Source organism: Echinococcus granulosus (genome assembly GCF_000524195.1).
Source record: "Echinococcus granulosus chromosome Unknown EG_S00003, whole genome shotgun sequence".
NCBI lineage: Eukaryota > Metazoa > Platyhelminthes > Cestoda > Cyclophyllidea > Taeniidae > Echinococcus > Echinococcus granulosus.
The window spans coordinates 1,838,404-1,904,250 of NW_020170383.1; the positions used below are offsets into that span (position 1 = coordinate 1,838,404).

A 65,847-nucleotide genomic window follows, 5' to 3' on the forward strand; every position below is an offset into this window, starting at 1 on the left:
ATCCTGCTGATAATATGTGCAACTTGGTCACTTGGTTCCTTGTTAATCCGTCTTTCCATTAGTGTCAAACTTTTGTATCAGTAGCATTCATACTCTATGAGTGATCGCGTGCCCTTCACTTCCTTTTGCAAGAAATCTTATCCTGAAGACGTTTGCTTTATTTTAGTTACAAGCTTGTCTTTTTAAACGCACGAGCTGACTCTTTCTCTACACTTTAGGTCTTGTGGCTATGTTCCAACATCTTCTCTTTGATTGGACAGAGTGTGATAGGTATGATCAATATTCCTCATTCTGTCATTGTTAAATGGTTAAACATTGCATTTCTTATGGTTGGACGGCGTCGCCGATGACTTAATCTCTTGGATAAATAAGAAATTGAAGCTAGGTCAAGTGAGGCGAGTGCCTAGGATCTAACAAATCATATAAATTTGCGCTTTTGTGTGCATAGCGACATTCCATCTAACTGAACTACTTTGTAGAAGATGGCGTTCCTGATTGCGCAACTTATCTTAAAAAGCAACTGCTGGCCTCCTGACTTTCGTCTGATTGGTGTTAGTTTGCACCTTTTAAACTGCCCTTCGAATTTAGAAATGGCTGTCATGGTCAGTGTTTGGGCTAAAATAAGCTTTTATAACATTAGTCCTTAATTCCTTCTGTTCCTTGCTGGGAACAAAAGACTTAGCCATACTCCTATTTATCTTCGCTTCCTTACTCAGTTTTATGAACCAAGAATCTCAAGGCCAAAATTTAACTGCGTATAGAAGAATAATCTGAGGAAAAGTGTATTCTGCCTCGTTCGCAAACTTTGCCTATTGTTTTGTGTTCGTACTTTGGTACAGCTCTAGATTTTACGTTTATCGCTATTTAAAAGCATCTTAACCTTTAAAAGGGAAAGTAATAAAACGTAGGTCAAAGCTTACAAGATCTTTGGTCGACTTACTTCTCGTGTTATGTGCATCGATTGCATAATGCTTGATTTTTAGGGCAATGGTTCTGGCGTTTTTTAATCGTCCGGTGCATATGTGTCCTTGTTACTTCTCTTCTGGGAGGCCTCACCTTCACTCTGACGACGGTGGTCTCCCTCGTGCACATAAAGGTTGGTCCTTTTTCAAGCGTTACATGTGACCTCAATTCCACCACAGCACCACAATCACAAATCAAGATGGTAAATGGTACAATCTGTTCTTTAATTGAGACGTAAAAGATGAATCAGTAGACGCTTTAACGGCACTTGCTTTTTTGCATCCTATGCACAAAACCACAATAGCGTCTTTGCACTATTAGAATCATCTAGGAAGGGATGTGGTAATAGATTAAATAAGCAGTCGAAAATTACCGCTTTTCATTAGTGGAAGTAAGGAGGATGACTGACGTAAAATTCCCCTACTTTGAAAACAATATGCGAATGCTGCCTTTTCAGTTCCGATAAAGTGCCAAATCAGTCCGCATTCATGTGATGTGCTAACCAAATTGGGTTGAAGATTCTCCTGCGCTCTAACAACATGGATCGCAAAAATTGCCTTTAATGGTGCATATTTGGTCGTAAACTGCAACTATGTATGGAAATAAAAATTGCAATGTAATTTCCGGAAATATGGAAGTGTTTTCTGGCAAATTTACTGGAGTTATTCCCCCTCTTTGTACACACATTATCTCAAGCTCACTTTTTCCCACAGCACACCCTTTCAACCTTTTCTACTTTCGGTCTTTCAGTGAGGGCGAGAGAATGTTCGATGTGCAGCAACCATCCCTACAACCAACCTCTGGCATTCCTTGCCATTGCCACTATTCAGTCGATAACAAATGATACATTCCCTTTCCAGCAGAAAGGCTAAAGTATGGTTTTTCAATTCAGCTGAGGTGCAGTTTTGATGTTGTGTCAAGTGGTGTAGACGCTTTGTGCAGGGGCTTGCTTGTAGTTACTATCACTGTGCTACCTACTCTGTCGATTTTCTTCTGAGACGTTGCGTTTTTTAATTTTATCACCTTAAGTAAGCACATTAGTTGCTCCTCTTGTTGATAATTTGTTATACTTCGCTTTGCCTTAATGAATGATTTCTATAGGCTTAAAAAGCGCAAATCCCGCGTCCTTCTTAAACACATTTTGAATGTGAACGTTGAAGGTTTATTAAATTGATGATGCAATGCTTAAACCCTCGTCTTCCCCAATTACCTACTTCCATTGTTCGTGATTTGGTTTATTGTAGGAAGATAATTAAATTGTAGAAGTAGGACTGCCTCGAAGTTGAAGGTTTACCTCATTGCGTGCAGAAATTGTTAGTGAGCGAGATAAATATGAACTTCTGTGCACTTGTAAATAGCTTTTCACATCCCCGTGCCAAGTGTTGGTACTTACTTCAGAATGCGGCATTTTCTATCTTTGTTATTCGGGCGATGTTTCTGTAAATATATAGCTGTGGGTTTGAGAGAATGCTCATTGAGTGTCAGCTACAGCACATAGCTTAAGAGGTAATGCTGGGCTCCTTCCCCCTCCCCCCTCCGTGAATCTAGGTTTATTGCTACTGGTAAAGATCAACTGGGTTGGGACACTTTGGAGCACCCTATAATAATCTTCATTCTGTTGTCTCTTCTAGTTAGAAATGTTCAGTTCAATTCTGGTCTGTTCAAAGCCTAGGTGTCTGACGTTTTCGCTTTCAGGATAAACTCTTCCTATTTTAGCTGTCCGGTCGCAAATAAACACGCAGATTTGATATCTGTAGTACTTTGTCCATTTTAATGTCAGGGAGGAAATTTACGTTAATTTTGGTTTAAAATTTGTTTTGAGAACTGAGTTTTTGTGTTTTAAATGCATTTCATATTTTTGTAAAATTCTTCAACTTTTCGGTGCAACAAGAGCTCATAAAGAGATTCTGAATTTTTTTATTCTCATTTTACAGTTGTTCTCGACAAGCTCTGGTTACCGCCTCATGTTTATAACCATCTTCAAAGTTGGAATATTTGCTCGTTAACTAAGTGGTTGTTTAACGTTGTGGCACTTTTTCGCTACAAAAATGCATGCACCGAGTGAACATTTGGCGTCCAGCTGCGCTCTGAGAACAGTCTTGTCTGTCCACCAGCAGGAAGACGTGGAACTTGGGATAAATTGGCCACCTTACGCCTCTTATTCCCACTATCAGTTGTGCGGTTCACTGGAATCTCCAACTGTATCTACTTTTTCTCCACTAATTCGTTGAGTATTTTATCCAGATCCCAAACTAGTTTGATAGATTAATTCTCTTTCCATGTTCGCAACTACTTAAATTTGTCTTGAATCCTAGTTTCCTTACTAGACGAAAATAGGCTTTAATGAACCACGCCTTCATATTTTCATTCACTTAGAATCCCAACAAATATTAATCCCTTTTAAATTGCAAACAGACCTTCAAAAGTCCATTTTTCTTTCCCTAATGTCGTTTTCGTCATTGCAATTATGGTGGTTTTGGCGGACCAGCATTCATCGTCTTTTATGTCTATTCGGCATAAGTCTGCAGAGCTGTATCAGAGTTAAGGATTAGTGTTTTTTAATTGTAATGCATTTTCCTTGGGTGTCAAGTCCTACGGAAATTACCCTCATCTTGCCTTCTAATTGGCAAGTAAAATTGCATTTCGCTGGAGTGGAAACTACCATTCGGCTGTCACTCGTTGAACAAAGGTACAACTTAAACATTTCTTGTGAAGAGTTGGTCGAGATCGTTGATGTATGGAATGAAAATGGCGAATGTTTCATTTTTAGCATAAACTTGCAGTTCACGGGACAATTATTGACACGAGAAATAACTTTATAATGTCATATTTTCTGATTAAGCCTCACGACTTTTGGGAAATGGTAGCAGTCGCCTGTAATAGTTGATATCAGGATCATAGTACGTGTTTAAGGCTATGAGTAGTTGAGCAAATTGTGTTCCATTATTTGGTGTTAACTGCTCCAATGCTATCAAGGAAGTTTTTCCACTCGTTTATGTAGAAGATATGCGATTCGATAACCGCCGTCCGGCAGCAGCGTTTTTCAGTAGGCTCCCGAAGCGCCGAAGAAGCAAGTAGACGTCTTCGCGAAAACTCGGTAGTTCGGGGTCAAAATGACACATTCTCTGCTGCAACCTCGTCAAGTACCTCCGCTACTTTTGCTGCTGCAGTCGCCCCCTCCTATGACATTGGTAAACAGTTGATGGACTGCGTCTATTCCATGGTTTTCTTCCTGATCTATCGTGGGCAGGTGAGATTTCGCCTTTGTGAATGTTGCATTGTAAAGCCAGTTTTAGTACTTATATACTGCACTACGAAGTCATCCAATCTACAAAGCCTCAGGAATAATGAAATTAGTAAGAAAATGCTCATGATAGAGAGTAAGCAAGGATTATTTGCTCTATACCCGACTGATTAATTTCTTTCACGTTGAAATTTGTAGGAGATTCAGCATGTTATTGCGACTATCGGAAATCGCAACCAAATATCATGAATTGACTTAGTGTTAGGAAGATCACTATTTTAGCTAACATTATTGCTAGAAACTGGAATCTCTTTTGTTTCACTATTTCTAGTCTATTGATGGAAATTGCGTATTTTTTAAACAAAGTATATTGAAAATAACTTGCAGTATTTACGATGAATTTAGCGTCCTAACCATTCTCTATTTCAGTGGAGTCTCCTTACAATCCTCATGTCTCCTTCCCTCATCAAGATCTTCATTCACTCAATCACCCTAGGCTTTACCTACGCCTGCTATGCATTCGAATATTACGCTCGACAGACGTCAAGTGAGCCTCATTCAAGCACCAGCGTTATTTTGTCCCCTAGCTTTACAATACGTGACAGTTACTTTTTTGCTTGTCTCTTATAATCTGCTGGTCGAAATATTGTTGGTGAGCATTTAGTCTATGCCTCGAAGTAGCATTCCATGCTCGTATTATTGCTTCCGAAGATCTGCCATTCAATAGTAATATCACAACTACACTACGCATTGAAAACATTGTTACAGTAGGCTTTTTGTTACACCTATGCACAAATACTAGTTCATATGGCGAAGATAATTATTGCGGTTCGCTTGCTATTGTGTAACTTTAGACTCATGCCTGATATGACATGTATTTATTGTTGCTAACAAGCGCTGTTAGTGTTTGAAATTTCATAATTATTCCCCAAACTTGCCCAAATAGCTAAGATTTCCTACCTCATGCAGCCCGACACTGGTGAGCTAGGTGCATAAACCCCACTCTGAGCATATATGTACTTGGTTTCGTTTGCCAATGTATAAAAGACAATCACAGAGTTGTAGAGAATCATAAGCAATAATGATTTTTACTTAGTATTATTGGATGGCTTTTTTCATGCAATTTCGATGCCTGAACGTAAAGAAACTGTAATTTTAGGTCACTTCCGGGCATTCCTATTTTAGATGTCACAGCAGAACTTCTCCTCACACAAGTAATTTCCTTCTGGCCGGTTTTCGTCGGCTATGGTCTGCCCCTTGGTGCTCTGGACGCACTTTCTTCTGTCTCCTTATGGAGTGAATTGTTATTTGCATTCCTATATCCCGTTTTGATAGTGGGAGCCTTTCAAGTATCATGGTCCAGAGCTCTTGATCCAAAGCAGCATCGTGTGTCACTGCGTCTTCGTTCCCTTGTCGCTCTCTCTATGAAACCGGCTCTTTACGGCACCAACGTTCTCATCTCCGTCTTCGCATCTCACCTCAGCTATCGATTTACATTACCCCATCGTTGAACCGGCCAAATCAATTCAGTGTTAAAAAAGCATAAAACCCTATTGCCAACAACACTTAAATCGTCTCCTTGTTTCGAAACGCTGATACAGGTATTAGTTTGCCACTCATCACCACCTTGGTAAGAATCACTCTGTCCGGTTGCTATGATTGTTCGGAATGTCGCCTTAGGAATTACAAGCTCAATGGATGGGTGTGCCAGCGCTGCCTGGGTGGCAAGGCATTTTTCGAAGGAAAAGCTGCAGTGGTCCGGTGTTTTGTTTGATTCCTTTTTTAGGCGCACGATCACTCAATTTTGGTAATTTGTGCTTTTGGTGCAGCGTAGCCTCCAGCATTAGCTGTCCTTCTGTGTATTTTATTCAGTACTAATTTGAGTCATTTCTTATCAGGCAGAGACTGAATATCACTGCCTGTTTATATCCTGAGAGATGCGACAAATCGCCTGATACAGCACAGTGAAGACTACTTTATCTTGTAAAACAGATTTCTGGTATGAGGCATAAAACATCGGACTTGCAAAATGTCGTTGGCAAATGGTGAATTGTGCGGAAGCAATTAATGGTTCTCGTCTGTATGCATATAATCTAAAGTGAAAAAATAAAACTAATAAAAGGATTATTTTTTGCACAGCTATATGTTAATGTTCAGATGGTACACTCATTCTGCTGCAAACCGTTGTAGGCAGAAATATGATTACTCAAAACTTTGTTTAAATGAATCACCGTAGCGGCTTTTCCGCTCTCGGCCGACTATTTGAACGTGTTGCGATGGATTACGGTGGTGTTTCTACACCACTAGGCGCCGATACGTCCACAACAACGTTCAGCGATGAATCAGCTATTGATGATTCGTCAACAAAGGCAGAGTTTTTTTCTCCCAAGCATGATAGCTCGTTTTGGAAGCGGCGGAGGAGGAGCTATATTAATAATTACGACTCGAAGTCTATACAACGTATCAGGGAGATAAGAAAGGCGTTAGGTCGTGTTGAAATAGAAAGCAAGCCGTATCTGGACTTCCGTTTGAGGTTTGCTGAGGATATGGCAATAAACTCGCTTATATTGGCCAGCCGAAAACGTCTATCAAAAAGTATATCTGCGAGCCCCAGTATGCTTTTTGGTCCGTGTGAATCGGAGGGTCTGGTGTCTGCGAAGAAGCAACGTGAAGAAGTCGTAAATGATCTCAATCAAAGATGTCTTTTGTGTCTCTTTGAGCGGGCTGCCTCGGAAGTTGAAAGGTTTATTATGTGCGAGGAGGCAACACCCCCGTTGGTGCAAACCAAGTTTTCCAATCGTTATGCTGATGTGCATTATGATGGAAGTTCGACGGACTTGGATTTAATGGATCATACGTTGGTCAACGGATCAAGGTAGGCTGGCTCCAACTTTGTTTCATCTCATTTAGCCTAGTTAAGTTGTACTCTGTGATACGTGAGTTATGTCGAACAAATGATGGTATCATTTATAAGGCACGACATCGTCTGACAGGCGTTGTCTACTGTATCAAACGATCAGTACGTCGGTCTTCGGTGGGTCGTTCCGAAGATAGCCTCTCGAATGCGCTGAATGAATCTCAAGCGCTGAGTGTGTTGAGGCACACGAACATTGTCAGATTCTACAATTCGTGGGTGGAGGCGGGCTCACTGCTTACGCAGTTGGAATATTGCCTTGGCGGAAGCTTATTTGACTGCCTCAATGAAGTAGCGCTGACCCACAACGCGCCTTCGGTGGCGCTTAATGCTGACAGCGATGATGATGCCAGTGCTGGGTATCAGGTGCAAGGTTTCAACTCTCATCGGTCAGCTTTAAGTAGCCCTTCGGCTGCAACTCTTACTAAGTTACTAAGTGATATCGCCCGCGCCTTAGACTATCTACACACAAAGTGGTGCATGGCACACAAGAAAGTAGGATTGAAGACCATCTTGGTTCAGCTGAAGCCGCAGGCTGCACGCAAAGCCTACAGGTCAGACGAGAAAATGAATGATGCGCGGAGGCGCTGCTGCGAGGTGAGTTTCTTGTGATAGCACTCCTAAGCTGATATAATGGGGGTTCACTTGTAAAGATCTGCATGACTCAATCTACCGTGGTCCGGTAAAATGAATAGAAGAGGTAGTAAGTGGTAGATCGCTCTGTCTCTCGACTATTGAATCGAAGCTGGGTCCTCGCAATAAGGTCGTAACTACTCTGGTAAACACATGTGTTTTTGTTCTCTCAAGCTCCTTCTGTCAGGTGAAACTAACGGATTGGATTTCAAGTTGTCTGACTTTGGTGGGGCGTCGAGAGTAAGTGAACAGGAGGACGTTCGTGATTCTGACGTGTACGCCCTCGGCGTGACAGTTTGTCTTACGGTAAGTGCTGGCAGCTGGTTCCTGTTCTGCCGGCTGTGCTCTATTAATGACATTTGCGCTTTTTAGGCCAGGGGGGTAGGGCTTTCACCTGCTGACAACGAGCTGAATGAGGTATACCCCTCCAGCGTTTGCGCTTCCCTTCAGCCTATTCTGCAGGTTTGTTTTGTTTTATTAGGAATTGGGCTCTATTACCGGGGCTCCCTTTTGCCATAGCCTAAAGCGTTCGGTTTCTGGCTTCTAGCTCATGCTGAAGCCGTTGGCTGTGGATCGAGTGACCGCGTCAGACGTGCTAGAATACATTGCGGCGTCCAGCAATGGTAAGCGAGTTAATGGGAGGGCGTACTGCTATTGGTGCATTTTTTCAGGGCTCTCTTGGTCCATATTTTAGGCTCTGGCGTTGGGACTGAACTGATGGATGTCTGATAAGAGCTATTGTGTGGCATCATTTCCGGATTCCGCAAACATAGGTTTCTATTTCCCTTTTGGTGCTCTTATTTGTAGCGCAACTTTGGCCTTTATGGCACGTTTTCGTCGTATTTACTACAATTTTAAATAAACTGGATATCGGGTGCCACTGTTCTCTGTGTGTGATGGAACAAACGGCTGTGCTGGGGTGGGGTTTTTGCATAGGGAGCAGGGGCAGGCGGGATGTCTACGGCGCAAGGCACTAGTTCTACTCGGGGATGGGGGGTTCCGCAATGTATGCGTCGAGGCGGCCTGCGACCCCTACTCTTACGCACGCGCGTTCGGGTGTCGATCGCCTCATAGCGTGATTCTCGCTTACCTTTCGCGTTTCAGTTCTGTAGTGGGCCCTGATTGTTGGCGAGACAACTTGGATGCATAGCTTTGTGACGACGCAACATTGGTCACTTCCTTTTGAAAACCCACTATCGTCAGGCAAGAAGGGCCTATTCACCAGCTGGATAGTTTCCACTTCATTCCATTCAACATCTAGTATGGTTAGTAACCGCTGTGTTATCCACTATTATCATCCGGTGTATGGCCTTATTTGATTGCCAATGTGTGTAACATAGGTAGTGGATTCTCGCGAATGGTGGTATTTGTGGCTTACAGTAGCTCACGCACCTTCGGGATTGCAGTGGTTTCGGTTTTGTTTTCACCAGGCTGAGACGTGGGCAACATTATTTTACGCGAGGTTAAAAGGCGATATCTGCTCTCTGTGACTTTGTTCATTCCTTTAGTCGCATGTTAGCATGGCTTAATTGAAAAGGTGCATTTTACTGTCGGATGTTGAAATGAATCATGGGCAAACCTAGAAGGATACTTTTCTTTGCTAGTCATCATCTCGAAACGGACACTGAGAAGAACAAAGTATGATTCTTGCTAAAGCAGTGGTGCGTATCAAACTATTACCAATATTGGCCTTTTGAAACAAGGGAACGGTTTAACTGTTGTTGCCGATAGGGTCTTACACTCTTTCAGCACTGAATTGGAAGGCTCTTACCATCAGGACGGGGTGTGAAAAAAATGGTTAGTGGTGATTTGATTACTTGAGATTAAAATAGAAGGTAGCCGGTACACAATTTGGGAAGTTATTTGGTCGATGCTGGCTGACATAATGACACCGAAGCAAAAGTAGTTGTCGAGGTTGTAAGGTCGCCTGACGCAAGGAAGGAAGCGCTGTAGTGCCACAAGACGAATCATGGGTCTACCATTTACTGTACCGACGTAATAAGATATCAACAATGTGTAGGCATAGATGACAAAAGATGTAGTTACTAGACATGTCATTGCCAAAAGCAGCGATGAATACTTCCTTTTCTCTCCTGTGCTGAATAAAGTTGTTTTCTTTTAGGCCGTGGTATTCTTGTCAAATGTGCCCCTAACAATAATGGGAAAGACAGCACACAAATGATCTTTGCCTCTCCAAGTACAAAAGGAAAACGAATATTACTTCTTTGGGTTTTTGTTTCCATAATGCTCACATTTCTCTCATTATTTAGGTTTTGATCTTTTATTCAGCAACGCCATTTATTTGATATTGACGCTTCTTTATTTTCTAGTTGTCAGGTTTCTTCCAATTTTAAAATGGAAGTTGAAGTTTCCTTTACCCAAGTTTTTAAAATTAGCTACAAATGGAGCGGCATAGTTAAAGGCAACCCCAAATGGAGAATAGTGAGTACTTTTGAGTAGCTGATCATGGTGCCTGCTCTAGTTCTACTCTTTGCCACTTTTCCTCATCTATAGCCGTGTACTTTTTTTCTTGTAATAACTCAATCTGTCTCTACGCACCCTTTTATTCTGAGCATCTGGGCTTACCTGTTTTTTATACACATGAATGTGCTACCATCATTGTTTTTCTCATATATGCTTGATAATGATGGTTTCGAGCCCCTAAACTCGATCAATTTTTGAGGCTTTTTAGTGTTATGCGTATTTTAGCACCTTTCGCGTTACAAATTTCGGCTCCTTCGTTGTGGCTTTGGGATCTAATTAATAGCGAATTAGCTTGTCACGTCAGTACCTCTAAAGAGCTCTCCTTTTGTACTCACTATATCTTCTTTTTGTTTTTTGAGTCCTAAGTCTCTGTGTTCTTTCATCAACTAGTATGATTTTTTTTAACCCTCTGTAATGACCATCGTCCGCTTTGTTTAACAGATGACAAAAGTACGGATCCTGCTGGCGATCCCCCTAGATCCCCTTTTAAGTTAAAGTTATCCTCTAGTCTTGGCCGCAAGGATAGCGATGCCAAAACAAGTAAGAAGATTGGCCATCGTCGGGTTACCAATCAGGGCACCGTCACCTATAAAAAGGTATTGACTTCTCACTATCTATCTGAGTACGATGAGAATCGTACGACCTTTCAACTGTGATTTATAGCTGTTCATAGAAGTCTTGCTAAGTACCTGTCTATTTCACTTTGTAAGTACCCCATGGTGTCACCGTTGTTTAAATGTTTTCAGTTGTAAACCTGTACCTGACAATGTCTTTTTCATCTTGGAATGTCTTTGGTTTAGTTTTATTGGGTATCGTTTGGATTTCAGATGTATTTCTGGAGCCCGGCTTTTTATAGGCCTGGGAATATTGCTGAATCATATTGAGTAAATTCAAGGTTAATGATTCATTGCGGTACAGGGTTTTTTGTGTCTGTTGTGTTTGTTTTCTTTCGCGGTTCTGTAAAGTCCGGTTGAGTGATATCCATGTAGCCAATTAACAATTCCTTTAGGCTGATGTTCATTTCGATTCTCTTTTACCAGGAAAACGGATTACTGCTAATAATAATATTCGAGTCGTACGCTGACCCTTTAAAAACTGCCTGTGCGTTTACTCATGTGTAATTGAGGAATTTCGATCTTATACATACTGTTGGAATTGTGCATTGTTTTTCCTACACTTGTTGCCGAAGGCTGATATCATTCTGTGGATTAAACAGGACGTTGATTGTGTCAGATTGCTGGATTTTGATTTGCCAATTTTTCACAGGGCATGTTCATTTAAAAATTGACACCATTTCCTCTCACACGGTTGGTAGTCATAGTGAGAGTAGCTTCAATCAGGAGTTTAGGCATAGTTGCTAGTCTTCAACTACCGCCTCTCTTAGCAAATGGAGATGCAACACGAGTTTGCTGAGGCAAAAGGTTAACATACAGCCGTTCATTTCTGTGAATAGACACCCACTTCGGAGATTCAACGGGCCATTCAGCTAGGCATCCAGCACAGCATTGGCACTCTCCAGCAGAAGCAAGTCCGTGATGTTCTCTTTCGAGACTTTGAAGTGGTGGAGACCGTGGACTTTCCTCGATCTGGCACCAAGACGACGCCTGCTCATGGACTCTCTGATTTCCGTTTTCGAACATTCGCCCCTGTTGCATTTCGCTCATTTCGCGACCAATTTCAACTGGATATTCGGGACTACTTGGTAAAGAGCGTATCAATAAAATTCGTGTACTATTTATATGGTTTATAATATGCTATATTTTTATGATTCCTCATGTATATGTTATGTGTGTGTATGGGGAAATAATAATTGATTATGCACGCATCGAATTATCTTGCTGGCCATTCGATTAATAGTAACTGGAGGGGCAGGGGAAACTGGTTGTATTTAGCCGTTTTGTTGGGCACTCTGGCTATGGGTTAATGCTTAAGCTTCATGTGAATGCATTTCAAAACCTATCTTGGTTTTGCATGCAGAATGCACAAACACCTGTGTAAGGAGTTTGCTGCCGTAATTCTGGCCTCACGCCAAGGCCACCGTTGCTATTAGTAATGCACCAAATTCCTTAACATTGTGACCATGAGGTGTGCGCTCACCTTTGCATGCATCCAGCTGTCGCTTTTCATCTGCGCTTATGTCCTCCAGTTAGTTTTCTGCTGTATCCCGTTGCCTGTCTTATTTATGTAGTTGAAATTCCAAGATGATGTCTGGCTCCCTTATTATCAGTGATGCTATCTTTAAGAGAGTTTGATGAATTCTCTACAAAAGATCTTGTCTTCATCGGATGGTATTCTCTTCAAGTGTGAGTCTTACCTTCACTGCGCACCTATTTAAGCCATTATCAAATATCGCCTTATCTACGACCAATTCATTTCGAATTCGCTAATCCTCTCCCTAGTTGATGTCAACGTATAAATTGGATTTAGTTTCAACTGCTTTTCTGGAGGCAGTGGCTGCATACTTTCCTGGGGTGACAAAGTGTACCTCTTCTGTTAAAGAAAATTCGGTGGATACCTGTCATTTACAATCGATCACTTTCCACTTAGTCTAATTCGGGCAACTCACGATGGCTAAATGCATTCTCCTACCAAATTTTTATTTTAGGTCGTTCTTTATGAACTAAAATCTCCATGATCAGTGAACTTACTGTCTGGTTCCTCATTTTCGGGATTGTCATTAAAAATCCATCGACATCACAACTTATTTCTGTTCCAGAATGTCACTTTCAATCTGTTCGCTATCCTGCGCTCTCGGTTACTTTTTTACTGATATTTTTTGCATTTGTTGCCACTCCACCGTCCGAACTCTGAAAATTGCCAAATGTTATCACGCGTTCCTTTAAAGATTTCAACGTCTTTTATCTAAGTGGGTTTTTGTGTTCTCGTTGCATTTGCTTATGATTCTGTTCCATTCTGGCACCAAGAAAAAGCAAAAAACTGTTACTATTGATTTCACCTCTTACGCAATGAAACCGATATGCTCAAGGAAATTTTTGTTCCTACTATATTACACATATTATAACATTCCTAAGTTCCAAATTCAAATACGGGTTTTCTTGAGTCATGGTTTCATTGCTTTAATCCTTTTTTTCCCAACTGCTTACTTGAACTCTCCATGCAAATTTGTTCACTGCTGCGGTGTCATATGAGTGTTACTGCTCGATCATTACTATTTGCAGGGTTTACTCCATCCATGGCATTGGCATAAGTTAGATAGCTCGATATAACATTAATTAGTGGTATTACTTTCAACGCTGTATTTTTCGTTCATTCAGTGAGATAACCTTTTGTTAGAATGCAAAACCCCGTATCTGTATTCTCCACAAGCCTTCACGTTCCTAGATAATGCTTTTCAATTTTAGATAGTATTTTGCCATATTTTTTGACGTTCGATTGTTAGCTTTCCTGGACCATTTTCTGGCCACAAATTTTCGGCTATATTAAGTCATCCATTACCTTTGACACCATTTTTCTCAGCCAATGAGCGTATTTTGCCATGCTGATTAATAAACTCAATGAATTCTAAACTTTACTGTATACTCTTTCAAATGTGTAATAGGCTTTGATATGGTAAACATGTGATGGCCATCCACATTTCTTTTTCCAGCATTCCCTATGCTCTCAGGAGCTTCGTGAACTTTCCAATCCTGGTGCCAGCGGATCTATCTTTTACATCTCAGCAGACGATGAATTCATCATTAAGACTGTTCAACACAAAGAGGCCAATTTCCTTCAGAAACTTCTTCCTGAGTACTACATGAATCTGGTGCAACACACACGAACTTTGCTACCCAAATTTTACGGTCTTCACTGTTATCAGGTAAACCTGCCCCTTCCACTGATATATCAGTTTTTTACTTGTTTAAGATCTAAGAGATAATTTCGAGACCCTTTAGGTGATTTTCACATTAATATTGCTTCCCAGAGATTTCCCTTAATTCCCTTATTTTAACTTTATAGACAGTAGCTCTTTCATATGCGTAATAAAATGCACCGCGTTCTCACGATTTCTTTGTTTCCAACCTTTCGGTCAAAAGTGCTGTTGATTAGCTGTCTTGTTTTTAGCGTTTCTAAGCTGTGGCGATAAAGCATTCAAGTCTATCGTGTGTAGTAAAAAACGTTTTACTTATGCCACGGTTGTTTTTGATCATGATGCAACAAACACTTTGCTGTGCTGAATAATGTCCTTTTCTGACTATCTGACAAGTTGTTTCAGGGTTTTGTCGCACTCACAGCATTACAGTAGTTCTTCCATACGGACATTGGGTGTGGAGGATTTACTTTATGGTGATGAACTAAGCAGTAAACGTAAAGTTTAATTACTGAGCTAATCCCTAGTTGTTTCGACACGAAATAAACTTGTTGGGTAAAAATGAAATTAGCATTTGGTCTGTTAATTGCAAGTGTTGAAGGTAATTATGAGTACGATTTCTCGCCATTTTATGCTCGGAATGTATAGGATAGAATTCGTCACGCATTAATGCACATACTTCAAATTATATGAACTTGAGCGGATTTTCTTGTTTTGGTGAGTTAAAACATGTTTCGCGCCTTAACAAACGCTGGCTTTTTGACCACGTGCGACTTCACCTACTGTCTCCAATACATACGATATGACGCATCAGATGGCCCCTCTTCTGATAATTGGTGGCGGTGGTGACACCACACTATCATCAACACTCGCGAATATGGACCATCGGTCCTATCTTAAATCTTCATTCGTCCTACTGAAAGCACCTTACTCCCAACCCTATTCACTACACTGATTTCAGATTCTCATTTCTCCGAGATCGTTTCTACCCAAAAGCCATTTTGATTGCTCTTGCTCAGTTCTTACGGTTAGTTTCATCAAGTTTTCAGTAGACTCACCCTGCATTTAGCTTGGCAGATTTTATGTTTGCAGCACTTGTTTCTCTATAAAATGTAGTTAAGTAAAATTCTGCTGTGCTGTTTTTATGTGAACATGTGCTCTATTATTTTTGATTCCATTAAATTCGTCTATAGCGTCATAGACAGTTTTCATTATATTTTATTCGAATTTCTTCACAGTTAATGTAGGCCGCGAATGTCTTCGTCAACTTGACATGATATAGAAAATACTTCAGTTTCATAGACGTATGTGTTCGTTCGTTGGAAATCCACTCATGCCTCGATAAGCCTTGATCTTAGTCATAAGCAGAAATTGGCGTTTTCATTTTCCCAGTGAACCTACTAAACCAAGTTTAGTCAGTGTTTGTTCATTGGTGCGCCATTCGTCTTTCAGGTACATGAGCTATTCTTTCATTATCATCCTGAGGACCATTTAATCATTTAAAAGTCTATTTATTGTACAGGTTGAGAAAACGTTCTCTTCTCCATGGAACCAAAAATAAGTACTTGTCAAAAAATCCTTGTAATTCATTTGGTTTTGCGGTTTTTCCTACATTCTGGTAGTTTATAAAGCAGCCCCAAATACCCAGCAAAAAGCAATTCGACATAAATTGGTATTGCTGCTAACTTACTTTGCTTCTAATGCAAGATGCGTTTTAATCTCACTGTCTCTACTGGCTGCGGTGAATTGGATAAGATTGATTAAGGTGTGAGTTTGAACAGATGGCACATCTCTAAATCATCTGACTTCTCTTAACCTTGTGTGAGGTGGCTTTTTAGTGGCGGGAATTTCGCACAGGTTCCAATTTAGACCCGCCATTGTTTACGTTTGAGACGGGCATGTTATTTTTTCACAGTAGTTTGCAAAGCTTTCTAGGCGTTGGCGCGTTTTGTAAAAAGTGTAGATACTTATTTAGCAGGAGTGAGCTTTAATTCAGTGCCGTGGTGTAGACGCCTCATCCAACTCAGACAATATAGCTACACGCATCCAAAAATGTCATGTGGTGTGGAATTGCTGCCAACTGCCGATTGAAATGCTTACTTCAGAGCTCGGGGAAGAACATCCGTTTTGTGGTGATGAACAATCTATTACCCTCGTCGGTGAAGATGCACGAGCGCTATGACCTTAAAGGCTCCTCGTACAAGCGGAAGGCGAATGAACGCGAATTGGCCAAGACATCTCCTACCCTCAAAGATCTCGACTTCAAGTAAGCTCCTCGCTTTATTTTTTCTGCCTGGTCAGCTCTGCGTAATTTGCTTCATGAATTCAACTTTTTATCGATAGAAAGGTGATCCGTTTGCAAAATTGTTTCGACCATTTACTTATGTATTCTAAACAGCGCATGAGTTGGTACTTAATTGTAATTTTTAAAGTAAGCCCTTTTAAAATCGACTTTTACGAGGGTACTCTCTTTCCTTCAGAGAGTAATGATTTTGCTAATTAAAAAACTACATCTTCCATTTCGCAGAGCTTTTGTGGACTCGTTACGGTTGTTTAGGAAGGCCAATCAGGAGTTTCGGAGTTTCTTTTCAATCATTACTTCTGCGACTTCTATAACTGGGAGCCACTGGGTTTTGTGATGCACTTGAGCATATGTTCTTTTTGGGACTTTAATCTTCCTATGTAAAGTGCTAAAGTTGGTTGAAATTCAAATGCTCTGTGATAAGTCCATTGTAGTTTATTTATTGGTTATAGGCATTCAAAATTGCTAAAGCCGAATTAAGTTTCGTAAAGCTGTTTAGAAATTTATTATTTGCAGTGCTTTACCCCTCGTTGGTGACATTAAATATATTCGGCAATTTTGCCGTAGGATAGTAAGTTGTATTACGCATACCAATGAAAAATATCTCCAACTGGGACACATGCAACCTTGTGAGCGATACGTTCTTCGAATCTTGTCATTTCCTCCTGTTTCATTCCATAATATCCATTGAGAGCCGCATTATTGAAACCGTTAAACCAGAGTTTAGTTGGGTGGATTAGCTACTTGTCGGAAAAGGATATTCACATCGGCACGTGGATGGTGCCAAATTCCTAAGACTGCTGCTTCCGGGAAACAATACGGCTAAGCAGCTCTACTAGCTGACATTTTTTCTTTTGCTTAAAGTCAGTCTTTTCTCTTTTTTTCTGCCTTTTTTTCACCACGACTTGTTCCGGTTCCGATAATTTACCTTTCTTCGTAAATGGCAGCAGTCATTTTGTACTGGAAGTATTATGCCTCAAGTATAACTGTCTGGTTGGCTAAATTTATTTCAATGGGCAAGTCAGGAAATGTGTTTAGTGAAAAACGATGTAGATTCAATCGTTTTAGTTGGAATAATCTAATTTTCACAGCCTCGAGCCCTTGAAACCATAGGTAACCACGACATTGACGTCATAGAAGAGGTAGTGCCATCACCTTGCCTTTTTTCCTATCCTTTGACCAAACCAATCCGTGATTATCTACGACTCTGATAAGCATAGTCAAATTCTTGCTTGCTTACTTGGGTTCTTCAAAATGTTTCTGTTCACGGCGGAATTAAATCATTATGTGATAGGGAATTAAATGCAATCACAAAAGGTCGCACTTATTTGGATATGCACGGGGCTTGTTTATTTCTATGCGACAATATTTGCAAGGCGACAGCGGTTGAACGTTGGCATACACGGTAGTTAATGATTTATGTGCCACCTGAAATCAGCATTCTTATCCGTTAAAAGTGGTGTCTGCGAGTCTGTTTTGCCTTGCCACCGACAAACGGATACCTCTGTGTCCCGCTGTTGCTGTTAATAGCCTTGAGACAAAATTTTACCAAGTTGATTGTTTCCAGAACATCAGGCATAAGCTGTCATAGTATGCAAATAAATGAAGGAGCCAATTAGTGATGAAAATATATCATTTAAGATAGTTTGGTGGGAGATACCTTTTAATCGTGTTCATATGTGGAAACATTGTTTAAGCGTAAAATTGTTAATTCAGGCTGAGTTGCATGCTCTCGTCTTGCAGGGAGAGACACCCTAATGGTATTTGGCTGGAGGCCGATACCTACGATGCCTTGATGAAGACCATTGAACGCGACTGCAGGGTATGTGAACTCCCTAATTTTGTGGCGTTTAGCCCTTTTACTGGATACGTAATCGCTTCATGTGGTTGTGCCTTTCACATCATTTCATCATCAATGACCCTACGTCTTGCCATGTTTTCAATGTAGATGCATGCGATTAGCAGTTGGGCCACCTTGTCACCTATCTCTCGAGTGATTTTTCGAACTTGGGTGATTTTATTTAGCATCGTGGTTAGAATTGTTAGATGGCATAGGTACAAATTTATGGAGGAATGCACAGAGTGCTACGCTTTAGCAATGTCACTGGTGATTTTCGTATATTACAGTTATTATTATTTATTTGAAGGTGCTTGAATCCTTTCAAATCATGGACTACTCCCTCCTCCTTGGTGTTCACAACTTTGACCGAGCGGAGCGTGACAGGGTGAGTCTGTGGTCGGTTTTGTGTCGAGCTTACGTTTCTACAGATACACACCCATACGTACTGCCTTAGTGATAGTGCCTTTGTACTAAAACCTTTTGTATATGTTCTTATCGTTCGGTGGTTTAGGGTAAATTTTAACTTTGTGTCCTTTAATCGTTTCAGCTACGCCGCCGTGTAACTACTTTTTTAACTTTTTCCTTTTTAAGCAAAATCGGAAGAGCGAGCGATCGCCTGATAATGGTAAGACCATGTTCCCTTTCCACACAAATCCTCCGCTTTTTACCACCTGTTTGATCGACTCTTCATTGCTGTGTGTAGCTAATCTTAACTTCTCGTCCTTTACTGTAAATAATATTTTTGGTGTCAGACTAAGGCTCCGTGTAATATAGTGACTTCCATTTTTTTAAGTTTATTTTTTTGTTAGAACCAGCTGTTATCAGATTAATTGATCTAAGACCTTTGTTTTGGACTCGTGGTCGAGAATTTTCCAGCTGCATCAAGTTGTTCTGCTTTTCCTCCATGGAAATGCATTTCTTTTGAAATATTTATCTTATAACTTTTGTACACATTTCTCCGTTCCCTTGAATTGCGTTTTGTCACAAATAGTGCATTTTATATTGAAATTCCGTATTTGAGACGCTTTGAGTTGAAATAGGCAAGGTATCTACGCCGTCACTTCCTGTTCCACTTTCTTACATCCGGATCTCTACTCCATTTGGGCAGTGAAAATCTAATCATCCTGGGAGACCATTATTAAGAACCTTTTATTATTTTGTTATTCTTTATCAAAACACACTTAACGTTATTTATGAGAGCTTCGGCAGTTGATTGGCCAAAGATGTCAAAGTCACCTTTCCATGCACGTAACACTAGTTGTCCAAGCGAGATTATTTCTATTCACGCTATTCTCAGTTAAGACACCCTTCATATTTGCCAGTGTAGCCTTCGTTAAAGTAACAAGGGGTTTGAGGCTTTAAATTTGCAAACATTTTCTATTTAGTCGTGTCACTTCATAATATTATCTTTATAATATTTCAGCATTTTCGGGCATCGCCTCCTTTAACATTTTGGAAACCAAAGCGTTTATGTTTGGTTTGGCAAACATTGGTCTAGAGAAAATCTTAGTTACAATTCTACATGACTGAAGGGTGAAACTATGAACAGCACGGTCTGGACTAAATTACATTGTTGTGATGAATTTTCTGCACAACGTATGTCGAACCCATAGGTATAGTTGCCAATGCGGTGTCGGGAGCCGGAGGTACAGAGCAGAATCTACGCACGCTCACTCTGTCCGAATCCTCGAAGAGACGGAGCGACGGCGACGCCGTAGGTCGGGTGCGCCGCTCCACCTCGCCTTTCGCCCGCAACGCATTCCGCGCTCGTTCGGGTAACAAACGCCTCGCCGCTTACTCCACCGCTATGGAGTCTATAGAGGCCAAGACCGAACCCGTCGAAATCGAGCCCACTGACTCCGAGAAAGCCACCCTGTACGTCCCCTGCCCCTCGCTCTTTTATACTTGCCTCCCCTTCCACCTCTTCTCTCCGTCTCATCTACTCTGTTGCAGCCCAGACTGCTGACAGGCTTTGTAAATGACTAATGCCTTTTTACTAATGAAGCTGTCCAAGGCGATATGTAGAAAAAAGCAAGCAGAGCATATGGTTTAGTCAAAAGACCACTAAGGGGCATCTATACATCTTGAAATGCGATATTGTGGTGCGAATCAACGCTGCTAAATCATCGCGTGGAAGCTATTCTGTTAATTTACGTTGAACATTTCAAAATTTGATTGTAAAATGTGTGTTATGTTTAAATGAGAAATTGAGTATGAAAATTACCGGTGCAAGAGAGAAGTGAGTCATTTTCGTCACAAAGAGGTGCACGATCCAGCCCAATCCTTTCACTCACCTGTACTAAATGAGAAAACCCCTTCGTTGGCCATTTACTTCGTTTTCTTACCACCTCCGGTTCTTATATAACTGCTTGCTGTGTGTCCAGCTTGGCTTGGCCACGTGCCCAGGTAGAGCTTTCAAGTAAGTATATTATCCGAAAGGGTTTTTTCCTCTATGCGGGACGCTATTTATTACCAGATCCAAATTGTATCAGTTGGTGGTCATGCTTTGTCCTCTCAGAACAGTCACCACATGTTCAAACCTGTATGCTTAGTTGTAAATCTGATAACTCCAAAATGAAGCTTACAAAATATCGTATTCCGAGACATTTATAGCCCGGTCAAGTTTGTGTTTATGCTTTCTACTTTGGTCTTACTCAGGTATCGCAGTAGCTTGTTAATTTTTGCAACCTATAGACTTGGTGGTCTACCCGCTCGCAGTTATTCCGGTGACCGGCTGTTCCTCTTTATTGGCATAATTGACATTCTACAGAGCTACCGGATGGTAAAAAAAATGGAGCATACTATCAAATCTGTCGTTATTGATGCGGTACGTCTACATTTTCCCCTTCTATATAGTTTACACTTGTTCTCTTGCTTAGCTTACGAGCTTTGAGTATCTTCCCTTGATTCAACAAATTTGTGGCATGAGATTTGTTTTTTTATTTACATACTTAAGGAATCCCAAATGAAGCTCTCATGGTATGATAACCATGAAACTTCTCATTGATAGTTCATGGAGTCCATGTGATGATTTCCACCACACTTTGCTCGCTACATCGCCATTCCATTCACTAAAACCCAAATAGATGAATTGGGGCAGCCTGAGCAATAACAATCTCGTGCTACCATGCAGACCTGTTCAACGTCATCATGCTTTTTGTTATATTTTACCATATCCGTGTTCTTCATTCTGCTAGCATTCATTTGACGTTCTCTTTCATGTTTTTAGGAGACCGTATCTGTGACGAATCCCAGTTTCTATGCGAAACGTTTTCAAAATGCTCTAGGCAATTGTATATTCCGAAGAACTCCTTACCGTAAGTTATTCAATGCTTTCATTGGTTTAAGCCAAATGCAACTGTAGGTATATTTAGAAAAAATAATCTAAATAGCAATGTCGCTTGTCTATTTGGTGTCATACGTCATATTATGTTTGATTTTTGGGGACGTTTTCATTAATTACGTAGAATATTCACCGGATTCAGTTGAATGCAATCATTTAGACCGCTTGAGTTAGATAAAATCATTGCATTCTTAATTACATTTCCATAAATTTGTGTAATGGAAAAGCACCATTCTTATTATTGTTCATGCGATCGCACAATGCTTCATGACTAATTGATTTTATTACACTTCCTTTCTATTACCCTCTCCAAAACTCTATTTTGGACGAATCCATCGGTTGCCGTTGTTATTTCTGTTGTTATGTTTGCTGCTATTGTTATGCCATTATTGCGTGGTGTGGTAACACTCTTATGCATTGTTCGTCCCTCTTTCTCAACCATATCTCGGTTTGTCAAATCCCAAACTTGCATGCCGTTTTCGTACTTGGCCCCCTCCCCCCTCTCTCACATTATTCGTATGTCTATAAAGTTGATCCGCCACAACTGTTTGGTCCCAAAGCGAGGCGGTTTCGGCGTTTGGCTCATCTAGGTTCGTGTTTGCAGTGGTAGCAATGTTTCTGTCGTTGAGGTCATAGTATCACAACCACGTAGTTTTTCAAGTGTAATTAGAAATGACATCTCTCACATTATTTTTTTTGCGTGGGTGCCCGAAGTTGCTTGTTTGAAGCTGATACTTTGGAACATGACTGCATTTACATACCGTGCAACTTTTCTACTGGTAGCTAAATCTGTTCATAATTTGTGCACTTATGGTAGTTCCTGAGTTTGGCAAAAATTGGATCTAGTAGCTGTGTCCATGCACACTATTCATAATCATTCAATTGTTCATTTGGACGCCGCCTATGGAAACACTAGGTGGCCCTTGTGTAAACTATTCCTTCTCCAGTATTTGGAAAGCTACATTAAAAACTCGGAAGTTAGTCAGGGAATATTGTGCTAGAGCATAAGCATCGGATCTGGCTACCAATCATGGCTAATTGCTAGGCCCTTTGGGCCCCTTGCTGTAACACTACTCGTGGGTGTCAAAAAATTGGTTCGTTTTGCTGTTTTTCGTGGCTTTGCTTTACGTTGTACTGCTTGATACAGTTTTAATAAATAACGACGAATACTTAGCAATTAGCGTGTGTATTTTGGACCAGGCGGAAACGCTAAAAGTCGAGGTAATATATCTGCTTACTTTATTCGACCTAATTCATAACCAAACCTAGCTTTAAAACTGCCACCGTTAAGCGATCCATCTTTTTCCGCAGCTCCTCCCCATGATCCCCGCTCTTTCTGATCCTTAACACTTAGTTTATGGTTGTGACAATTTTCCTAATGACTTAGTTTTTTAACTCCTACGTTTGCATCTGTTCTTTTTTCAGTGTTGTGGGATAGTTTCTTACAGAAAACGCCATACTCCCCGTTTGCAAATAGCTCCTTACATATTTGTATTCCTTTGAAATGGCTATGCCTTGTCCTTTGACCTGCCATTACTGGGCGTCACTATGTTGTGTAATGTAGCCCTTAACCGGTTTAAGTTCAGTTTGAAATATTTACTCTGTACACCTCCTTTCATTTTCCCATAGCAACGGCAGCAGTTGGTAAGTTTAAACTGCACTTCTCCATCACCAAATAACCCTGACGGTCAAATTGTTTTAGCGACGATTTGCACCCTCTCCGGCATTTTATTCTAAAAATCAGCGCGTTTTTTTGACTGATTAATCGTTGTATTTTTCACCAAATTATGGGCTGTGCTTCGTTAAACTCTCCTCCACTGCTCTTGCCTACCACTAGAGGCATTCTAGTTGCACCCGGTCGTGGAGATTGTGAACCGGTTAACTATACTACGAGCTAATGTCGATCCCATCTTCGTGAGCTCCCCATCCTCCTAGAGAATATTTGTTTGCTTTTGGTGTATGATGAAGCTTTAGAGCCATCGTTGCATGTCTTGTTGCGTTTTACCTTCTCGAACTGATTATGTTTAGTTCTTTCTGATTTGTAGCCATGAGACAAACTTCTGCTCGACGGAGACAGCTTCAGTCCGCAAAACTTCCCCTTCCATCTTCAAATTCAAATGGTAGTTTTTTTTTCGCTTTTCTGTTTTGCGATTCCAATAAGCTCTATATTAGCCACAATGATATCGAAGATAGTTGATGTACATATGAAGTCTCTGTCCCCACAAATAATCATCAATAGCACTTCTGCAAATACATGTTTTTTTTTCAGTCAAAAGGGGTACTATATATGCTTTCTAGAAGAGTATCGGGAATCTAATGTCTATTTTTGGTGGTCGAATGTTCTTTCGACAAAAAGTGCTTTTCATTTGAGCAGAATTACCGTTTCTTCTAGAGGTAGTGAAAGTAGTCTCCGTAGTGGACCAGTAAATATTTTGAGCTGCAAGATAGACGACTCAACGACAGCTAAAAATATCAAAATAATGGCTCATTGGGTGCGCTGCTGATTGCAGTCATTTGTGAACTTGGAACAAACAGTTCTCGTTGCATCAGCCCTGTCCACAGTGCCTAGCCCCAAATCAAAATTAGTATTTGGTAGTATTTTATTGATGCATTGATTCTAAGTGAGTAACTCGGCTGGATCTGATCGACGTATATTAACTCGGTCATCTTGTTTTAAGTTTACTTAAATTGCCGAAATGAACCAAACATCGGTACGACGGGTATCGTCGGTTTCTCAAATTACGAGAATCCTAAAGATGATAAATGATTTCCACATGTGAGACGCTTTTAGGAAGTTAATCAGTTTTGTGCCCGGCAAATTTATGAAACTTTATCTTCTTGTGTTTCTAGATTTGGCTCTCTCGCTAATGTAAGCCCAGTTCTAAGAATACCTTGACAAACCTACTTATGTCATGCGTAATGATCAGTTAATTTTACTTAATCTTTATTAAGTAAGTTTTTTTTGTTCAGTTCCCCCAGTAATGAAACCGCTTCTTCAGTTACGAGTGAGTATTTAGTTTTTAATACCCTTTCGTTATAAGTGCATAAATCGCTTCTGCGAAGCCATAAGTTGTGCTGTGTTGATTGTGCGACTGCTGCATGCCGCTTCTAGTGCGCTGTGCAAGTGCACCGAGTTTTGTGTCAAACGCTGGATGCTGTTCGTGTTCGCATCGTTATCATAACCTTAAATTTAAAACTGATAATAAGCATGTGAATGCATCCTTTACCATTGACTTTTAAATGCCTATTTACTGAACACTTGAGAATATTGCATTATCTGAAGTGCAGTGATTTCGTAAATCCGTGGTTGCAAATGTGGTGGTTTGTTTCTCCAATTTACTTTTTGCCACTTCCAACTTCCTATTACTGCAAAGTCACATTTAATGTCTCTAAGGTGATGATTGACTTTTAAATTACTTCAACTTTCCGCTTCCTCAAAACGTACCAAGTTATATTACAATTTAGTTGCCTCCCTCTTGCATTAGTCTTTATCGAGCACTTCGTATGTGGCATTCATTTCTTGTTTTCCGTTTCTGTGGTCTTTTTGAAAGTTTTTTTTCAACGCTCCTTTTTTTTTCAAAACTGGTTTTTCAACTTATTTCACTTAAACGTCATTTTGATCATTACTGTTCCAATTTACGACTTTGTAATCGAAATGGGAGTGAAGCCAATAATTTTTCGGTACTTTATGTCGACCACTTGATCACACACATTGATACGAGTTCTACAAGACATTCCTTTTTTGATAGACAGTAACTTTCATTCGCGATAATGGGAATATATAGCTACTAAATATAAAGCCAATGAGTGCATGGAAATTTTATATTTATGCCAATTAAGAGTTTCTTCTATGAGTCTAACACGAATTTTACTTCCCTTCATCTTCGGTTCGCGTACCTTCTAGCTGCTACGATAACCACGCCGGTAGAACCTCAACTCCTTTCTCCTGTTGACCTTACCCCATACGTTCAATTACTCATTTTTAATGGTTTGCTGCTTTGTATTCAAGTAATCTCCGTTCTCATAGCCTCCCCTCCCAACTGACACTAATCCTCCCTTCACCACACTCCTTACATTTGATCAATCACCTTTTGTCTTTCGAACGTATTTCTTTTGTCTCCTTCCCCCCTTCCCTATCATATTCAACTTTATGATAATTCTGTGATAAAAATAGAGGAGCGAATTTTGTAAAGTATTTGCTTTTGAGGGGTCACTCGGTCATGCTGGCCTTCTGAATCCCACCGCTCTTAGAGGTAGATCGGAAGAGTTTTGTTTACTGTTCGCAGATACCCTCATTTCCTTTCTGATTATCATATCTGTTTTTTTCTGTTTGCATCGTTTTCTCTACGTTTGGTGTTTTTGCCGTTTCTATCATTAGTGGCCTTTTTCGATAGCAAAGCGGTCTGTCTTTGAATATTACTACAAGACTATTATCGGACTCTTAAGTGAAATTTCAAATGCTCTAAACGATAAATTACGATTAAGTTCATTGTTAATGTAATGTTCCTCGTAGTAAAGCTATGCATTGATTCATGCGTCATTAAGATGTTTGGTTGCGTTAACGTTTTTACTGTTTAGGTATTTTTTAAACTTATACATTTGTCTTTTTCTTCTCTTCCCACATTCTACTACTTCTCACCACTCTACTCACATTCGTGCACGCACGCGCTTTTTTGACGCGTTCGCACGCCCCATTACTTACTTAAATTAATGCGTAAAATTGCAATTTCCTAGCTTGGCCACGCCAGCGTTTCTTGAATACTGTCTCAAGATACTCATCAGGCTGCTCCTCAGGTTATTCTACAATGGTGAACAACCACAATTGCGGTGCGGGGTTGGTCCCGGATCTGCCCTATCCCGACTACACTCATCCTGCTTCCGTCCCGATTTGTCGCACTAGACCCTCTCCAGGCACCGAACCATGTCTCTTTGACTCCTCGCGTGGTGAGCTCTCTTGGTGTGAGCAATCCATCATTAGTCTTCGAATGGGCTCGGAATCAGACCTCTCCGACAGCAACACAACCTCCACTAGTAGTGATATCAGTGCTAACGGCAAGATCGTGCCCGCCGACGGTACTGTGATGACTACGCAGGGCAAACGCACCGTTGAAGAGTTGGATTCGCAGTTGGTAGCTGTGCAGAAATTGGTTCGACGAGAGCGGGCTCGTAAGCAGCTAGAGGAGGCCTACAAGAATCGGTCGGTGGCGAGTCTGCACCTCTTGGCAATGAGTAATGCGTCGACGCCACCTCTGCCTCTACACTACGCCACAGTGTCTCGCCGAAGTGCACCACGCGCCTTTTTGATGCCCAAACCCGTCGATTTGCGCAACCGCACACCTGTGCAGCGTAGCAATTGTGTCACTACTTCATCGCCACCGCTGCCTTCGTTATCCAAACCACAACCAGCAATACCCATCGCCGCTGTTGTCTCCACCTCCTCCCTCTCTGTCTTCATGCGCGATGCTGAATCGGACTTTGACAAGGCGCTCTGATCCACTTTTGGGGTCTGTGGTTTGTGTCATCGCTAGAGAAAGAAAGAGCACGACTCGAATACTCACCACGACTTTTCAACCCTACCCTTTTCCTCCTCTTTAGCACCGTTTTAAATAAATAGGTCTCTCTCAGTGGATAGAAATTGACTACTAAATTCCCAGGGGCTCCATATGTGCATGCTCTGTGTGTTTGTTCATGCATGAATTTGTCAACTTTGTCACATCGCATGTGCTTTTTTGCTTAAGTGTGGTTTTTGCATCTGCGGCGACTGCGCCCGGTAATTGTGGTTTTTTTGTTCCAATTTGCAGATCCGCAGTCTCTAGTGAGTGCACGATGAGTGTGATCGACGAGTCATTTACTCTTTCCGCCTTACCCTCAACTTGTGTATAGATACCCACGCAAAAACCACAGTCAAAATGCAAAACTCATGTTCCATTCCCACTTTTCACTTATCTACCCTCTTAATCCGTCGTTCCTGTCGTCGTATGTGCGTTTTTAAAACTTGTGATGACATTATTTGACGTGACTACTTTCGCCCCAGACTTTCGAGCCGTCTTATGATGACTATACTTTATTTTGCTTTGTTTATCCATACTTTCCTTCTTTCCCTCCGTCCTCCCTATTTGTAGTATTTTGTTCCGACCTGGTTTCCGCGTGCTGGTGTTGTTTCACTTAATTGCAATATTAAAAAGATCAGATGTATTGGTTGATCATACGAACTTGTTGGTAGTGTTTCATGGATTTTCCCATTGCAGTAACCGGAATCTCGAACAGGTTTTGCAAGGATTTCATTTGTGACCAAGTACATCGATCACATTGACCCCTATGTAGATGTCTATTTATCATAATTAGGGTCAAGCTGTTTTCTTCAGAGCTGAAATATCCAATGCTCTTAATGAATTTTAAAACCGATAAAGTGGTAGTTGCCCGATATCTGATCGAGTGCACCGAACCCGTCCCAAGCTTAGAATCGGTTTGTGGTTCGTTTTCGGGAAAATCCGGGTGTTTACCGTTTTGTGACTATTAACAAAAAGGGAAAACACAAAAGATAAGAATATCTGTGTACAATTATATTAACGGTTTGCACAGGCATATTCAGAGCATCGAGGGAATGGATTCTCTGGGAACTCAAAGATCTTGCGATCTTTGGGGAAATAACCTGCAGACGTCATTTAAAAAAATCTCAGGAACTCGCTCTATGACCCTTACTTTTGCCCTGGGTTCCATAATTAAATATCCTTACCATAACCGCAGTTTGTTGACGATAAAAATGTTAGTTTTGTGTGACTTTCTTATTTCCATAAAACTTCACAACACTGCTTTACATGACAAGATAACGGGGCTCCGGGCAATGCAGCATTGCTTTTAATGGTAAAAAAATTTCAAACCCTGACCCGAGCGCTCCATTGGCATCGTAGTAAAAGTGATTTGGTCTTCGTGATAATTAACAATCGACAACGCATTAATGGTTTTGCTAGAGGTGTCTGCAATCTCAGAACACTCCCCTGTATCGATTCACTCGAAGCTTCCCTTTTCACAGCTAATTTCTGAACATCCAGGAACGCTCCGAAGCCCTCTCTCCTGGCTGTTTCCCCTTTAAACGTACACCGAACCACTATGAGGTCAGAGAGAATCAAAATATTACAAAGATACGAAAGGGAAACCATCCTGTCTTCGGTATTTCGCTAGCAGCCACGTACATACTTCGTGTCTGCAGCGTACTTACACCCATCGATAGATTGGGACATCTGTATTGAAATATTTGCTCCCTATAACTTGGTGACAGCAGTTCCTCATGGCCGTGTACCATGCATATTGCTGCAGTAAATGGTCAGGTGGCTACGTTACAAATGGTAAATAATGCTTCTGAAGGGAGACCGCAATGGCAATGGCTTGGATTGGCCAAATTAGTTGAGACGTCACCAATAGTATCTGCGCCGCTTCTTGAAACAGACAAAAGTCTGATGAAAGTCTTTAAAGATTGTTAATTCAAAGAGAGAGGTAGCCCCGAAGTGGAAAGATTGTTGAAATACCTTTCTGTGATTCAGTTATTGAAGAAGTTTATAAGTAGGCAAAATTCTGGACCTCGCACATTGTGGGATTTCCATGAAAGTCTCACCAATCGACAACGTTAAAACCTAGACATAATGAACTAAATTATGGCTTGATTGTGATGAGTTTCCTCAGTGAGTTGCATAGTGCTTTTCAGATGATTAATTTTCTTCGGAATTAAAAGACATCGAAAACATGTTATCCATTGGCAAAGTGGTACGCATTGAAGTAGGATCCATTACTCAGTTAAATAGATTTTATCCTTTCAAAAATAGTAATAACCAGAAAAAGCACTCAATTGTATCAGATTAGAAATGTCACACAGACGGGATGAGTGGATGAAAAACCAGCGGCCCAAATACTGTTGTCAGCTAGTAGTGAGTCCTACAAATCTCGGGGTAAAGTGCCATCGTAAAATCATCTGGACTAAATTAACCCTTTGGATCGCGGTCACAAAAGTTAAAGTACGACTTAATTGAAAGCGATTAATCTAAGAGGGAAAGAAAGGAATATATTAATAATTAGATTTGAGCCAAGCACTTATTTTAACGGGCAAGGGCGTTGATCTCCCAAGTATCTGGCTTTAGCACGTGAAACGACTTGTCATCTGGTAATGGAGAACAGGATTTCATATTGTAGTTCATATTCGAAAACGGCCTCTATGTTTTATTTAGACTGTGTTCATATCCTGGTGGTGTGCCTTGCAAGCGAATCATATTACCTCATCCATGTTTCTCGATTTCCGTTAACCGTTGGAGCACACAAATACCACCCTTCAAAACCGGCGAAATCACAACAGCCTTCATTCCGCAGTAAAAATAAGGATGTGTGGAGCTCTGTAGAATATAGCGCATTAGAGTTGGATTTCGATGTTATACGCGACTTTAAAAAGTTGCAATAATGTGTTTTCATGACATTTCAGACGTTTCTCAATTGGCATTTTGGTAGACGGTGTGTTTTGATAGTGGCCATCTTCGGCTTGCTAAAATATTGAAGTACAGCGCATGAATTCAACGTTTCATTTGATAAAAACCTTTCCTCACAGCAATCATTTCAGCCGACCTTGAAATTTACCAACCTTATCATTAGCATTCATTTATTTATTTTTAGATACAACGTAGCCACTGAAGGAAGGTTTCATGTTAGTCGATTAATTTGCACAAGTGACTTCGCCTAATCGACCACTGTTAAAATGACACGTTTGGATGATAGCGGAAATAAAAACACTTAAATGTAGTCTTTTCAGACGCTGAAGCTTCTTATAGTGTGTAACGTTGTACAGCAAACTGAATACTTCCTGATGTTACGATTACTATATAGTACTTTTCAGCCCTTTATTGTTTCTCCGGATTATCGCGGAGGTTTTAACAACATTCATCGGTCAAATTTTACTCTTTTATGCATCTAAATTTATGTCTAAATGCAAAATTGGGATGCAAAACTCCGGTCTTTACATGAGATAACCGCAACACAAAGACCTCATTAATTGACGGCAAACATTATTTTTCCTAAAAAATAGAAGTTATTTATTCGTTCGTACTTCTGATTCACAATCCGCGGGTGACGTAAAAACTTTAATAAACATGATTTGAAGGACATTTCGGTTACGTGAACAGTGATCCTGATAGTTGAGGAAATAAAGAAAACTGCCAATTTAGAGTCTAAATTAGTGATCGCTTTAACAATGCTAATTCTAAATCGGCTGTTTATCTGCTGTATTTCATTTCCAGTCTGTAAGCAAAAGTACAGAGGTGAAATACTTCAGACATAAGAATTAATTAGTTTTGCGTTTTTGACCATCTTATCTGATATTACTTGACCTCTCTGTGCTCTGCACCCTTCCACAAGACTTCGTATGCGATCACACAGGGGGCCTTCGCTGTTTACACGCCAATTAAAGAATAGGCAATGATTTTGTTTTTTTTTTTTTTTTTTTTTGCCGAGGATGCAACAATTAACCACGATACGCCACAAAGCTATGGAGATTCACATATGGTGGACAAATTCAAAGATTGGCATAATAAACATTATATTCTGTCACTCTGCTTACATGACTCCTCCATTCACTTCGAATAAGCGGTTGATTTAAATTTGTCTTCACATGTGTTTGGCTTTTACTTTGTGGACTTAAAAAGTAGCATAAATGAGGAAAATACCTGTTTGTAATTTGTATGGTGCGAAATTCGACTCTCGGCTGTTCTTACTAACATAGCGAGGTAAGCCAACTTCACTAACAGCGCGATAATCCTGTGGATGCGCGTCAAGAGGACTTCGGGCACCTAATGACAATTGCAGCCGCTTGAACAAATACTCTTTTGTTTACACAATGGTCTTGCCAATGTCTTTTCCATTCACTGAAATAGCGTTATTCCACAAATGAGTCATTTGGCCATAAACTGTAACATAAACAAAGCAGAGCCCTCCAAGCCATTTCATTAATAATCAGTCATTTTATAAGCCTCTGGGCCCTTTTCCTGTAGGGAGCTAAGTTTCTGCAGTTGTGGTTTTCATGAGATCTCACCAAATTGTGCATCGAAATATGCAGCGCAACAACTGTCTTAGCTCTTTTTGGGTGGAATCGAAACAGAAACAAGTGGGAGTGCTTTGTTTGCATTTTGAGGAAATAGGTGAAAATAGAACAATTTTACTAATTTTACAATTGTGCCATATTCGCATAGAATATTTCTGTTTTGTATAGTTCATTCCCAAAAGACAAAGCAGTCCACACTAGCACACTTTTATGCTTCCGGATATTCTTGTGATCTTTGGCCTTTGCATATTCGTATTCACATCGCCATCGAAAAGTCTGGACATTCCACAGTACTGGGTTATCGATGGGACATTCGGGTGAGGACCGGAAGTGAGCTTGCGTCGGTGTGTTACGGATACATTCACTTTGTTAGCTCATGCTGTGCTGAGTACTAAAACCTGTGATTTCCCAAATAATTTTGTGAATAAATTAACCTTGAACTACTTTAATCATACAGCACTTCATGCTCAAAAAGCTAGATTAGAATAATTTCTAATTTTACTTGACTCACAACAAACTACTTGATACCGTTAGCAGAATATACTATGTTGAATCACATTTGATGACCTGTAGGAGTGCCTTAACCGAAAGTAGAAGAATGAGGAGCAGATTATTTACAAGGCTAGAACAGCCGCAAGTTGTAGCTAGCTCATAGTTCGACGAATGAGTTGGTTGCATTCACACTTACACGATCTACGTAACACAATAGGACATGAACAAGTGGGGGAAAAGACGGGAGAGATTTGCGCAGTTAGGTGTTGACGGTGAAATAAGAAGGTATGGAACCTAAGCACCATCTCATCTATGAAAACAATTGCTTGAAATGCTATGATAAAGGTCGTAGGAGAATCGATAAGAGGCAGATTTGTCATTAAATTAACAGCTCTAAGTGTCAATTCGATAGATGAAATTAAAACCAAGTGAACTGTGACACAGAAGCGTCCAAAATGTAAAAGATGCGGATTGCTTGACAAGCTTACAATCAATACAGCTGAATCTGCGGTGCACCGCTGACATTATGGACCATGCTAGTAGAAAACGTCGAATATCTAAAAATCGGGCTAATTGGTTTTAGAACCGCGAGACTATTATCAAATAAGAGCCTTTTAAAGAATTGCTCAATTTGCGCATTTTTCATTGTAGACACAGCCAATGGCCTCTTTAAGAACCCATCTTCTACTCAGTTTCACAGAGTTGACAATTCAAAAGTTTACTTGAGTAGTCTGGTCATTTATTAAGAATTGTACTGTAACAAGTTAGTTGTTTAACTCTCCGATTAAGTAACGAGTTACTTAGGTGCTCCACCATTGTACTGTCACCAGGCGGCCCGGCCTCCAAACAATTCCAGGGAAGTCCCAGGGCGCTGGAGTACTACAATTCATTTGTGTTTATCTGTTTAGTTGACAAATTAAAAGCAGCACATTTCATTAAGGCTTTCAAATTTTATGTAACAAAGTGGTAACATCTATACGTGTTTCGGAAAATTATGTGGCCGTGGTCGATTTTGGCAAAAAGGAAAATTTAGAGGAGAGCACTCAATGCGGCGTCTTACGCACATATGCGGTGATGAATGCTCGACGTCACAGAGTACGTGATCTGGAGCGATGAGGTGATTTTCAGCCGTTATAAACAAAGGAAGTTCGAGAAATCATAGCTACTGAGTTGGTGCATTATGGAGTATGCAAGCATTCTGAAAAGCACTTATTAATCAGGAAATTACACGAGCATAGCACCATCAGCTTGCAAGCTATTGGTAGTGTAGCACCTCAGCACTTCCCTGAAGAGGTAAGAATGTATAATACTCAGGCTGAACATGTGCTATTGACTTACAGGGGGACATGGGGCTACTGGCGTGGCTCAGAGGTCAGGCTGCCCGGAAGCCGAACAATGGCGGAGCCCCTAAGTGGCCAGTTACCAAAACCGAATTTTAAACGAACAGTTAAAGCATTACAGTTCGCCCAAAACAAATTGCCTCTCTGTTCAAAATTAATCCGACACGGCTAAGGCTGTGCAGGTAAAAAGAGAGGCATGATTATCTTGTGTGCATTTCCGGCCCATAAAGACCTGCACAATAGATCCAGAAATGCAAGTCAAATTGAAAAATGTGTTTACTTTATCGTAATGACCAACGTCTGGAATGGAATTTTCTTCATTTCTAATAGTTCTAGCATTCTAAAATAAAAGCAAAAAGTAAAATAAACAAATATGCCAAAAAATTTACCTATCCTACTGCTTATGAGATCTCCCATACTTTATATCTTCTGCGCTACGGTCTCGCAGCGACACCACAGATAAGTTGGCTTCTGCACATGAGTACTCTCCTTGACTCAGGCTTCCTCGTTTTGTGCTACGAAAACTCGTGAGCATTGAATTTGTAATAATGCCAGACTGAAGCTTAATTCGCTTCGCCCATACGTAATTCCACGTAACCCTTCACCCTAAAAATTAAGTCAGGGGTGCTGAGAGAGAAAAGGCCTTACCTACTTTTGGATTTGCGAGATTCAAAAAACTACGCTTAAACACAAAGAAAACTGATGTCTACGTAGTGTTACGGTACTATCTGCCATTTTCTTTGCAATTTTTTATTCAATAATCTCAATTTCAATGAGCGCCATTGATGCTACAGCCGTATACTAAACAGTGTCCTGGAGATGGGCCACAGTGTCCATAATATGCAGAGGCCAGGTTAGGTGATGTTTTTCGTTTGATAAGTGAATTCGCTAGGAGTGAAATCATCCGTCCTTTTATGTTATTAAACAGCATGAAACTCCGCTTTCTCTTCGTTACTTGATTTGGAGCTAAACTCCCAAACAATAAACCCATTTAACATAGCTGAGTCGTGCAATCATGCGATATTCCCTTTGCCCGGAACACGACCTTACAACCCTACTTGAGTTCCACCATTTAAATTTGAAATTTGAGTTATTGATGTTCAAAATGATCGTTTTCGCCGAACTTGGAACCTTAGCTCTTGAAGCCACTTTTGAAGCACCTTTCCTATTCGAGTAGCGTTGCTTAGGCACTATTTTCATGTAGTAATACCTTTTGATGATAAAATGGAAAAGACTGGGAGGTCTTCAATGCCATTTTAAGTAAAAATTAGGGTGGGTTGTAGGGGGATCAAATGAATCGCAATGTGGCATAACGTCCTCTAATCACGTCTCACTGCCGCAAGCCTAGCCCAATACCCAAGAAAAGTAGAATACTAAGCATTAAACATTTTAAAAGGCAAGACATCCTTTCGCTAATGATGACGAATGTGAAGCATTGACCCCGCGCAGTGATCACTACTTGGAATGGCAATGCGACCATCGATATGACATTATGTCCTCTACCAACGTATTCAATATCATTCTGCCACAGCAAAGGCAGAAGTTATCAGATCTACTATCTGTTAATGGATTTTTCATGGGTAGCGTTTAATCTGATAACGTTTACCTGCATGGATTATTCAACCAAATCTCTACGTCATTGCACTTAGTTTGTTGCTCACAGCAACGTGAAATCGCGGATACAACTCTTAGTTGTGTCCTGTGGGCCAGTCGTTGGACGCCACGCGCAGCCACGGAGGCCGGAAATTCCGCATACTTCGTGATTTTCCCTTTAGGATTGTGTGGTTAATAAGTTTGCCTTACGGTTGTTCCACCTTGCTACTTTTGCCTGTTGGCACAAAGTCTAAAAGATTCTGTATTCAAATACTACACATCAGGGCTCCGCACACTCACCTGGTTAGGTTGAAAAAGAGCATTTACGAAAGTTACAGAGAAGCGTATCTCTTGTTCAACAACAACCTTAATGTCGACACTTCCCACCTCTCGTGATGTCGTATATCGCTAAATGTAATTATTTGCAGTTATTGCTATTTCAAGGTTGCAGAGTACGAAAGTACGCATCAATGTGTATAAGTGCTCTACTTAAATGATACAAAAACACTTTAAAAACAGGGAGTTATGGGTTAAAATAGCACTCATTGGCTAAAATCTGTGCTGAGAAATATCTTTTGGAAAAGTGTTGCGTCCTCCGGGCTCCGAGTGCAGGCTCCCCCATTTCCAAGTCTACAGCCATAGCGTACTGGCAACTCCAAATATGTAAATCGACCAGCAAATGCCTTTGGACTTAATGTCTGGTAACATAATTAGCCTATATAGGGATATATATAGTAATATATAACAGAATAGCCTATAAGTGTAATAAAGTGCAAACTAAAAACTAAGATGCACCAAATACCAATAAAGCGGTATTTCAATGAGGTATTGCAAATGCCATTATAAGTTCGAATCGGTTTGGTTTTCTTTCGTATTACCACGGAGACATTATCGCATAGCGCCATAGAGTGTAAGCTCAAAACGATCGCCGAACAAACAAAAATCAAGAAGTACGTAGGCAACAATGAGACGCGGGTGTAACTACACATTCCGCCATTTAACTTCCTTTAGGGCCAAAAGAGGGCGTGGGAAGACTGTCGTAAGATATGCGAATTAAGTAAATATATTAAACACGGAAAATTCATAGTTAAAAGATGTTAAAAAGGTTAGTAAAGTAAACAAAAAAAAGGAATGAACACACAAGAGATAACTGAGAACGAATCAAGAGAAGGGGAGAGATAGAAGGGAGGTGGGTGACATCATCAGAAAACTGAAAAAAAAAATCATCACGAGGCGGGTCCGATTAATGATAGTGCAAAGGAGGCTGTAGGTAGTCTTTGTCATCGTTCAGGTATACGCCGACGGCTTTGACATGGAAGCCGATCTTCTTGAGTAGTCGGTGATCCACAATTAGACGACCATCGAAAAGCCAGGCCGGTTTGCACATCACATCATAAAGACTCTGGTAGTCTAGACCCTAAACAATCAAGAAACTCCTTCAAACAACTACACAACAAAAAAGGACAGTCATCATAGGTGGCCTATGTATCCTAAAATTTATAGAAGACGACCTTCCCTCCTGGTTCACAACAGTAATAGGCAAATAAAAGATCGCTCGACTCTGATTAAGCAAGAATATTGGGTGACAGAGAAAAAAAGTTTGCTTAAGGCTCTTCAATTCAGTGGGAGGAGAAAGGGTACACATCCTACAATGAAAACAGACATTTATTTTCACTTGTAAATCACATTTCTTGAGTGTGTTTGCACACTAGTGTCCTTAAGCTATCTCATTCACCACGCGCTCATTGTTGAGTCGGCAAATTGGCTTTCGAAGTGGAAGAAATCACCTATCAGGAATGTGAAACTATTTGGCGCGTGGATGTTACAAACCTCTCGATGAGGCAAGCAATCGGGCTTCAAACCATTACACTTTTATAGTCATGTGAGGGATTGGGGGAATATGTAATTAGGCTAATTGTAATTATTTGCAGTTATTGCTATTTCGTAAAGCAATTTACACAGGATTCCCAAGAACCTCATCGCACAAATGACGATTGCATCAAGGTAAAGGGAAAAGAAAGGAGCATATACAAATGACTCCATTGATTCAAATGAGAATTTCAACCTTATAGGCAGAAAAGACTGGCCTTAAATTCGTCCCACTCCGTGCAAATGACGATTGCATGGGAGTTCACAGCAGCCTCCATCGGGTTTCGACATATGGTGACGTTGGCACGAACTACAAGAGGAAAGGTGGGATATAGATAAGAATCTAGGAAGTTTTAAAAATTATGCTGCGGTTTTATTGAATACCAATAGGGATTAATAAGAGAAGCACAAAAATGGCACGCCAAATTGAAATTCAGCATCAAATGTGGCGGCTAGTGACGAAGTAAGTAAAAAGGTAAACACGTTAAAGTCGTGATACATCCTTTAATAGAGCTGATTAAAAAAGGTAAAAGTGAAGGCACAGTTTGCGCGGTGATTTACCTAAATCGGGACTTGAGGTTTCATTGAGATCAGTAATGATTTGTTGGTCGGAGACTTGAGGATCGAAAATCGCTAGATGAGCACACTCGGAGAGAAGGATGGAACATACTCGTATAGCTGGGCTCTCTCTATAGAATAAGGTACAAGTCATCCTGCAGGCCTTTGCGAGAGCGTGTACACCATCTCCGCGGCATTACTCTAAGAAGTTGTAATAATCCCCTACCACCACCTTTACGATTTGTAGGCTTGATGTTGGCGATTATATAGTTGAGCCAAGGCACTCCTAGTGTGGACTACCCAACGGTTGATCCAATACATTAACTGACACTTGAATACAAATTTATTTATGATAAAAAGGAGTGGTCGGAGTGTGGAAGATTGCAAGGATTATTCGACAAAGCTTACATTATATGCATGCAGTATTAACAAAAAAAACGGTCAATTAATCATTCGTAAAATCCGCAAGCTTTTAAACAATTTAACAACCATTTAATCAGCGTTACTATGCTCATACAAACGATGGATGGTCGTCTCAACTCAGTGCTAAATTCTAGATATCTAATGGACAAGTTTTGGGGTGAACAAAAGCTGGAGAGCACAACTTAGGTGCGAGACCAACTTTTCAAATTTAGACTAAAGATACATTATGAAATCGACAACTGAGTGTGCAAGCCAATTTCAGCAAGAGCGTCGTTTAGTTCTCATTCCCTTCTCTCAAAGATGACAATTAATTCTAAGTTAAGAAGTCGCTACTAATATTACTAACCGATGATATTTTTATCTGGTTCTGTTTGAGCAGCAGAGTAAATAGCAAATGTTACAGTCGCCCACATTTAGCTCTGCTGAGTTGCTACTAACGTCGTCGAATAATTTTGATCATACACTTTCAAGAAATACGGCCACGATAGTTGGATCGCATCCTCTATTTCGCTATGTTGAACACAAAACGCAGGAGAATACCAAACGATTTATTCATGCTGTGTTCACGGGTTCACTTAAAAAGTCTTCTTCCGCCAAGCCAACTGATTATGCAAATTTCTGTTAAAAAATAAACTCCACTTCATGGCATATTTGTACCTTTAGAAACTCCTAGGGTTCTTCCGCAAAATCCCGAAACTAATTCTGCAATATCTAGTATCTTCGCCTAACATAGAGCGAGTGGTTTCTACCTCCATCAAAGATTTCTCACTCGAAAACAATAAATGAAATAGTATGCTAAATGTTCATTTCCGCGCAAAACAATCACAAATTACTTCAAGGCAACATATTCAGTTTTAACAAAGTAGAGAAAACACTTTGGTACGGCTAGACGAAGGGAAGAGTGCATGTGGCCGCTAAACCAAGCATATATGATAGAGCGAATATCTCACCACTGCACTGACCTAGTATCCCCAGTGTCTTTTTTAAAGGCGAAGCCGAAGATGGCGACCCTTTTGTCCCGAAGATTGTTAAACATTGAGCGCACAATGGACCGCGAAAATCGCTCTATTTGGTGGTCGTTAAGTCGCAGCACCATGTTCCAATAAGAAGCCACCTCCGGCAGGTTCAGTGACTCACAAATATACGTCTGGGAAGAAAATACCCGAGGCAGTCAACCCCTCAAGATAGGGTGTCCAAAGGGGCATAGTGAAAAACGAACTAAATTCCCAATGTGCACACGGCGCCTAGACGCAGTTAGGGGGGTTCTGCATGTGACTGATCGGGTAGCATGTCTGAGTCAGAAGTCAAATGAAAGTTACTTCAAGCGCACAACTCGACAGGAAACATAGAAAAGAAGCAAAATATGACAGATCTAGATTCCCCTCAAACGCATCCATCACCAAAGCACTTAGCAATTATGCTTAAATATACTGACCCTAATCGCATTATCGATAAGGTACATGTAAAAATGAACAGAATCGCGTCGAATTGACGCGAACTCATTCCAGCAGACGACTTACAAGATTGAGAATATCTTTACGGAAGCAGCTGCCACCGAAACCGAGACTGGCTTGAAGGAAATAAGGACCGATACGAGAGTCGCGACTGATAGCCATGGCGACCTCGCGGACATCAGCACCCGTCGCCTCACAAATCGCCGAAACAGCATTAATACTGCTGATTCGCTGGGCCAGAAATGCGTTGGCCGCCTGCATGAGTCGAAGGAACCGGCTACACAAATGACACCTCCAGATCTTCCTTTTATGAACGCTAGCGCTAATTGCTACACCGTTTACTAGGGTTAACAAAGGCATAAAGAGTTACCTCTGGTAACACCAATTACCACTGTTGGATTGCAGGATAGGTAAAAAACCAAATTCCGTAAAATTTAAAAGGCATCATAGGATGTAAAATTTTCATTGAACCATTTACTCTGTCCGAATCTCAAAGTGCCTATCTATTGGCAGGGAGGCAAAATATTTCTTAGGAAATACGCACACGAAAACCCCCACCATTTGTAGAAATTATACCACAAATACCGTGATTGTTTGCAGAAGTGTGCGACAAGATGTCAGTTTTAAAATACAAATAAACGCCTATATTAGTTTTGATGGTGTTAAGAGCCGAATAAGTGGAAATAAAGGAATGCAATAAAAATGAGAATGTGTACTACTCACGAGTTTGGAGAGCTCTGAGGACCAAACGGAGGTGAGAAGGATTCTTTCTTCGGGAATCCAGTGCTTGTAGACCCAAGTGAGCATCTCCAGACCGCGACGGCCGGCAGGCGAGTCCTCGTCGCCACCAATAAGAATGCGGTCCGGGTAGAGGAGATCGTTGATAGCCGTGCCCTCGGCGAGAAACTCGGGGTTCGACAGGACTGTATGATCGAGCTGATAAGAGTATTGTTAACGAAAAATTCAGTTTTTGCGAGACGATATTAGTTGCACAAGTAGTTGAGACCAGCACATTCAAGGACTCACATGACTGGGTGACTGAAGGTTTAAAAGCTCAGCTACACGAGCTGCAGAGCGGACCGGAACCGTGCTCTTTTCGACTACGACCTTCGAAGTCGTGAAGCAAGAGGCTAACGTTCGGGCTGCTGCTTCAAGTGTGGTCAGATCTGCAGCGCGTCCCTAGGGAATGCCAAATTTATGTTCAAATAGAAGGGTTCGTCGACAACGTATATTTGTGTTTTTGTACACGCCAAAAAATAGGATGTCTAGTTTAAAAATTACGAAATTTCATAAATATGTGTGCATCAATCGTAAAACAAATGCAACATTAAACGATACGATTTGAGTTCAAGATATTTAAGAACTAGGCAAAAAGAATTTAAGGCAGGGATTGGTCTTTCATATGAGTGGAAGGAATTGTGGCTGTAAAAACTACTCAGCTGCGTTCAAACAACTTACCATTCCGATTCCATAATTCTTTGTGGGGGTGTTCACACAGATAAAAATAATATCCGCTTCACTAGCGTGCATATTAACATCCGTAGAAAAATGTAAGTTCTTCCCTCTACAAGCTTTCACAACATCCAAAAGACCAGGCTGAATGGAAACAAAATTTTTAGCGGAGTTATTAAAACTTATTGAACCCACGAGAAAAAGTGTTCCTACCTCTTTAATGGGGAGTTTGTCGGAATTCCAAGCGGCGATTCTTTCCGCATTGCAATCGACGACGGTGACTTGAATTTCTGGACATTTAAGTGCGATCACAGCTGAGGTTGGTGTACCCACGTAGCCGGCCCCGACACAGCAAATCCGATCAACTTTTACAGGTTGACTTCTCATTATAATCTAAAATACCACGGTCATCAATGAATAAGTCAAAATTGACCTCCAACTAAGGCACAACAATCCATAATGAATTTGATTACTTTGCAATGACATGGGTCAAGCGGGAGACAAACATTAGAGAGTACGTTCTTAGTTATATATATGCTTGTCACGAATGGAATACTACGTCTCTGCAAAAATCGTATTCACATAAAGCCAACAAGGATTTAAGACTTAAAAGACGCAAGGCATTGAAAAGTTTTAGTAAACAAAACAGAAATACGATTGCAAACGAGCTTACCGTAGGGAAGTAATGAAAAGGCCGCAAAAACAGACGACTGCAAAGCCATGCTTATTTAAATAACTTACAAAATAAAACAAATTTTGGGTCCCTAGGTAACGTTAAAAAGCTCTTCAAAGATGGTGAAATACTTTAAAAATAACATTTTACCTCCTAGGCATTTAATTAGCTATTACATCTTTTACGGTAGTACTGATGTAAACTATTTCCTCCGAGATAAATTGAGGGTGGTTTTTAAATAGCCTATTTCAAATTATTCCGTATTATGGCGCTCCAAATCCTAAGCATTCTAATGGTGTTGCTGAAAATGTATTTTTAACTTCCAGGACAAATAAGGCTATAAGCATGATCTGGAGACCACACCGCCAATCTGAAGAACAATCTACGGAGTCTTAAGTGCTTACCTAATCAAAAACAGTGCTAATCTAAGTGTCGGCATATTCTATCGTTCCGTTATTTTGATCTTTATTAAATCCCTTGATTCGGCCATCACAATGTAGCCAGAGCGGCAAGATTAACACCCATGAACTTCCCGCAATAGTGATTGAATTTCGCTTAAGAGAATATATTCGATATTATCGTAACCGATGTGTCGTGGTGTTTTAACTGGAATAAAACTTTTCTATGCTTTTGAGCTAATATTAAGTGAAATGGGAAATGAGCAGTCCTAAAACTGCTGGAGACTGGACAGTGCTCTACAACGAGGATATCTCGTTCCCTATAGCTAGTCACAGGAACACTGGTTTTTAAAATGGAGTCTGTTAATGAAGTGCGAGCGTTAAAATAGTTCCATAAGGATAGTATTTTGCGTCTGCACCACTTTGCTACTTGGCTCTTACTTTATTGCCGTCTTAATCTGGGTTCGATTCTGCTAGCAGAGGGGTAAAGAAAGCATCGGTTATTGCCCTAGTTGACATTTAATGCAGGCAACAAACTTCTGCAGATTAGTCACTGCTAATGACGCTTCGGTCGTTGGTAGTACTCCCACAGACCACGGGATCAGAGTAGGTATCAAAAGAGGACGTCGTCTTCAACCTGTCCATTTGGAGTCTTTACGGTGTTTCTCCCCAGCTCCAGAAGCCCTTATTCTGCCATGTTAGAGATTATGACTTTGGTAATCAACACAAAAGTGGTAGTACTTTAGAATCGGATCCGTTTGTAGCTGCTACTTTTGAGCGCCTTAAGTCCTTTTGAAGTCGTAAGGAGAGGTTATAATATATCTGATGGTGTTATTGGCATACGGAAGAGCTAAGATCATTAGCATGGTCCGAAAATCATGCTACTTAGCGGGGTCGCAATATACTTTATACTGTGCATAAGTGAATTTAGAGTCCAACGAATTATCAAAGCATCAAGGTACCACTATGGGACGAACTCTGATTTGTTTAACACTTCTTTCATGATTGTCACCAAGTTACGATTTTCGACCATTATGATTATTCAGGCCGAATTCCTTCTATTGTAAGGACTTAGGTTTCTTGATGACACAACAAGTCAAATTTTCGAGGAAGTCATTATAATGAAGCCATATTTTATTTGCTTATATGTTGAGTTATATAGAAAACTTGGTATCTACAGGTTGTGCCCCTAGTCTACGGCTGGCCCGAAATCCGTGGAACTATCCTTCCACCCTTTCAGTGCGTCTGTAATATACAATGCTACGACTTTTAAAAGGGTGAATACACTGCATCAGTGGGAATGGCAAGACGTCCTAATCTAAAAGAACATCAATAGCCAATTCTATGTGTGAATGCAAAGTACTTACGTCGTGGGAGAGGGAATTTGCTACAGGTGGGTAAATTTTTGAAGACGCTTTACATAAAGGTTAAAAACGACCCCTGCCTTTGGCAAATTTCCTCATCCCGTATTCCGTAAGAAGGGCACCAACAACTGAACCGACACCAGACTTAACAGATTTCTAAAAGCTTTCTAAGTAAATTTTCACGGTGCCCATTTGACGATGGTAATTGCTCGAAGACCGGTACGACCGTGTCTCTACTAGCTGCATGGAACCCGGATCTATGTCTTGCAGCACTGAAATGAGAAAAAGTGGGATGGAAGAATAAATGCAGAATACCAGCTCCGTTAATCTACTTAAAGTCTCGCCTTATATTCAAAGTGTTTGCGTTCGGGCCAATTTTCTTATGACTAGAGATCGTTCTGCAAAAGCTTTTTATTGAAAAGTCGTCTAACCTTGAACATTACGAAGTCAGTCCACTTGTCTCTCCAAGTACGGTTCAAAATAAGACGAAAATTTGAATGTATTGGAACAGCCAAGATGGATTAGTAAAGCTAGAATCGGATGCTTCTCTGCATGCAGGAGAGTTTAATAGCTGACGTTTTCGGTTAGCTAATGACTTTTGAAGCGGAGGCCACATTTTGATGGTCTTTAAAAAGACTGAGTGAGACCTATCCTTAAAAGAAAAGAAGACGTGTATGTTCAGTGATTTGCAATATTGTCCGTATTTTCAATTGCAACCAAACATTAGCCTCTGTAGGTTGTGCTTTTACTCGGTGGCTTGGTCGTTAAGTCGTGCTAATATTCCATGTATTGAAACACTTTAAATGTTTGTTTAGCTTGAACTCTGGCTGTGTTAGTAAGCCAAGCCCAACAATAAGTCGACGACATATATCACACCCGAGTATTATGCCTTTTTTTATTTGTAGGGCAAACTTGGGGCCACAGAACGTTAGTTGGTGCTACTCTGGTACAATGCGTCCTCAAGAAAGGCATTTAACACAGTTTGCGTTACTGAACATCAAAATGATTGTTTCAGTGAAACGGAGTAACGAATAAACCAGACTCGTTATGCGCTTATGAAAGTGACATTTCCACTAATGTGTTGATCGTGCAAAGTCACCCGGTGGAGTATGACTCGGTGGCTATAATGAGGTCGATGAACCCCTATGCTTTAGGGATTATGTGTATTACAAGATTAAATCATGTATTGAAATCATTATTTACGAGAGAGGTAAAACGTACCAAAAAGAGGGTATTTGATGCAGCTACACTTCTTATATGTATATATTTTTTTGTCTAAGTTACGAAACTAACACTCTAGAAGATCATATGTAATACGATAGTGGTTTATCCCTCGGTTCTGGTGAGGCGCCACTTTTGTACTTTGAATTAGTTCCCTTGTACCTCGCTGGGTGGGCTGGCCTTTTGGGCCATGCCAATAGCCCAGACACCTCCTCCGTGCTGAATATATATATATTCTGCCCGAGTATTGTGTCTTCTTTCGTCTTAAGGGAGTCTCGGGACGCTACATTGGTGGCAGCGGAAAGCGAACCCGATCTTGAAAGACACGTATCCTGATTTTCTACTTCTGCGTGATAAGCCTTAGTGGGGCGGAAGAAGTACATATGCTACGGATGGGAGAATGGTGATGACTCCTAGCAGAAGGGTTGATGTCGACGTCTACCCTCGGCATCTCTCCCAGTCCCGTGTTCTGCAGAAAAGCTATTAACAACTGAAGCGACACTTGCCGTGAACCATCTGGAAGTTTTGTTACGGATTTCCCCTACCGTCCCCCATGGACCTGTTTTAAATCTTGTATTCCCTTATTCAAATCTGCTTTTAGGCCAGTGTTCCTGCATCTATCTATGGACACGCATGATGGCCGGCGCAGTTCCCCGTCCTGAATCAAATCCCTAAACCGGACGAAACCCTAGATCCAGTCAAGCTGCCAAGAGGGATCAATGGCGTTGAGGTCAAGTATCCCCGCAGTTGTACACTAATTTGGTGACTGGCACGGTCGGCTCGTGGGTGTTTCCTTACTGCACTGACAACGTTGTAATGGCTGACGCGGGAGGTTGACTTGCTGGAGCGTCGGGGACGACACTCAAAAGAGGAGGGAGGCTATGTAATACGATAGTGGTTTATCCCTCGGTTTTGGTGAGGCGCAACTTTTGTACTTCGAATTAGCCCCCTTGTACCTCGCTGGGTGGGCTGGCCTTTTGGGCCATGCCAATAGCCCAGACACCTTCTCTGCTCTAAATATATGCATATTCTGCCTGAGTGTTGTGTCTTCTTTCGTCTTAAGGGGGTCTCGGAGCGCTACACATGTCTGCAATACGTAAACGAACTAAAACTTCGACTATTTCGGCAGATTCGTGCAAGATCATATTGGCCTGACTTACGAAAAACAATTATTGCAAGGTCTCAAAACATTTTGAGTATTTTTTGAGATACTGATTATTTAAGCTGATCTAAATTCACCTATGTCATAAAGGTCAACCAATAAATAGTCCCGGGGGCGCGGGTTGTATGGTTATGTTTATGTTTAATAGCCTGAACAGCAATTGATGTGAAGACGCAGTACATGTGTGCTAGTGTCCTTCCCATTTCTTCGCATCCGATAAGTGCCGATGATGAAGACAATGAGGACGTTAGACTCCAGTCGGAGGTATAAGAATTATTTAGTTTGCAAAACCAATTGAAGGCCTTATTATTTATAGCAGATAAGGTTTTTCGCATTATAGCTCGATCGCCTTATTAAAGACGAATTTGATGCTACGGATTTTGACATACGTTTCGGAGCCGACGAGTCTTTATCTCCCCATTCTACACAGCAGAATGGATCAACGAAAGAGTTCTCTTTTGAATCCAGGGGAAGGGACCCGTCATTTACCCATGATTTACTTGACGCGGGAGAATCTGATGTAGAGGTATTCGGAAAGTTTTTTGTTTTGTTTGGTCTAATTTGTTCTGCAAAGGCATTGATGTCATATCTGTATACTAGTAGGTTAATGGCTTAAATTTTAACCTCGTGTATTATTCTTGTTATAGTAACAAGCTACTTCGGTTTAAGTTTGTGACATGGCTTCTCTGACTTTACAATTTGAGGGAAACATTTCGAAACCTTCGTTTTCAATTCATATGCATTTTTTGCTAGTAAACGGAAAATACGTTGATTTCCTCCCGTTGTGTAATGTAAACGGAGTCGTATTTTTCATGTGCAGAACCTGATATTTTTTCCAAAATTGCAATAAATCTGTGTGTCACTTGAGTTTTTCCATAAATTTTCGTGATATGCATTTGAATTATGTTTGAATACTCCCTTTCACCGGAGAATAGTTTACATCTGTGATGCTTCCTTTGCTAAAGTATATTGTATCGTCTTTCTATGTTTTATTGTACCAGGCAGGCAAAAGCTTATTTCTCATCGCATTATCAGCTAAATTTTTAGTGGATTTTTTATGAACGGTAATACAATTTGTCTGTCTTTGATTCGCATTTTCGCTGTATTTTAGTCTGTTTATCATCCCGAATCTCAAACGCCGGTTAGCCAGATCAGGTTACCTGAATCTTCACAAACAAGTCTGCCGATTATTCAGCAGATTTCATGCGAATCCCATCGATCAGCACAACAGAACTACCATTTTTTCTATCAACAATACCCTTTTACACCTCATTCGGGTGTTCACACTGTAATGCCTCAAGGTGTAGCTAAGCAGAACGGGGTATCGAGCCGTCAGTTGTATGACCCGCTGTAAGTTTATGTGTATAACCAGCAAATGGCTACTCTTAATTGTTCTTGTGAATTTTTCTTGTAAACTTGGTTTCTTTGGATAACACGCTTTGTAACGCGTTAGCCAACAGGTTGCTTGGCTTGCTTCCACTAATTTTATTACCTAAACATTTTTGGGTATATTTCATTTTACCTTCGGTTATCCAGTTTTGGTCCGGATTGTGATAACTAAATAATCAATGATCACGAATAGCGTATTCTATGCATGATATATCTGCAGTGGTCTTGATTTTTTTGTATTTCTACGACAACTTCCAGCTTACAACCCCACTGCGATGAAGTTACTGCGGTTAACACCACGAATTCGTTGCTTAAGGACCCCGTTCCCAACCAATTTTATTGTAATTCAATATCCCAACAGCCTGCTCTTAGTACACCCAATCTGTGTATTCGCACTGGTAAGTGGATTTGTCAGAATCTACTTTGCATCCTTTAGCTTACTAAAAATTCATTTTATTTGCTTAATGGGACTTCTAGGCGAAGGGTTTTCTGCAACTCAAGTTGAACAACATGCGAGAAGCTGCACACCAATACCCTCAAACTCATCTACACCTCATCAATCGAGTAATTTTTTACTGAACGCTTTTCTGAGACCCGTACTAAGTCCACAACCCGACGAAAACGCTTCACCAGCCCGTCTAAGTCCTATCCAAAGCTACCGCTGTGATATGAACATTGGTGTTCCACCAATCTCTACCCCAGGTGATTTTTTATGAATATTTTGTAATTTTCTGCGGTTTTGTGACAACTGCACACGGGTTGCGAATAGATTGCACGCTTTATGCCGATTTCTGTCCTTTGCCGGCACCGTTTCCATCTAATTATATTCTAATTTTGTCTTTTGACAGGTGAATTAGAAATAAAGGCTCAGCTCGATGAAAAAAATCGTGAGTGTTTGATTTTTGAGGCTCGTGGACGGCAGTTGAGGGAGGCGCAACAGCAAATAGGTTTTCTGAAAGAAGAAATAGCTCAGTGTGAGCGGGTGAGCCATCGCAAAGAAATCCTAGCAAAAGGTAATGCATCCCGTTTTACTCAGCTAGGCCGCAAGCGCTGTCATTTGCTCGTTTTTCTGTCACAATACCGTTTATCTTGCCTTTGTGTCTTTTAAATTGACTTGATTAGTATGGTCAATGCAAATCTACTTCATTTCAATTGTTTAAAACCGTCCTTTCTACTGACTCGGAAGCCTTACGGAGTGATTTCTAATGATCACTAAATGTACTTAGTCGTTAATAGGTCGGTTGAATAAATCTTACTCTCTTTAAGCTGAGATCGAGAACCTGACGCGAGAATTGGAACGAACAGAAGTTTTGAAAAACGCTGCGGAGAAAAGGAATGCGGAAATGACTGAAACAAATTCAAATCTCATCAATGAAATCACGGCGATGAAACACCTTAAGGCAGAGGTGTGCTGAAACTACCTTTAAGTTGACTGATGAGATGTTTTCAGAAGGTTGAAGTTAAACTCTCGTTTCAGCGTACTTGCATGCTATTTATTCCATCGCGTTGTACGTATTGACCCCAAAGCAGATTATCAAAATCCCCGATTTTATTAGGTGGAAAGGAAATTGGCGGATTGTGAGGCCACAAATGCCTCACTCTCCGCGCAGCTTGTGCAGCTCTCGAGCGGTGCAAGTTTGAGCCTAGCAAAGCAGCGCGAAAATAACCTAACTGAGTGTCTTACTCGTCGCCATGCGATGGCCGAAGACGTTCTTCGTGAAAATCTGGAAATGGCTCAGCGAAAAATTGTCGATAAGGTGAGTGACACCCTTTGCATTTTTCTCACCTCACCTCTTTAGGACAACGAGCTGGTTTCTCTTCGTAAAGACCTAGAGTCAGAACGCCTCCGCATTCAAGAGCTAGCCACCAAAAATGCTGAATTTGTTGAAAGTCTCCAGGACAAACTGAAAGCCGCACAAGATAGATGCAGCGAATTATCTTCCTCATGTATGATAAGGTTCATATCCTTACTTCTCTTTAGCTCTGTGTGTTGAAATTCATGAATTAAGACAGCGCATTAAGGAGGTTCTCACTTCAAAAAAGATTACCGATGATATTAACGAAATATTACAGGTACCCATACTATAGCTCTTCGTCTGTTTACGCATTACAAAATGAAGACAGTCCTTGATGTTTTTTCTCACCTTAAGGAAGAGTTGAGGGATGTTCGAGAACAACTGTCACTGTACGAACAAACTCTGGGTATTGATGCTGTCGGAGAGGTTGAAGCTGAGTTCTTGGCAGTGGATGATTCAGGCGCCGTTACTCCAAGACACCAGTTACCACTCTTCCATGACACTGGGGGTGCCGTCCTCTCGACAATCATAACTAAGCCTTCACCAGGCAGATGCCGACGGCGCAGTTGTCAATCGGTCACGTTTGCTACACATTTGGAGAATTGCCAAGACGGCGATGCTCTCGATTTGGCGAGAATGCGGCGACCCTCCTCGGCAATCGCTGCGCCTCTCTCTTCCACCTGGAATCATGAGATCGGCACTACTACGGCGGTAGCGGCGGCTGTTAGTGACGATGAGGTGATCTCGACTACACCTTCCCGACGGTAAGTCTTCCACTCGCCTTCAAAATAACTGCACGAAGTTACCATAATTCCTATTCTTATCTTATTGTGATTTAAAGTGATGCTACCAAAGGTTCACTTAATGTGGACTTTTTTAAATTCCGGAATGCTAAGTGATAGTAGTATTAAACCTCGGGATACTAATTTCACAAATAAGCTTTAAACTCTTCATGGTTTTCTAAATGACGCTGATGTCATTTTTTGGTACTTAATATTTAACTGTCGAAGCCAAATTCGAAATTTGTATAAATGCAAAAGCTGTTTTTGAATAAATTCTTTGAGTTGGTTACTTCAAATTAAGAAGAATTGATCAAAGTGGTGAATAATTTTCAGTGAATAATTTATGGAAATTCCGCATTTTACCATGAACCGTGAAGAAATAAAAAGTTGTTTTCAGACGTCACTCTTCGTGTCGTTAGAATCATAATGTGAAGGGATACTGCACTTGTTTTTTGAATTTGGCAAAGTTAAAGCTGATTTATTGTTCACTTACACAAAACAGCCTCGAAAAGCTACCAACTTTCTGAGCAATACACTGTGTACTATTTAATTCCCATCCCTATAAAGTTCAATTATTTCTCCTAGCTGTAAAAATCACTTGCTATATCACACTTCAAGTTGTTTCGGGAAACCTTACCATCCGTTAGAAATCATAATTTTTGAAGAAAAAGCATGTATTTATTGGAAGTATGACTGAATTGGGCGGAAAATTCGGCAGATCATTTTCACAACCGAATTCTTCGTCTATCGTGTTCGAGCTTATTTATGATGCCTGAGTCGGACTTTGCAGGCGTCAAAACTTCCTCTGTGTGACTACGTTCATGAAGCTGATTTTAGCTTCTGCAACGCCTACAATACGCATAAAGCATGAAATTAATTACGAAGTTCCTTTATAATCTCCGTTAAAATTATTTGAAGGAAAACGAACCCTTAACTTTCATTATTCTCGTGAAGGTCATTCACTGTCATTGCATTTTAATATAGATCATAATATTTTCTCTTTAGGTCAGCCTTAGATCCAACACCCGGCGTTAGTCATCCTACCACACATGAACATACCAAAAATTCCTCATCCAAGGCCAAAGATTCTATTATCTCACTGACCCTCTCTTCATATCGAGCAAAGCGCGCACAAATCACCGACCTCCACGAGAAGCTTTTTGCTGCACGCCGTGATCTGCACAAGGCTGCGGCCGAACGTGATCGCGCTGAAGCTGCTCGGGCTGATCTGCAGGTAGGTTAAAATTTCACTATTTGCACAGAAGGCATTGCCATCTTCTCTCAATTTGAGCAACGATTTTTAGGGTTATTGGAGTGTTAATTCTTGAATGCGGGTCGAATTTGACCCAATTAATTTCTCTTTTTTGTAAAATCGGTTAAGCAAATGTGCTAAAATACCTTTGACTATCTAGTTGCGGGTTCTTGCCTTGGAAAAGGAGTTGAACCTGCAGGAAGACGTGCGGAAACCTGGTCCACGTGAATCTGCACTCACTGGGCAACTGGAACGCCTGCAGACAGACTATTTTCGCCTAGAGTCGGAACTACAGGTATTTCTTCTTCGAGTTTCCCTCTTGATTTATTTTTCTCATTTTTATGGCGCTCATCGGTTAAATTTCAACCAGCTGCGAAACTCTTTGAATAATGGCATTATGGTTTACACAGGTACAAAAGATTGCCCACCATATTTTCAATTGTATACCTTTTAAATACATTTATTTTCGCAAAATGAAAGACATTAATTAACTCATATCACACGTTTTAGGAAAAATCCAATACCACACAGTAATGATCATCCGAATAAGTTCAACATAGAGATGGCATATTGTGTGTAGATTTAAGCTTCTGGGATATTTGATTCATTGTAACATGCGAGCATATTTTTTTCCTACCTTTTGCCTGGATCATCTTCTGGCTCTAAAATGAAACTTGAATGGTATCAGGACTTCTTTAAGTAATAATGCGGGTATTTGATCCCCTTCCTTATTTGCTGCAGGGCTATGAGCAAGGGAAATTATTCGCCCGATCGGCATGTGTTCTATTGAAAAGCATTTGTCACTTGTAAAAATGGTTAGTATTTTGAAAGTGGCATGACCCGTGTCGCACGTACTTGGCATTGACATCTACATACCCTTTTTTATCAGTGCGTCTCCTCTGATCCCGTTTTACTTCACAATAGTTACTTAATAAACCTATGGGTAAGCAGAACCCGTCTACTTTGTAAAAGCTAATTCTCTGTTTTGTGCGTTAGTTGAATGTATTGAAAATTTTGGTTTAAAAGAGACCTGTTATTTATCTACATTGCCGTGTGTGTGGTGCAGATGGCTCGCAGTCGGTTGCAGGACGCGCTTGCGGCGGAGGCACGTGCTGCAGCAGCGGAGCGGACAGCTCGAGAGCGACTAGATGCCAGCACCGCCGAGCGCGAGGCTGCGGTGGAGCGCGCCCGCGCTGCCTGCGAGGCGCACTACACCGCTGCGCGACGCCGTCTAGAGGCGCAACTCAACACCGAGCATGAACGTATTCTACTCCAGCTCAGACAGGAGGTTCTCCTTGCCAGGTTCGTCTCTACCTCACTTTTGTACAATTTATTAGCTTTATTTCGTTTAGGCCTGGGCAGCGATTTTCCCATCGATCTAGCCGTAAATGTCCTGTTTTCTCAGTTGTGGGAAACTCAAACACTTTTTCACTCCGCTGTCATCGAGCGGTAATCGGATTTAGTTTAGAATTATGAATAGGGGTAAGGTCGACTGGATTTTCGTTGCATTTTTAATGAACTGGAAATGGCAGTATTTTGTTTACTGTATTCCAGGCACCAGAGGAAATAGACGATAATCAAAATTAATTTCTAGTCACATGCTCCAATCGTTTCTTTCTTCACAACTTACCGACAAACTTTCACAATTATTAAATCATAATTCGCTAAATGCACAAAAATGAATGAGCATATAGAAGTATGTTTAACTCTCTTCCTTTAATCAAGGGTAATGTATGCGACGACGTGGTTAAATTCTATTGTAATCACTCATTTTCATCCATCCAGCATATCCGTAGCGAGTTGGGTTTATTGGTTGCTTGTAACAGCAAATCATTTCCCTTCAGTGGTAAAGCATTTTTTAAAAATTGCCTTAGGATGGGGTATTGTTGTGAGTAAGCAGCACAACTTCTCAGTTGTGGTATTTTATTACAGAGAAGAAACCACGGCTTATCGAAATGAGCTCGAAAATGTTAACAAACTGCTTCAAGAATCGAAAGATGCTACTGCTTACGCCGTGCAACTAGCTTTAACTGAGGTTGGTTTTGCTGTTTCCCCTTCCCCCCCCCCCCCCCCCACTTCGCAACATGTTATCATGTATCAGTACGCTAATAGCCGTTTTCTTTTGTAGTCAATGAAGGAACGCGAAAGCGAACGCATTCGGTTTTGGCGAGAAGAGTTACCACGTCAGGTAATTAGGTACTCTTTTACTCGATTTTGTGGATAATGTTCTAGGGTCGTTTTAATGCGATTTTTTAAAATCCATTTTCTGTGAAATCGTATTGATTTCCACTATTTATCGTTTTGAAATGCCTTTACAAATTCCTATGCTAGAGCAATCCTAGGATACACCACTTTCGCTATTTTTAAAACCCATAAACGGGCATTAGACACAGACACTCCTTGATATCGGTGCGTTCGCTTGCTGTATTTTAAAAGATCGAACAGGTGCGGCGTAGTTGGATATGCGACGCCGAAGTAAGGACGGCACTCGAGGCCAATCGTGTTCGCTCCTCCTGCCAGGTGGAATTCGAGACCCGCATGGCCGCCTGCCAAAGGGAGCACCAGGCAGAGTTGGAGCGTTTGCGTCGGGTACGTGTATGTGTCTGCGTATGCGTGCCATTACGCCAACGTTAATAAGTATATGGCATGAAATTGCATCGCTTTCCCATCTAGCCCAAATCAACTTGTGATCGAGCTGTCAGCTGCACCTATGTGACACCAACGCATGCTTTGTCTGCGCACGGTTGCCCTTTGTTGACCACTCTCATCCCGGACGACCTCTTTGCGCAACTGGCTTCTATCCCTGAAGTTGCTAATCTTTTGCCCCTCATTGAGGGCAATCTTGGGCCTCTTCTGCGCAACGTTACCCAGGCCTTGGTCCAACAAGTCTCCGATGCTACTACGAAGTCCCTGCTTGAGGCGATTAGTGAATTTGATGTGTGTAGATTATTTTTCCATGATTTTCCATTTTACTATCTGAGATAATACTTAAGCTTTTTTACCTTATAGGTACTTAAAGACTATCAAATTCAGTTAACTGAAAAGCTCTCATTGGAGGATCCTCACAATTCCGTTGTTGAAGCAGTGCTGAACATGCTTGCCAACCTAGTTAGCACCGATCTGTCTACAGAAATTGCGATCATGCGCAAACTTGCCGGTGGCTTCGCTGAATTCAGCAAAATTACAACTGAATTGAGGTATCAAAATAAGGAATCGTCGGCAGTTCCAGGTGGCGTCATAAGTAAAATTAGAGGTACTGCATCTATTCCATTTCTCATCAGTTTACAAATGTCCAGGCTGCTTTGCCTTTTTATGCGATTTGGGGACACTGCAAACCCTTACTTCTACAGTTTTCCGCTAGCTAAAAATCAGATGGAAAAGAGTGCAGCTGTCTAAAATGATTTCAAAAAGTGTATTTTGTGTAAATAACCAAGGTACCGGCAAAAGTTTATGCTAAAATCAACTGAAAATAAATATTTCAACGTGTGCATAAACTATCCCGTGTTGTAAACTATTTGTGGCAGTCGATGAATTTGGAAGTTTGTGTAAATGGCCTAGGTTTTGGCAACTTCTTAGTCGAGCAATTCCAGTTGTTTGTACTTTACTCAGAACAAGTTGACAACATTGTACTCGTGGTCGCGGTGAATTCTCTGCATAATCCAATTTCCCAAACAATTGTAAACCTCATTTATTTGTTGATGAATTTATTTATTCATATTTCCGAAACAGCTATTCACGTAACCCTATTTTCAGGCTTATAGAAATCATGCATCATCGTGCATTTATCGTAATGGGCGTATTCATTACCGATATAGCAGTATCCCTCTGAAAACAACGTTTTTATTTGCTGAAAAACTTCCATAACTATGAAATTTTAAACTACTCTATGCATAAAGACTAATGCGGATGTGACGATATTCTTAAACCCCATTATAAGCACTCGTTTATTTAAGAAAAAGGGAACTTTTTACACCTGTCTAACATTCCTGTGGTGATTACGGCCTCTCCGTTTCCTTGTAGCAGTAAATCTCTTTCCTTCAATGGCGAAGCGTTTCTTCCTTAATTGCCTTAAGATGGGGCGTTGCTATACATAAGCATCACAAGTGTTCATTATGACAATTCCATCTCGAAACAATTTGGTATGACTGTCATAGGGTTAATCATAACCCAAAGTCTTTGGGACGCAAACGTGCAGACCGGGTGGTAGCGCAAGCTCACGTGCTTGCTGGCCGAGGTAGTCAATCGATCCAGAGCGGGGGTCCGCGCGCCATCAGAGATATGATGAATCCATTGGGCTTATGAATCCATATATTTACCTATCTGCACCTCTATATAAGCCAACGGTTTTCCGAGTATACTTAGTCTTCAAGTAAAGTTCCGGATTTGCAATCTGTCTTCTCTATCTTATTCAAGCCTTTTTTCTCGGGCTAAAATGGAGATACTACCCCTCTCCTTACTTAGAGGTGGGCAGTGTCTATTCTCAACTGTGAATCGACATGAATGCTGTGGTCATTACTTTTTGTTTTGATATCTAGGTGAGGTGCGGACGTATGTGGAGTCGTGTCAGGAGAGATATGCCATGGCCTTGCAGACGGGTCTAGTGCGAGCGCATCGTCGCGCGTGTAGGCAACTGTCGTTGAGTTTGCGGACTGCGCTCTCCGAGTCTGGTCTGTCCCTTCTTTCTGCTGCTCGCGGCAGTGTACATACATCTCCCAAGTATTCGACAATGGGGTAGGCATGCATTCATCTGATATCTTTTGTCTGATCAGTACTTATAGATGTGTAACTCTTAATTGAGTAGGAGCCTAAAATATCACAAATGGAGGCAATATACTTTGTTTCCCACGAGATTGTAATGCGCAATACGGTTTGTGGACATCAACTACTGTTGAATTTCGCGATACCTGTCGTTAGTGTTATCCCAAAATCACTCTGTTCAAAAACGCACCCATTCAGTGTCCATTTTGCCAAATCGACGGCAAATGGATGAGGGTTTGCTTTGATAAGGTACTGTGTATTATTTCAGACTATCCGAATCCCAACTGGAGTCCCTTCTGCACATCATTGACGGCGTTTGTGCTTCCGCCGAGATGTTATTTTCCGAGACCTCTCTCAAGGGTCTGCAAGTCTTCTCGCCTCCATCTCATATCCACGCATATCATAGGGAAACTCGACCCAGCGATGTTCGTTCACTTCCCCTTACCATTGCTTTAACTTTGATTGACGAGTATCGGGTTCCCAATCAAGATTAAATATTTGGGCCTAGACTGCCTGAATTTTGCCCCACATGTGTTCAAGAACGGTTGCATTTTTTGCAATCTAGTAGAAGTTGGTCAAGCTTACAACCTCATTCGAAACAACTAGATCAACCCACGACAAATATAATCATGCAGCCTACTTTGTTCTAAAACCGATTCTATTCAATAGTTGTTGTTCAGTCTTTACTAATGTATGCGGATCAGGATTTCCCCTATCAGTTTCCCATTACGCGTCCCTAGAGTTCTATATTTCCGCAAATTTCAGCGTATTCCAATCTGTTTTGTTGATTAGACTTCTCCATCTGCGACCAATGATCACCTGACAGACGCTGAAGACAAGGCTAACATGCCCCTGGCATTAGAAATCCGACCAAGCACGTTGACCAGGGGCAGCAATGGCGTCCAGTCAAGTCCTAGACAATCGTCACCCGAAGTTCCAGTACCCACTCCACGTAGTCGGCTTCCACGATGAGGCCCATATCCGCGTGCGGACGCACAATTCCAAATGCTCCAACCATGTACAGATCCCTAATCATGCACTTTTATTGCAATCAGCACTCTCCTTTGAATACAGTGTTCCATTTCCAACTGACATGAACTTCTTTGTTACCTGCAGTATCATCAAAGCCAAACGCCTCTGCGCTTTCTCGCTTACGACAGCATTGGATAGCATTAGACTCACCACTTGATACCTCCACGCCTCTGGGTCGAAATGACTCAAAACTGATGAATCGTCAAGTGTTTCAAGTCGGAAGTTAATTTATTATGAAGTAACAAAAGCAAAGAAGTGGAGCTGTCGACAAGGATTTATTCGACCGCAAAGTACGAACTTGTTCATCATTTGGTAACCGTAAATATACAACAAAGATACTATCAAAGGTTGGTTGTGCCCCGTCCAATTTCACAGCTCACTTTTCATCCCGAGTTCACTAAGATCAATTTCCTCCTCATGAATAACCTGAGGTTAGAAAAAATACAGTTTAGGTGTTAGACACAAGGAATAGTATGAGGAACCTTAAGCCCTAAATTGGGATTTGTTTAAGTAATTTTAATTGCCTTCAATACTGTGAGTATGCTAGTTTGTGCAAAAGTCTCAACCATACAGACCCAAATTATTGCCGGGAAGAACATCGACTTACGGTCACGTACAACATTTCGCCAAAAAGGCGCAGCATTTGTTGCTCTAATAATTAGCATATGTTGCGCAATGTAATTTTCATGGTTAGATTGGAATGCTAAGCAAGACTACAGTAATGTGAATATCCTTACAGGAGCATCTTTTCCATCCCAAGGTGCAGAGGACTGGATTTCGGGTAAGGCTGACATAGAGTTGAGCGATACAGAGCCTCGGCCCTGGCTCAAATCGTACAGAAAGTCACGCACTCCATCGGTTGCGAAAGAGCCATGCATCACAGCGAATTTCTGTTTCCTCATGTTGATCGCGACCATAGTCTAGTTCAAAAACACAAGCAGTAGGGATTAGTCGACATCCAGGGTGGTGAAATTTGAAAGCCTCCAATGAAGGATATCAACCTAATTAGATGCACAGTAGTACGCTGTCGAGCTCAGCGAGAGCAATTAGAATGTGTAGTGCTCAAAATGGTTAAAGCAGAAGTCAAAACCTACCGGGTAACCGAATCCACCTACTAGAAGAGCCTCCTCTAGTGGCATATGTGTGCGGGCAGCAGACCAAAGCCATCTGAAAATTAAAGGCTCGAACATTGTAAACAACCTCCAAATTTATTTTGATTGGGTACAAGCTATTTAGGCAACATGAAATGACATAATAAGGTTACATACCCCCAGTTTTTCCCTTTGTGCTTTTTGGCCGCCTCTTTCATGACATCTAGGTAGTCCCTGCGGCACTTGGATTGGCAGTCGAGTAGTTGAGGCAAGAAACCAATTATGCAAAGTTGTTTGTTGTCACAGGCCTCGTGGAGTACCTCACTTGAGGTGATTTCATTCACCTCCGGCGGTGGACGATTCAGTTCCGCCTTTTGCAAGCCGAATTCCACAATGCCTTCGGCTGAGCGCATTCCGTTATACTCCTCTACTTGGCCTGATTTGAAGTATTTAATTGTGGGAAAGCCTCGTATCTAAAAGAGCAGTCATGGGGATCAATCATTTCACTGGTATGGATGAGAGAAGGGTGTTTGAGTGTTATGATAGTTAAATAGCTTGTCACCAAAATAGACCAAAAATGCTAGCGTAGCAAAACCCAGTATAGTGAATAGGGCGAAAGACGCTTTACTTGACGGAAAACACATTACTGAAAAGAGGAAAACTGTGTGTAAGCGGTGCCAATACAATAAAAGAAAACAAGTCTAGCTTGGGTTCGAGATTCGAACCACTAACTGACTAGTATCAAATCGAAATTAACGTGTAACTCTCAATGAGCAGAAAGCCAATCGAATAGGCAACGGTGAAAAAAAAATAATAACACGTACTTCATATCTCCCAGCGAGGTTATTATGGACAGTTGCATCAACGGTGCCAACTTTCACTTTGCCCTTAAGTTTCTCAGCAGCCCTCTTCCATTCTGGAGCAAGGTTCTTACCTGAAGAAAAAAAACAGCAGTGTTTATTTTAAGAATGAGAAGCAAATCACGAAATGATCAGTTAAATGTTACATTCCTCTCATTTTGATGCAAGTATTCCAGAAAACTTACAGATTTACTTGAAAACACGAATATGAGGGTAAAAAGTACGACACCGAACAATGCGACTAGCCACCTACAATGTCCACACCAGGGTGCAATGAAAGCGACTAGCCAATCGTCATCACTTTGGAGGACAAGAGAATCAAAATTTTGATCAGTCAAAGTTACGACAGCCTCTGAATTCTGATAGTGATTGTCTTGTTTGTCCGCGTGACTTTGGGCGCCACCACAAGTTCCGCCACCACTACCCATAGTCGGTTGCTTCGGCGACAAGTTGAGCTGAACTCCCTAAGTAGTAAGAAGGAACAAATAATGGCTAAACAAGCTCACATGAGTGGATCGACTACCGAAAGTCTGTGGATAATGCAGCGAAAAACTGCCAAAAAGACTTAAATAGATGCAACAAAACCTCCTGCTCGCAAAGGCAGAGGAGACCAAGTTTGGAAGCTTACTTCTTTTCTGGCACGGGCAACAACAAAATCGCGAACTTGTCCCATCAAAAAAACGATGAGTTCATCAGAAGTTCGAGGTCCTGTGTACTTTATGGGATTGCCAGCGCCCTCGTCACTGCGGAACACCAAAACAGTTGGATAGCCCTCAACATTGAATCGATTTCCTATATTTGAGTGAGCCTCATTGTCCACCACTCCAAATCGTACAACACCCTGGTGACAAAAATTATAAAGAATCCATATCAAAAAAGAAATATGACCGTTCTGAGGGTTGTTGGAAAGTGGGTACGTGAAGGCAGAACATATACGAGACACAAAACCCAACTAGTAAAGAAAATACCTACTTGAAGAATGTCTGACGCCTTTTTAAACTTGGGAGCGAAACGTTCGCAGTGACTGCACCAACTAGCATAGAACTTCACAACTGTCACCCCAGGCTGAGAAATAAATTCATCAACATTTTCGCCGGTTAGTTGGATAACGGAATCATCACCACCATACAGGGCGAAACACGTATGAATAAAAGCGAGTAGAAAACCTGGAATGTGAACAAAACATCACAAATTTCCCGAACAAATAATAAGCAATACTGACTGAAAATACTGGCATGATCTTTTCCGATTTTCTCAATAATCAGATAAACGGCATATCAACAGTCAAATAGACAACCTATATACAAATGGTATATGACTCAAGCATGAACCTAATTTACTCCAAGATAGTAAAGGAGAAGCAGTGAATCTCGTGTGACGAAGCACAAGACATTTAGCTTATGGATGGCACAAATGTTTGCATAAAATGTCAATAACGCGTATACTGATGGGGTGTTGGGGAACCATCAAAAGTGGGTATAATTTTTGATATAGTAAGTAAGAACTCACACCAGTCACCTATCAAGTCCAAAACAAAATATAAACGTCAGACCAAAAGATTTATCAAACATTAGGAATGACTGAAAAATGGCCGAGGATGCACCTACTCAAACTATCTGTGGTCCTTCGGGAACAATGCGCGTTAATAAATACTTAATGCCTAGGAAAATTCAAGACAATCGTACAAAAATTTAACGCGACTGTCACTTATTCGTCGGAGTATACATCGCTGTACATGAGTCGCAGAAACTCACACAGATACTGCCACATCACCGAGGCAATACGTACAAATTATTGACCAATGCCTCGCCAGACCCTAGTGACGTGTTTTAGAACTTATGTGCAAATATCTTATTGGCTACGTTAAAATACTTCGTGGGTGAAAAAATTCTTGCAGAAAAAGAAGAACATGATGCTAAAATGCTAGTTTTATGCACCACCTTTATTTTTGGATACAAATCATTTGTTTTAATAAATTCCTTAAAAATGGCATCATTGTTTTTATTACAAGGTGCCATAATCTGTGATTTTAACTTGAGATAATCTTGGTGAAACTGAAATTGTGTTTACTGCAACAAATCTCATTTGAAGGCTGTTTTGAAATACGTTGGTTATCCCAATCGGCTTTGCTGAAAGGCTAACGTGTCTCTTGGCCATAGCACTTTCGTCAGGCGAACTGGTCTCTGGGTCATGCCGGTGGCGTAATACTCATTCTGTTTTAATATATCTTCCAGAAATGAGGTGGAAAGCTGACTCAAGCCTCAAAATTGACGAACTGTCAACATCTCTTAAATTAGAGAATAGCTGTGTATCCAGGTCTCCCTAACCTCGTATCTGTCCCCATTTACGCTAAGCAATAAGTGTGTCCACATTCAATCAGCCTCAGTGTTCTAAGGGTATGAAGGCCAGTAGGGGGAAGATGAATGAGGGCCGTGATAGAGTATCCCCAATCCCCCGAATGTCATGCCATCTTTCGTCTCCAGGGCAGAATCAGGGCGTTACAGCTAAGTCAAGTTTCGATCGAAATATGAAAGCACAAATTTATTTAGAGTGAACTTGAGACAGCGAATCAAACACTGCTCCTTTGTTATTCGTCACAGGAGTATTTAAACTATTAAATTTAATTAAAGACAGAGGATGAGGCCAGGGCACACCTTTTACCAATAAAAAAATTTCTGACTCATGGCAACTAATATATCCACATATTTGTCATAAATTAATTCTTCAGAACCATATTTAAGGAAAAACTTGCATGTACTGGAAGGTGATATAAACTAGCCTCGTTTGTCTCCTCTCCCCTGACCTTCATGGCCTTGAAACGACGAGATTGATTGGGTGTGAATATTTTTATTGTTTAGTGACAATAGCGATAGATGCAAGTTTAGGGAGACTTGTGTAGCGTCCTGAGACCTCCTTGAAGGCGAAAGAGGACGTGATATATATATTCGGTACAGAGAGGGTATTTGGGCTACTGGCATAGTCAGAAGGCCGGCCCATTCGGTGTGGTACAAAGGCCAAGTTAAAAGTCAAAAGTGGCTCCTCGCCGGTACTGAGAGATAAACGCCCATCGTACTACATGACCCCTCCTCTTTTGAGCGTTGTCCTCGGCGCTCCCCTTGGTCAGCCTCCCGCGTCAGCCATCACAACGTAATCGGTGCTTCAAGGAAATACCCACGAGCCAGTCGTGCCAGCCATCAAATTAGTGTGCAACTGAGGAGATACTCTACCGCAACGTCACTGATCCCTCTTTGTGCTTCAACTGGATCTGGAGTTTCGTGCGGTTTGCGAACTTGATTCAGGAAGGGGGAATTGTGCTGGCCATCATGCGTGTCCATAGATAGATGTACAAACACTGGCCTGAAAGCAGATTTGTGTAAGGAGGGACGGGATCTAGTACGAGTCCATGGGGGAAGGTTTTCACGTTTGTTCCTCCTTACCACCTTGTTCTCACTTTGGAGCTGCCCAGGCTCTATTCAGCTGGTAAGGAAATGGGGGAGGTTTCACGAATTCACTTTATCAACAGCTTTGCGCAGGCACGGTGGGGGAGGTGGTTCATTGCTGGTGTCGCTCCAGTTGTAATTTCTTCCCCACAGAACAGGGGACTGGGAGAGCTGCCGAAGGCAGACGTCAATTTCGGCCCTTCTAGTTGGGGTCATCACCATTCTCCCATCCGTAGCACATATACTTCTTCCGCTCTGCAAAGATTTATCACACAGCAGTTAAATCAGGAAAGATATCTTTTAAGTTTGGGTTCTCTTTCTGCTGCCACCAATGTAGCGTCCCGGGACTTCCCTGAAGACGAAAGAAGACATAATACTCGGGTAGAATATATGTATTCGGCACAGCGAAGGTATTTGGCTATTGGCATGGTTCAAAGGCCAGCCCACCCGGCGTGATACAAAGGCCAAGTTAAAAGTCAAAAGTGGCTCCTCGCCAATACCGAGAGACAAACATCCAGTCCACTACACTTAGGCACGGCGCTCTTCTCTGGTTTGCGAAATGCTGACCGCTCCTCAGTCACAACTTTCGATTTGACTACTCACTTCCTCTCTGAAAGAAACTTTCACACAACATAAGTACCACAGTAAAGACACTAAAATCAGTCGCTACAAGTAAAAGATTTAAGGTCTACTAAAGAGGCGCTATATGCGACCTCATTTCGCCAAATATTGTACTTGGTGTCATAAGAAAATGATTCATTTTAGAAAAGGTAAAGCTTTTGAAACCGCCACATTAGTCTTCCTGAATTCTAACGACTTTTGCCAAAAATCCCTGTATCTAAAGCCGAAACTGCATCTAGCGCGAATTTACGAAGTTCTCGTTGGATTATATGGGCTGAATGGTTGCTAGCATTGTCCTAATGCCAAGAAACAGAACATAAGTACAACCTGAAAGACAGAAGTCCCAATGTAGTAAAGTCCACAATTAAACTAAATACCTAGTCATTGTGTCTGTGCCATGGTTTGATGGTTTTTTCAACTAAGCGTTTGAAGACGTGGGCACTGAAGTCCTCGCAGATTGTAACCAGCTCGGCAGCAGGATCTTCTATTCACGTCAGTGGCCTCTCTATCCCTTTTCACGTTAGTATTGTATGCTCTACCAGTATGCTGTGACTATACGGATTTTGGCGGAGTTGGGGAGGCACAGCACACTATATTACCATCTTGTTAGCATTTCACCGCGAGTATTTTTTATCGGTGTTCTATTAAAGCTATGTTGGAATTGGCATAAACCATCCCATCGATGATTACTACAGGCAAATACAGAGAAGGAAAATCATTAGGTCTAAATCACTTTATTTGGTTGTCCACATTGGGATCCCATAATTCGCTCCCATTACCCACGAACATCATTATTAAGAGATCATCTAAAATGTTCAGGTAATGTTGCAGTTCTAAAATTTATAAACTATTACTAGATGGGCAATTCGACCACTACCACTGTGCCGAAATATTTTGCTTTTAAATACCAATTTTTCATATTGATTTTTTGCATTTATCCCATAAATAGGTATGCTGCAGTCAAACCAAGATATAGATTTAAAAAAATAATGACACTCAGCTTTCCTGTTAGAATTTGAAAAGACAGCTAGAATTTTCAGGATTACTCACTTCATCTTGATTCGTTAGCCCGAGCTTTTGTACCCCCTTGCACACGTTAGTTTGTTTCTCGTGTTTTGCCTTTTTGCATTTACCTGCCGTCTAAAATTTCGAGTGGTAGATTTATCTGCATGTGGTAAAGAGGGGGTAAAATTGGCATGTGTTTAGGTACTTTAGCTGCTTCATACTGATGTCATAGCTTTAGAAATGTTTAGTTGGATCCTCATCATTGTGCTTTTTTGACAGGCAATGTTTTGTATCACTGTATGTCATTAGTTTTATTACCTCTTACGGTGATCTTTATTTCTAGATCATCAAAGATCGCATCATGTATGATTTTAAGGGTTGACATTTAGAACTTCAAGTCTCTGTGGGCTTAGGTTATGTCGTTTATGTTACAAAACCCTGTACTGTTTTGGGAACATCGGTAACATTCTGCTCTTTGAGTTTCCTTGAACGTATTTTATTCGGACTAATTCACTAGTCGTGGATACTCCTGCTTTTTAGTTCTATTGAGATTGAATTTATGTTGCTAAAGTGGACATGATTTCATTAGTACGAATACGGATGTTAGTACGTTTAAAATCGCCTTTTTTAGTTTCCATAGTTTTTTGCTTTTCAGGTTCTACCTTGTGAAATGGCAGACCCAAACCCATGGGACGAGTTGCCATCTTCATCCGGGAAATTAACTAAACCTCAAATGTCCAGATCGCAAACAGTAATGGCTTCACGACTGAAAGCAAACATTTTAACTGGTGGACTTGGCTCTCATCTGCCGGATAAAATATGTCCCAAGTCGAGGCTTCCGAAATTTGGAACTGCGTTATTCTCTAGGCATCGTTCTGTTTTCTCTCCCCTCTGTTATGTCAACCGTGAATTAACCACTTACAAGGAAAACATCGCTCCATCTTCTTTAGTTGTGGAGCCAAGTCTTGAGTCGAAGGAAAATCCCCTTATTCTCTCTTTAACCAATCACATTTCAAACCCGTCTTTTGCCGAAAGAAAGTGCAGAACTTCCAACGCAGTGGATGTTGATGGAAAATTCCCAGGTATTTAGTGTAACCTGATAGTTCACATTTACCTTTAGTCGACGTGTCGGAAAGCACTCGTCTTTATAGCGAAAGTAATTCCTTCAAGGTTGAGAAAATGAGAGAGGTGGTTAAGAAAACGGGGTCCTTTATGTCAGCCGAATTTCGAGATCTGAGTGAAGCCACTCAGACAGTTGCGGGTATTCCTATACCCATAATATCACCCTGGTTTTAGATGCTCTTTCTTCAGATGACGCAACGGTACAATCAAACAAATGCTTGCGATCCATTGAGATTCCGACATCACCACTTCCTGTTGCGTCGGTGATGACAGATAAACCCTCCGCATCTGCGACCTGTCCTATCACCACCAGCGTTGGCGCCGTTGCAGCAAGAACCTTTCGTGCCGTTTCACCTGGCAACTATGTGAAACTCAATCTACGCAAGAAGTCTTTCAGTCGAGGTGGGACACGGAGACAAGCGCTTAGCAGATTGCAAATACGAAGAGCGAAATTTGCCAAGAAATTCGGCACCAAGGGCTGCAGAGCCGGGAAATTCTTTCGATGCAATCCAGAGGGTCATTGGGGTGTCAAGTACTCGAAAAATTTCCCTGAGTCCCGAGTTCACCCAAATGATAAAGGGACTGAGGAAATGGGGCCAGATCACGCCCAAGTTGAGTGTCGAATCGCTGATTTGGTTAAACTGCGTAGTCAGTTTCCCGAAGGACCTCGGTTGTGTGAGCTCTTAAATATTGGCCGGGAAGCACCAGGAACGCAATTCTCCATGCAAAAAGGTGCAAACTTTGATCTCATGGAGGTGCGGACCTACATGAATGAGCTGATGCATAAATTGAGAATTAGATCACTTAGACCCAGTCAGGAGCGTGCAATTTGGCGTACGCTTGCTGGCAAATCAACGCTTCTTGTTCTGCCAACAGGAGGTGGAAAATCGCTGTGTTACCAAATACCGGCAGCAATCTTTCAAGTACATGGGTAATATGAGAGTAATATTTTCTCCTAGAAATTTTATCCAACGTCAACAGCCCTGGTTATATCTCCGTTGATTTCCCTCATGCAAGATCAGGTGTTGCCAACAACGTCACCCATTCGTGGTGCCTACATCAGTTCCAGCCAACCGAGGGAGGAAAAGGAA

The 65,847-nt window shown here is 41.1% G+C and overlaps 6 protein-coding genes across 6 annotated transcripts in view; 4 read left to right on the forward strand and 2 right to left on the reverse strand. All coding sequences in view use genetic code 11, as the record gives it.

Annotated features, from left to right (window-relative positions):
• Positions 1-482: 482 nt before the first annotated feature.
• Positions 483-5,718, forward strand: EGR_00884 (hypothetical protein; the record flags this gene model as incomplete). Its single annotated transcript, XM_024490133.1, has 4 exons — positions 483-602; positions 3,965-4,213; positions 4,637-4,754; positions 5,393-5,718. The coding sequence occupies 4 exons, from the start codon at positions 483-485 to the stop codon at positions 5,716-5,718; spliced, it is 813 nt and encodes a 270-aa protein (XP_024355536.1).
• A 711-nt stretch (positions 5,719-6,429) lies between these two features.
• EGR_00885 (Phosphatidylinositol-4-phosphate 5-kinase type-1 alpha) lies at positions 6,430-27,026 on the forward strand (the record flags this gene model as incomplete). Its single annotated transcript, XM_024490134.1, has 16 exons — positions 6,430-7,082; positions 7,118-7,718; positions 7,929-8,060; positions 8,127-8,216; positions 8,302-8,377; positions 10,680-10,834; positions 11,692-11,940; positions 13,846-14,058; positions 16,155-16,315; positions 18,095-18,173; positions 18,499-18,576; positions 18,783-18,816; positions 19,805-20,066; positions 20,886-21,018; positions 21,421-21,508; positions 26,269-27,026. The coding sequence occupies 16 exons, from the start codon at positions 6,430-6,432 to the stop codon at positions 27,024-27,026; spliced, it is 3,762 nt and encodes a 1,253-aa protein (XP_024355537.1).
• A 9,251-nt stretch (positions 27,027-36,277) lies between these two features.
• EGR_00886 (UDP-glucose 6-dehydrogenase) lies at positions 36,278-41,512 on the reverse strand (the record flags this gene model as incomplete). Its single annotated transcript, XM_024490135.1, has 10 exons — positions 36,278-36,444; positions 37,118-37,213; positions 37,465-37,592; positions 38,847-39,031; positions 39,405-39,593; positions 40,062-40,274; positions 40,365-40,517; positions 40,797-40,934; positions 41,004-41,183; positions 41,456-41,512. 10 exons carry the CDS (start codon positions 41,510-41,512, stop codon positions 36,278-36,280), a joined length of 1,506 nt encoding a protein of 501 aa, XP_024355538.1.
• A 4,276-nt stretch (positions 41,513-45,788) lies between these two features.
• EGR_00887 (Centrosomal protein) lies at positions 45,789-56,557 on the forward strand (the record flags this gene model as incomplete). The annotated part of the gene is made up of 22 exons (XM_024490136.1): positions 45,789-45,872; positions 45,949-46,134; positions 46,720-46,958; positions 47,256-47,395; positions 47,475-47,699; positions 47,846-48,010; positions 48,264-48,403; positions 48,554-48,754; positions 48,797-48,944; positions 48,979-49,070; positions 49,148-49,557; positions 50,581-50,809; positions 50,988-51,122; positions 51,894-52,129; positions 52,760-52,862; positions 52,956-53,015; positions 53,264-53,416; positions 53,501-53,764; positions 53,837-54,080; positions 55,363-55,558; positions 55,854-56,010; positions 56,378-56,557. 22 exons carry the CDS (start codon positions 45,789-45,791, stop codon positions 56,555-56,557), a joined length of 3,987 nt encoding a protein of 1,328 aa, XP_024355539.1.
• A 429-nt stretch (positions 56,558-56,986) lies between these two features.
• Positions 56,987-60,338, reverse strand: EGR_00888 (putative protein disulfide-isomerase A6; the record flags this gene model as incomplete). Its single annotated transcript, XM_024490137.1, has 9 exons — positions 56,987-57,043; positions 57,355-57,537; positions 57,712-57,784; positions 57,886-58,181; positions 58,533-58,642; positions 58,822-59,032; positions 59,197-59,409; positions 59,541-59,734; positions 60,323-60,338. 9 exons carry the CDS (start codon positions 60,336-60,338, stop codon positions 56,987-56,989), a joined length of 1,353 nt encoding a protein of 450 aa, XP_024355540.1.
• A 2,696-nt stretch (positions 60,339-63,034) lies between these two features.
• Positions 63,035-65,847, forward strand: part of EGR_00889 (ATP-dependent DNA helicase Q4) — a gene marked incomplete at both ends in the record, with an annotated part of 8,953 nt that continues 6,140 nt past the window's right edge. Inside the window, 4 exons of the mRNA XM_024490138.1 lie at positions 63,035-63,121; positions 64,290-64,716; positions 64,755-64,895; positions 64,931-65,687. Coding sequence (XP_024355541.1) covers positions 63,035-63,121; positions 64,290-64,716; positions 64,755-64,895; positions 64,931-65,687 — 1,412 coding nt within the window. The remainder of the gene's footprint in view (positions 63,122-64,289; positions 64,717-64,754; positions 64,896-64,930; positions 65,688-65,847) is intronic.